Here is a 52,571-nt window from a genome sequence, read left to right as displayed (position 1 = left end):
ATGCCTCCTTCGTATTTTAAAATTTTCTATTGGATTTTCTTATTAAAAACATACAAAAAAGGAAGATAAGGGTAAAGTCAGAAAATTCTACCGCAAACGCTAGCTAAATAAACCTGCCTTACATAAACATTCCCACCCCAAAGGGAAAGAGGTTTTTCCTTGTTCTTCTTTGTATAACCCACATTCCCCAAATCCCTCTAAGGTCTGATCCTGTGCACACATGGGCACAAGAATAACCTCGTCAACATATGGACACTCATTGGATCTTCTTCCCTCTGTGACATGAAGCCGAAGTTAATAGTATTACACTGCTATGAAAGCTGAAGGAAGAGAATGAAGCTGGGTGGGAGGAACTCACTACCTGAATTAAAATTATTTCTAGGGCCGAGCACTGCAACCCCCTGATCGCTCCATGCCGGAGCCTCTCTGGGTCACTGGGAGCTTTGTGTCTGAGTCACCTGAGCAAATCCCACTTCAGGGTCATGCCCAGTGTTGGCTGGGGCAGGCATGTGTGTCAGTGGTGCCAGAGCAGCCCCCTCAGCTTCTCTGGGAAGTCACAAGCCCCCTCGCTGCCTGGCTTGTCCCATCTCATGTCCGTGACCATAGGAAGAAACCCGGCGCGTGTGCCCGCCGGTACACCGGGTGAGCCGCACCTGCACCAAACCCAGCAGCCGCCCGGCCCTCCCCACGCCCTGGGGCTGCCGTGTAGGTGCCGGGGCGGGGGCTGTGTGCCCGGGGCGGCGGGCAGTGCCCCGCTGCAGGGCAGGTGTCATGTGCCGGGCGGGCTGGCAGAGGGTGCTGCAGGGACAGCAGGCACCGGCCGGGCGGGCTGCGCAGGCTGCCCCCGCCCTGCGCACACACACGCCAGCGCACACACCTCCCCGCACACGCACACACACACACCCCCGCACACACACACACACACACACACACACGCACACGCACACGCACACCCGCATCGGCTCCTGGTGGAGAAGCTGCGGCTGGAAAACAACGCCTACTACATCCGAGCGCAACAAGGACCAGCCCAGCCGACGAGGAGGTGCGGAACCGACCCATCCTCCCCCTCCTCCTCCACCCAAAAAAAAAAAAAAAAAAAAAGCACATATAAAGAACAGGAAGAAGATCACATGTTATAATAATCCCCTTTGCAGCCAGACAGGACCAGAGAGGAGAACTGCCCAGTTGGGACTGAGAGATGTGCTAGAGGCTGAAAGGGAGGCAGAGACAAAACTCGGAGATAACTAAGCAGCCCTCGGGAGGGAAAGACCCCCCCAGCCCTAAGCCTTGCTGTAGCAGGAGGGAGGAAGGATCCTCCGGTCCCCCCATCCCTTTTTTAACCTCTCGCCGGGGCGCTGGGCAGTGCACCCCCGCCCCAGGAGAGCAGCCCCTGCCCTCGCCTGCCCTCCTGCCCCTCCCCGGGAACCGCAGCCCCTAAATCGCGGCCAGAAGCCGCGGTCCAGCAGCAGAGACAAGGGATTTCCCCGGCACCGGCACCGGGGAGCTGGCGTTGGGTTTGTTTTTGACTCTTATTCCCCGGCGCTCGCTGTGCGAAGCAAATCCCTTGGAGGGGGAGAAGCGGCTTCCGTGACAGCGGAGGGAGGAGGGAAATAAAATAAAACAAACCAAGCCAGACTAAAAAGAGAGAAGAGCCGAGAAAGCACTTGCTTCTCGTCATCTCTCAGGGAGAAAAGCCAACTCCCTTCTTCTTATGACCCTCTGCTGCAGGGAGCAAAGGGAAAGAAGGTCCTGGAGTAGACCTAACAAAGCCGGGCTCCCGCTGCCCGGACCCCATCGCCACCCCGGCTAGCTGCGGGCTGCGGGAGGTGTGGGGGGCAGGGAAGGTTGGAGGGGGAGCCCAGGCAAAGCCGAAACGAAGCTCCACCAAAAGCAAGGAGCAAAAATGAAAGTTTCGAAATAGCATCCGAGCAACCGCGAAGGACCGGACCGAAGAGAGCTCTCCGCGTCGCACCAGCCCTCGATGGTGCGTTCGAGGGGCTGCATCAGGGATGTGAACGTCCTCGGCCCGCTGCATGGAGAGGGGTAAAGGCACCGAAAACCCTTGTTATTTATTTATTTATCGGAAGCAATGTACGGGTGACACCCAGAAGGCATCTGAGCCCTGAAAAAAAACCCAAACAACAAAACAAACCCACCTCTGGACCTAAACGCGAACAAGAAGAATGAGACAGCAGCCTTGACCCCTACACTGACAGGAGGGTGAGCAGAAAGAAAGAAAGAAAATACAGAAAAGCCATGCAAGCACCAAACCTGTAGATTACTGCAGCTCTTTTTTGCTTCACTGAGGACAGATACTTTACTGACAGCCATGCAGCATAAAGGCATCATGCTGATTGTGTTCTTGGAATATTTTATTTCTGGCCACGGGGAAGAAGGTAAGCAAAATAAATGAATATTGCCATTTGGAAAAAAAAAAAAATCTTAAGTTTAGCAAAGGGAAAGGGAATAGAAATCAGATCTGTTTGTTAAAAAATTTATGCCAACATTTTTATTTTAGATTGGATTTTTACAAGGAATCTGAGTTAGTCAATATATAAAATATATTGTATTGCATATAATAATATGCTTCTTATTCCCTGCAATACACAGCTTTATAGCTCAGTCTCCTCCCAAACACTTATAATAGAGTGTACAGTTTCATACTTCCTTAAAAGAAAGGAGTGTGTTATTTTTTGAATGAAAGAAAGTAAGAGAGAAAGAAAGAGGTAGATGGATTGAGATATGCTGGATATTTGTTTTGAGGATGAAACACTGCCTTTCTAGGCAGGACAAGAGCAAAATGACAACATCCTTGGACAGCATCACTGCAGGAATCTGAATTATTCTCTGTTAACTGCATCAGTAAAAGTCAGAGTCACTGTTTAAGAATTACTATTTATCCAAGACAGTCCATTTATTCAGTGTATTTCCTGACTTAACAGTCACTGGACGAGATTAAATTAGCATTAGAGAAAAAATGGATTAGACAGAAAGAGAAGTTGATTAGTTGTGTGTATATATGTAGGTGTTCAAATAAGCAAATACAGGAATGATACAGCTGTAATAGTATTTAAATAAGGTCCTAAAAATACATGGATTATGATGGAGACAAATTCCTTCAGAGAAAGGAAGCAAAGCGTTAGATTTTTTTTCTTCCTACTGTCGTTCAGTACATCTTTAAGTTTAAAAAGGATGAATTAGAAAGATCAGATCAGAAAAATAAAAATAATTATTGATAAAACAACAACACATCCTTGGTGACTTTTCCTTGGGATCTCTACTTCCGTAGAGGAAAGCATATCAGTGGTTTAAATTTCACCTGTGTGCTCAGAGCATTAGGACAGGAACAACACTCTTCATGCAGTGATTTGAAAGTGATTGAAGTGTTCAGCTACCCTGCAAGCTCCAGAAAAGTCAAAGGCAGATCAGGTGGCTTCAGCTCAGATTATTCCCTAGCTACAAACTTTTTGATAACACAGACATCTGATTTTCATAACTGCAAGAGATATTTTCTTAAAAACTGCAAATGACTCATAAATTTACAATCCTGTCATATTATCCAGTGACTCATTTGAGAAAAAGTCTGTCTATCTACATAACAGGGAATGAGTGGAGGGATGACATGTACCTTAGTCCTCTTAGTGTCTTATCTTGGGCGTTCACTAGTTTCCCAGGCAAGGACACTCCGTATAGGGTACATATGTTGACAGCACAGAAAGGTTAGAGAGACATCTTGTAAAGTTGCTCATACTGATGTGGAAAGCAGCCGGTTATAACCTAGTCTAAATTTGCTCTGCATCCAATCCACAAAGTGAAAATGAATCTTCAAAGAAATGCAGCCCACAGCTGACTGCTTGAAAAGTGAATTTAAGGGGAAGGAGTGTGTTCTGCACGGAGATGAACACACTCAGAATAATGGTGTAGGACATAGTGAATAAGAGCAAAATAATTGGATATTGAAGGTGATGACACTAAGGATTCAATGTCACTTTAAATAAATACACACTGCTCGGTCAAAAGGTTGCACAAACCACCAGCCTGTGAAAGCACAAGGATTATCTGCTCATTTTTAATGCTTTTTTTTTTTTTTTTTTCCCCAAAGCAATATAAAAATCTTGAATTAACATTGAATCTTTACAGGTCCTGTTACAGGCAGGGTCAGTACTGCTTTGACTAAGGTTGGCTGGACAGTGCTTAGCCCATCTGTGTAAAAGGATTTGGAAGTGCCAGACTTTTCCTGAGCAGAGAGGTGTAGGTGTACAGGGAAGTATGTTTTTGACATACTTTATTAGCCTATACAGTAAACTCTCTTTTCAGCCCTATAGTTGATCTGGTCTGAAGTGAAACAAATCAATGGGGCAGTTGTGTGGGGAGTACATGAAGTAGAACATTTGTGGAGAGTACAATATTTGCCTTCTGCCATCTCTTGGCAGAGAAGGCACTCCGGATTGTCAAGATTGGCTCCTTAGATCTTTAAACATAATGCCAAGGGAAAAAAATAACATTAGTGGTTAGGCTGGAGGAGTCATCTGGGTTGTATATTGTGAGACGTGACACTTGGGTGATCCTTCTTCTGGTCTTATGCAGGTGGAGGGCCTTATTCTCCTCAAATAATCTCAGCAGTGGTCTGAAAACTCTTGCAGATTGGCACAGTTAACGGGACTGACAACATCTTGGACTCTTGCTTCAGTCCCGGCCAGCCCAGATCTCCCCCGATGAGCATCGCCCGGGGAGCAGCGCCCAGGCCAGCTCTCCTCCCGGTGGCGGCCCTCCAAAAGGGGGCGTGGTGTGGTCAAAAATGGCCATTTCTAGCACCAAGCTCAACTGCAGGACCTGCTTATCAGCAGGGTTTGGTGTCCTCTGGTCTGGGGTTATTCAGTTCATCTGTAAATGAAGCTGTAGGTGTTGGAGTCCATCATCGCTCCAGAAGGGATGCGAGCAGGCAGGCTGCAACTGGCCACAATGGAAGAGAGCCCAGATCTGGGATCTTACTTTTCTGTCCATGCCTCAGGTCATGGAGGCAGCTTGGTCTCATAGTATATTCAGAACTTTACCTCTGAGTGAAAGCTGTCTCATTAGCTCCAGTTATCAGGGCTATTTAAGTGCAGAAATACAGCAGGATACTCATAAATGAATGAAGACTTCCCAAACTTACTGCATGTTGGCCCCAAACGAACCAAAGGGTTGTGTAGCACTTCTGTTGTAACCAGCATTAAGAGATGAAGTTCTAGGTCTGATTAAGAAAAACTTGAGTATCTTGTGCCCCCAGGGTGGTTAGTTTTAAAAGAACATTTAAAAGTTTTTGGTTATTAAGAAAACACATATACAGGTATAGAACAAGTGAAATCCGGGTTGGACATGCATGATCAAACTGTTCCATCAAAAACATAGCAGAAGATGCCCAAAGGTTTTAGTGTGTATGTGTTGCTCAAAACTGTGAAATTTGCCCTCCTGACTCACTATAGGAGACTTGAACACACAAAATCATAAATTTTCATATGGAAAAGAAATGAAAATTCCAATTCAAATCGTTCAGAAAATATTAGGCATCTTTCCAGTCACATCAGCAGGCTTTGACTGAGTTGCCATATGACCTTTCTTCTGTCAGGTATCCAATGGAGGGTGAAAAAAAATCGAACCTGTTTTAAGTTCATGTCTGCAATGTTCTGTTGCATTACAAGGCTCTGAAGTAAGAGATCTCTGTTTGAAATGATGTCCCAGGAATATCAATAGTATGACCTCCTTTGAACTGTATGATTCTCTAATCATCAGATAACACTATTGTTATAACACGTGCCAGGCATGTGCCATTGACCTACCACTTTGTGGCACAGCTCTGAGGGACCACAAAACAAACAAATAAATTAATCATACTGTTTATGGAGCCCAGTCATCCTCCATGGAGTAAAAGCTAATCAACTTCATAATAACATGCAGTGTCCATGCGCAATCAAACTCTTTAGTTCTTTATGAATTATTCAATGAGTCCTCCTGGCAGTTGGGGTAAGTTGTCTGCCTGGCTGTTGTTTCTCTTCTCCTCTCACTGTCCAGATTCAACATTTCATGTTGTTTCCAGAGAATCAGTGAGTGATGGACAGGCTGCGCTATCCTTGTGGTCAAGCAAAGTTCTGCCAATTGATTTCTTTAAATGAAAAGCTTTTAATCGACTGCAGATTTTGTTTTCCAATCTCTCTCCTTCTCTCAAACTCTCTTCTGCTAATTTGCACTTTGTTCTTCTCCCATTTTCCTAATGACACAGCAGTTCAGACAGGAACTGTTTATTGATGTTGCTGCATTAGCAGGCAGAGCAGATAAACCTTCTTGTGACTGCTGTTCAGGAGAACAACCATGTTTTTCTTCCTTTTCCAGATTCAAATAAAAACAACTGAAAAACTCAATACAAGACTAACAGCCCATTTATGGGAAATACAAAAAGCAGATATTCCCTTTAAAAATGTTTTCTTTTTTACTTTCTCACATTCTTGTCTGCAAAGCTTCCCCTGTGTGACTCCTTAAATTTAGAACTCCAGCATCCCATTTCCTCTCTGAAAGCTTCAGTGGTGTGATCCATCAATAAAGATGGACTTTCTTTTAATTACATGGTATATTTATCCATAATCCAATAGCATTTGTAACATGGATCCATTCTTAATCATAACTAAGTAACCTGACTCTTAGCCGGAGCTACTGCTTGTTCAAAGCCCAGTTGTAAGACCAGTCCCGCTTACATTCTCTGGAGGCAAAGATGACACATTTCTGCAGCACTGAGCAAAATCAGTTAATATCCAATCTAAACAGAAATTGCTGTGCTTTCCTTATTTCCAGTAATTTTTACCAAACAGGATCAGATAATGTGGACATCTAAATGCCACTTGCAAAGACATTCTTGAGGCATGCAGTTGCAGCTCATTATATATTTTGCTGACCTGCAAGGACAGAGTATCTTTATTTCAAGAATTCTGCATGACTCAGTGAAATTCATCCTCCAGAGCAGAAAAAAATTTGGAATTTCAGATGCTCTGAAAAAAGAAGGAAGCTCTAAACAGCTTTTGTGGAAACACGAGCCATTTCTCAGGACAAAAAGACTCAGAGAAATTGCAAGGAACTTCCCAGAGAAAAATCTCTGAAGCTTCTGGTGTTCCCCTGTAACTGTACTAGGCTCAGATGGAATAAGAAGTTCATAATCAGAAAGAAAATACATTGAAATGGTCATCAAGCAGTCAGGATGATGTGAGGGCTTGGTGGAGGATCTCCGGTAGTGCTAAGAATCATGTGCTCAGTTGAGGCTGGGGAGCAAAGAACAGAACCGATAGGGCCAAACATCCTCATCTTCTTTCCTCTCCCGCTGACTTCTGCAACTCCTCCTTTCATGTCTGTGCTGGCACAGGGAGTGGTGGTGGGACTGAAGAGGGGCAGTTTTCATTCATTTGATCCGAGGACTATTAGGTGCACAGGTAATTCAGGCACTACTGCTCTCTAAGCTCTGTCAGTTTCCTAGGACTTCATTGGGATCTGAAAAAAAATCTTAGCCAGCCCATTCCAGCCACAGGTGGAAGATCACCTCCACCAAGAGGAAACCTACTGTGTCTCCAGATGCCCTCCTCTTTCCTTGAGGCTGCAGCTTAAAATGCCTGCAAGGCAAACACACATTAAGTCCAAGTTCCTTTGAAGGTGGCTTCCACCTGTTTCTAACAGTCGTCAAGAGCATTTTTTGGATGATCTGCATCCTTGCTATCTGAAGTTTAAGACTACTTTATGCTGTAAGTAAGCTAAAATGGCACATACCATTGGTCAATGGGACTCAATAGACATACAGGAACTTCTTTTTGTGTCCTAATCTTGGGAAGCAAAATGCAGGAGATGTTTTCCAAGCCAATGTCCATCAGTGACCTTTCTCTGCTGACCTGTGCAGAAACATCACTAAGGAACTAAGGACAGAAGCAACACAGAAGCAGAACTGCATGCTGGACACATTTTTTCACCTTAAACATTCCTTTTGGAAAGAGGGACGTCAGTTTCACTCAACTACATTTATAATTTGAATATTTTTATAAGATGAAATCAGATAAAAATCAAGACTTAACTTGGTTTCAAAACCAATTTTTCCTGAGGAAAGGCTGAGTATAAACCAAGTAGGGATTTTAAAATTTGACCCAGAATGTTGAACTAATAGCTGACCTTTGAACTGCTCCTAGATTACTGAGGGTTTACGGTCATCCTATGTTTCATTGGAAGAGTCATTTCCTGTAGGACTTACATCCAGTCATCTGACTTGTGACCTCTTGGATTAGATTTATGACCTTGCAAGGTCAGTCTTTAACTCCTTCTAGACTGCTAAGTTGCAAAGAGGACATTGAGTGTCATTAGAAAAGCAGTTCTCTCCAGTATGGCAATAAGGTTTTGGGATTAACCTTTAATTTCAGCATCACAAAACATTACTGATTTCCAAACATTATTAAGACTTTGTAGTTATCCTCACCTTTTCCTAATTTAGAAATTAGTAGATATATACATTGAAGACACCAAAACTTTTGCCAATATTTGCAAACTCGGCAAACAGAATACAGTCGCCTACCTCCATGTCAAGGTATTTAAACAAAAGAGAAATTTGATTTTCAGCTCTGCTAAGTATCAACAACTCCAGATGATCTCAATAGGAGCAGTAGAAACTCAGTACCCCTCAAAATTATGCCAGTAACACATAACTGTAGAAATACATGATCTCTATGTGTTTGTATGTGTAATTAGTGTCTGTAATTCTCTGGGCAGGAAATATCTATTTTCTTAATGTATCTACAGCATATAGTACAGTTTGAATTTGCTTTCTGGCAACAATGGAAATAAATGCATTGAATAGAGTCAGCCCTCAGACACAGAGCTTTACTAGAGTGAAAATACGACAACACAGGTTTCGGTGGTTAAACATAAAATTCAATAGACCGATGAAACTGTGTTTTCGACAGAAATCAAAGCTAAGTGCCATAAGCATGAATTTTCTAAAGACCTCAGTTTCTGAATTAGGCACTGAAAATAAGGACTCAGTTTATTGAGAAACTCCCTCTCAACTTTGTGTGAAAAGATGAAGTAGCTCTCCTTAGAAGGAATCCTCTTGGATGTCAATCCCCAGATGAGGACTTCAAACACTTTCACGATCACCTGTGTTACAGCCTGAGAACTATTTGAGAAATTCTACTTGTGTTTCTTTTGTCTGTCTTTCAGATCCCATGAGGCTACGAGCCTTCCGCTGCAATGGCCGTTCTTGCAACCCTCCGGTGGGAAACCTTGCAACAGGGAGGACACCAGTCACTCTCACCACGTGTGGTCAGAACAGCACAGAACTGTACTGCTTCTACCCAGACCAGAATCTCCTCCATCAGGTCTCGCATGGCTGTGGGCAGCCTCGCTGCACCAAATGCAATGCCAACCAGCCTGATAACTCCCATCTCCCTGCTGACATGACAGATGATTTCTTTGCAAACCCCATCTCCTGGTGGCAGTCTGCCCAAGGGGTACACAGGGAAGAAATCAGACTGGACTTTGAAACAGAATTCTACCTAACCCATGTCATTGCTGTGTTCAAGTCACCTCGACCAGCTGCGATGGTGTTGGAAAGATCCCAGGACTATGGGCAGACTTGGAGGCCCTACAAGTATTTCTCTGTCAACTGTACAGCGACTTTCGGGCTCCAGGATGATCTCATTGAGGAAGGCTCCATGTGCACTTCCAGGTACTCAGATGCAGTGCCCTGCACCAGAGGAGAGGTAAGCAATAACTGAGGTTTGGACTAAGTTTAATGTCAAATGGCTGAAGATTGGCTGAAAATCTGAGTATGTGCTCAAAGAGATACTGTGCATAAATTAAGAAAGGCAGCTTATCCCCAAAGGCTTTGTGTTAAGAAAATAAAGGAGAAGAGAAATTAAATATCAATAAAAATGAGTAGAAATGCTTTAACAAATTTCTTTACGAGAGATACACAGGATAGGATTAGCGTTGCCTAATTTTACATTGCAGATGCCAATAACTGAACTAGAATTCCAACAAAATAGACATAGGGAGATACACATTTGTAGAGTCTGATTTATCCGAACTGTTTTCCTACTTTAGGATGACATGAACTGCACAGTTTTTCTTTTTCTTCTCCATATAAAAACTCCTAGATGACTGGATGACTTTTAAATACATCCTTCTCCTAAGGAAGGCCACCAGATTTATCAGGCACCATTTGCCTTTAGTGAAGCCATGCTGGTTGTCACCAATCACTTCCTTATTTTCCATCTGCATTAGCATAGTTTCCAGGAGGATCTGCTTCATGATCTTGCTAAGCACAGAGGTGAGATTGATTGGCCTGTAGTTCCCCGGGTCTTCCTTTTTTCCCTTTTTAGGGGCTATACCTGAGACAGGGAAACAGCATTAAGGAGAGACAGTTCATCTTTGTGCAACAGGCTGGGAAACACCTCTGCATATTAGAAATCTGGAGCAGATCATCTGACTACTATACTGTCTTGTTCCCGCAGTAGTAATTCTGCTGGTCAGTCATGACGATGCATTTAAGAGAAATACATCCAAATGCCTTCTGTAGTGAGATTACAATTTGCCACGTCGATACAGAATCTAGGCAACTAATACAATTTTCCACTCTTGAGTGCCTTCCAATCAAAAATCTGGAAGTACTTTGCAAGATCCATTTAATGATCTTCAGCACACACTTAAGGGTCCTGCTGCCATTTCACCAGTGGGGAAAGAGCAGCACAGAAAGGTGAAGTGCTTTGTGGTAGAACAGGACAATTCTAGTTGAATAAGGAACAGAATACAGGGTCTGAGGCAAAGCCTTGGCCTTAAATGCAAAACAGCTCTTCCTTCTCTAGTACATTATCCCCTGTTGCCCAGCACTATGTTGGCTTTTGTGCTTACTTGACCTCAGAGAATATCATTAAGACCATGTGTTGCTGCTACAACAAATCTGAGAAGTGGATGGCAGAAAATCAAATAATACAACATTCGTCCAACACAAGCCTTTGTGATTAAAAGTGTCAAAATGATTCTGTCAACTCGAGCAGCAACTACACTGAAATGAGTATGTGTACGCTTAATCAATCTACGCTGTGGTAGTAGATGTTAGAAAACAATAGTAATAGTAAGAATGGCTGTATACTTACAGGTCATACCCTTGCAGATCCCAAATACTTTCATGAACCGTTACATGAATTGAATACACACAGAGGTCACTTCCTCCATGGGATGGAGAACTGAAGCTTTAAAGCGGCACACAGGAATCTGCATGGCAACTTAACAGAGAACAAGACAAATACTGTTTCACAGCACATCATTAACCCAAAAGGATTCTGAAGTCCTGGACAGACTTTACAGAGACTTCTTAACCAATTCATGAAATGCCACTATGGCAAGGGTGCAAAAGCATCAGGCTTATCAGGTCAGCAATATGACATAGCACATTCTTTTGTGAATGAAAATAAAGGAAGGCACAGTATAGTTATTTAAAGTGATACCTGATCAGATTTGCCTGAGTGACGCTGCTACTCTTCCTACAAATCTCACAGCTTTGTCCAGGCATCTCAGAACTGCTCTTTTACACCTTATTTTAAAGATGTCACAAATGTCACCAGGGGACCCCGTGTACTGACTCACAACTGACTTGGAAGTAAGCTGATTGAATCCCAGCACTACTTTCTGCAGTGTTCTCTCCTCCTTTTTCACCTCCACTCTGACCTATCCAATTACTGGTTCTGGCTAAGCCTTGGATTGCAGAGGAGCTCACATCACAAGCTGACATTTCGGAAATGATCAAAATCGTTCCAACTTAAACGCTAATTAAGGCTCTGAGATAAATGCCAGTTTTCTCTACTGAGGGGGTTGAAGTCATTTCCGCTGCATGACACTCAGGTTTTTCTTGGGTGTTGTCCTATTCACTCGGAGAAGAGACACAAATTCCTTTTTAAAATAGCACAAAAGACATCAAAAAAAAAGAGATAGCTTACTAAGAACACTTAGGTTTAAAACCCATGTGGGACACATTGTGAAACAAGATTTCAGGTCAACTGGCATCCAGAACTGTGAATGTAGGTGTGAAAGGAGAAGGTGGTAGAGCTGCAGTAATTTACATGCATCTGTAAACTGAGATGCACCTCCCTGAGTCAGCACACTCCAGTGGTCCTCCAAGACCACCGAAAGAGGCTTTTCCTGGGAGCGTGACAGGAAACTTGGCAGAAAAGAAACTTTTTGGAGATTAGAATGGAAACAAAAGACATTTGCGTGAATGATGTGACAATGTCACAACAGAACATAATGTATCACTAAGTTGAGGTGTATCCCTTGTCTCTTGTAGATGATCCCTTATCTTTCACCTCTGACAGGGTCACACATCTCCATTCTAACTCAGGTAAGGTACAACTTACACAGAAGGTGTCATGCACTGGGGAACAAGTCCTGTAGAAATGCAAGGAGATGACTTCCTGATGTCTCTTTTGCAATTTTCTTTTACTCCAGCATTTACTAAATCCTTTACTCCTGTTCAGATCCAGAGTACTGCAGCTAGAATCATTCTGTCTGAGATCCTAGGTTCCCCCAACTTAATTCTTCTAGCAATAAACTTGCTCTAATTATGATTTCTGGTCTAGGAGGCAGAGCAATTTATTCACTGCCAATTGCTCACATCATTTGCTTCATATGAAACATCATAAAATCAACACCTAACTTTCTACATTTATAAACACTTCTCCATGAAAATGCTCTACTAGCACGTCTTAAGTCCTGACTGGCCTCTTAAGTAACCTGTGTTTTGCCTGTTGAAATTATATATTAAATGGGAAACAAGTGCTTCCAGTCTTTATGCTATTCCTAAGGTAGAATATTCTCAACTATTCTTAAGGAAGGATAGTCATTGCTATGCTCATCAGCTTCAGTACACCAACATCCAACACATCATGACCTAAAACCAACTCCACCTTTTTAAGGTTTGTTCATCTACTGTAAGTGCATCTACAAGCAATGCTTGCATGGAGGCTTAGGCATCAACTGAGAGCTTTTTTACCCACTTGTCCATCCATCTGTTTTTCTAATTTAAAAACATTGTACTATCTAGTCATGGAGCCTAAAATGGGCCTTCGGGTTAGCTAACGGAAATCAAAATTCTGGCCAAAAAAAAAAGGAGAAATTACCACAACGTTGCATCAGACATTAGCGTGACTTAGAGTTCAAACATCATATGGGAGAAACAGGGACCAAAATATTCCAACCTGCATCCTGACAGCACGTGCACTCAAGGATCTGAGAGATTAAGTGCACTTTTTTAATAAACTGGCATATCAAGAAATGAAAACAAATGTTCTCCTCCTTCGAAGATGATGTTTGTGTGAAAGGAAGACATTAGTATGCAAAGCAGGGTGGAACACTGACCTGTTTATAACCACCAAACCCAAAAGGAGACCCTTCCCCTATTGGGTCTAGCTGGTGGAACGGAGTTTTGAATCAAAGGCTGGTTCATTTATGTGAGTGTCTGTGTGACAGATGACACCAATGAAGTGTGATATAATAAACCCATTACTGGAATTCACTGGGGGCTGGAAGAATTGTGTATGCCTGAATTAAGTAACTGGTTTCTATGGCAACGTGTTAAGTGTGCCTTGTGCAGAAGACCTGTTCATTCTCCGTTTTGTATCCTGTGGTGACCTCTTTAGGGACAGAAGTCCCCAGCAGTGCCTTTTGTCAAAGATGAGTGGACTTGCTTTGTAGCTAAGAGACTTTTAATCGCTCTTCTAAACACACTCTGTGAATGCCAGATCAAGACATGTTGTGATGGGATGCAGTTCTGTCTGCTTCAAAAGCCACCAGGTTGTTCAGAGAGAAGACATACTCAACCCTATGGAAGGTCTTTTCCTCTGCACTGACGCTGAAGGCCTCTGCTGCCTTTCTCCATCTACAGGGACTCCCTGAGCAACAGTTATGGCAGAGGGTGACCACCTGCACACAGGCACCAAACCAGGCCAGGGACAGGGCTCTGTGTGGAATGTACGTGATTCTGTTCCAAGGACCTACGTTTTTGCTGTCATTTCTCAGGCTTTTGCTATATTCATGCCAAACCTTTTGATAAACAAAGGAGGAGTCCGGTACACACACATAGCTCATTAAGTGGCAACATCAATAATTCAAGAGGTCAGCACTGAGGCTTCAGTGGCTTCTTAAAGGTCTGATCTCATACGGCAGTGGAGTCACTGAAAAGCAACATGCTCAGCACATCACAAGGTTGAATTCCTAGCAGCTAAGATGCAAGGGCAGGGTCTTGCACTGCAGTGAATTGTCCAACAGTCATAGAGACTGGCCTCTCAAAGTTGCATGATGCTCAGGTTATTCCGACTTCCAGCCGGAAAGGATTCCAGGAGGGATTAGTCACTAGTGAAGGTAAATGCCTGAATGTTATGACTAGGGCCGTCTGTTCAGCATTTCGTTTAACTTGAACTGTAGAGGAGACAGAATGCAGAGGCAAGTTGAGAGGAAGCAGTTAACACCAGCAGTGTAAACAAGCAGATAGCACTGCCAGGGCCTGCTTCCCTGGAGGAAGAATTAAGGGGCTCAAGAATTTGTCTCTGACGGCAATTCCAACTGACAGACCAGTCCAGCATTCCTATCTCTGACAAGTGAACTTCGGGAGGGCACCAAGTGTCCTACTCTGATCTGGTTTGTAATGAGCCGTTTGAGAGACATTTGGAACCTTATAGACCAGCCAGAAAGACACAATGTTTTTTTAAAACATTGCTTCTGCATTTCCTGAACATACAAGACAATAGATATAAAATGAATTTTTCTTCTCACCCTGTTTTATAAAACCTTAGTGGAGTTGCAGCCGTGATGTTTTTTTTTTCAAGTTTCAACTGCGAAAAAATTCTTGTCTGAAATACTATGAATCTTAGAGAGTTATTGTTGTAATTTTCAAACTCCAGGCAAAAGAACACTTAACAGTTCTACAGTTGTCCACACATCCCTGTCATGGTGAGACTATACACTTAGCTAAGCCTGTCCATGTGTAAGATTTCAGACAAGACCTAGAGATATAAGTGGCTCCACTTATAAGAAATGGATGCTCTCCCAAGAGAATACAGCTTGGTTGACATTGGTTGACACTGACGTTGATGGGTTGTTTTAACTTCCCCTGACAATTCAGCAGACAGGGTGACATGAGTCTCCTTGTTCTCAATCCAGTTCCCAGTTGGGCTGCCTGCATCACAGAACATCTCGTGCTGCCCTTTGCCATTTCAGAGCAAGTATCATTCCTCATAATGAAAAAGAACACTGCACTTTGTGGGAGCATGGAAATGTTCTCACATCCCCACGTAAAGTGTGCTATGTAGAATGGAAGGAATTTCGTCCAAGCAAGCTGAAGGTTTTTGTGCCAAATAGTTTAGATTTTGTACTCCAACTGCATTACCTGGCTTGATAGAAGATACTGCTTGCCCTGCAAACCTTGCCTTTCTACACAGATGTAGAGATTTACATCTGCAAGTAACCTGAACCTACAGAATACATTTTGTTTGAGGAAGAGAAAAAGTCCACATGGCTCTTCAGATTTGTCTGCCTCTAACTTCAATTGTGCAGTCTTTTCCTATCATCATAGTGGCAGCAATGCCTAAATATTAATATTAATGCACGCTGACTGGATTACCGGAATAACCTCAAAGCAAATGCAAATTGAAGGGACATTGACCCTTTCTGTTTGGAAAACACAGAATGAATTCAAGATGCCACTGTCTTGGTAGCAGCTGAGTTTACATAGATTAGAGAAATGTAAAAAAATCAAATGCACCATTATGTCTTTAACAAACTATCATAGTCTATACCGGCTTCTAAGTTTTATTCTCCAGAAGGACAGAAAAGCAGTGGATCTTGACTAAAAAATACTATTGCATGAATTGTCAGAATGAGCTTTCTAACAGCTAAGAGAATAGCTAGATTTTCTTTGTGCTCCGAACAGTATTTCAAAACAAGAAAAAGACTACTTCTTAGTAAAGACTATCATACTACAAGATGGAAAATTTAATTTTAGTCAACGGGCTCCATCAAATAAATCAGAGGATATTTGCCACTGGGTAGGAAAAAACATGACAACTGCTTACTATTCCTTTAAGAACAAAATCAACTCACACAAAAATCCCTTAATGAAGAGGATTTAGGACTGATGAGAGTTTTTATTGCAGCTTCCTTCTGATGGGCCTAGTATAAGCATACAGACATTTCTGATCTCATTAACCTGATTGTGTGCAACGTGATCAACATAGCTTAAGGATGATTTGTAATATCAAATTCTTGTTCTGCACAAGGATCTTCTTTTGTAGAAGGCCATGCATTGGCACTGCCCTCCATTTATGACTCATATTCCTTGACCGTAGGCTATGAGCTTGCAAGGGGGAACCTTTGCTGCGTCCACATCTTTTCTGACTAATACTGGCTGGAAGATCAGGTTAAGAAAACAGAATTATCTGCATCAAGAATGGAGAAGCAAAATATATGGCAAGAAATCAAAAATCTGAGACACTGTCTCTGGAATGAAGATGATCTCTTGATTGGTGATAAAACATCACCCCATATGTAGCTGTGCCAACTTGTGTGCAGCAAAACCAATCCTCTAACAGCGGCTACCTTTTTTAGCTTTGTGCACTTACAGCATTCTCCAACCTTCCTTGCTCTTCGAAAGGTCAGGAGAGGACAGGGTAGTGACCATCTTTTTGAGGCGCAGCTGATTGACTTTTGAAAATGAGAATGACAAATATGCGCTTGATAGCAGATATGCAGATAAGCATGAATGTCCTACTCAGCATTCGGCTCCAGTGTCAGCTCCTGATTATAAGGGAAACTCAGGATCTAGGATGTGTTTCCACAAAGGGTTGAGACTATAGAGGTGCTGAATACCCTCAACTTCCACCCAATTCAATGGAAGTGGAAAGATTTCTAGACTGTCCCTTAGCAGACTTAATCACCATCAGATTTTCTTCTGCAGCTGTGCGTATGCTACTTTTACGAGAGCTGCACACTGATGTTTAGAGAAATGACTGGGAGATTTCAGAGCAGTCTGTTACAGCAAAAAAAGAATAGAGCTTCCACAGAGCTTCATACCAGGTAGAGATTTAATTAGATGAAAAATAGTTTTACAGTAAACAACATAGGAAGCTCTTTTCAGAGCTTGCATTTACTTACAAGAACACACTTCTTTTTCATTATGATCTCTTCATGTCTTTTACATGAATATAATGGAAAACTGCAAATTTGCACAGTATCACTGAGAAATGAGAAACTAATCATATTTCTGCCTTTTGGTAAAAGGCAGAAGTCAAATGTCTATCTGCATAGGAGGAATCTGCTTCATAGGCTTCAGAAACACAAACCTTGTGAACTAAAGAAAAAGTAACAAATAACACAGTGAAAAGATGGAATGTCTTTTCCCACAGCTGATGACTCTAGGAGTTCACTAATACTTAGATCCATTTCTAGTCTAATCTTTAAAACATTTATGCAGAAATGGTTGAGAGCCAAACTCTTCTCTTTCACTAATACTACCACTACTACTACTACTACTACTACTACTACTACTACTACTACTATAACTACTACTTATTATTATTATTGCATGTATTGAACATCCATCTCTAGGTATTCTCAGAGAATTTTACAGATATAAATTTATTAATCTTCTTCCTGTTCCATGAAGTACTTGAAAATCTGTATCCTATTTTTAAAAAGAGTAAGCAGGACATAAAACAGACTTTTCCTATTCCTACTGAATTCACTGGCAATCCAGAACAGTGTAAGGTTTAGGTTACTTGCAGAATACTATACTGAACAATTGCGCTGGGGCTTTGAACAAATAGTCACATTTCCAACTCTGTATTTTGGTCACAGTGACATCTCTTCCTTTTTTACAGAAATAAAATTCTTCCCTGTACCATATAAAATTATCAACCCATATATACAACCACCACAAATCTGTCTCCTAATTTAGGATTCATTTTTTCTTAGGGAACCATAAACCCAAATAGATTCTTTCAAAATATAATCACATGGGTTTAGTACAGAAAAAAGTTTAGTGGTTTGGTTTTGGGACTTTTTAAGGTAAATTATGCATTTATGGAAAAATAATTCAGGGCATGTAAGGTGAGATATCAGATCTGTTTTAAAAATTCATCCCACTCTACAATTATTTGAATCTATACACATAGTAGACTAATAAGTATAACCTATAGTTTGCAACATATTGCTCTTGACAGTAGGGCAACACATAATGTTAAGGAAGATCTAATGACTGGCACTTTAATGTGAGAAGAAACATCCAATGTAATATTAAAAATGAGCCAAGAGATGGTGATTTTGTTATACTCTTCTTTGTGCTCAAGGGTTTTAACCACCAATATTTCAAGGAGAATGTGTTCTCCAGAAAGGAAGAGAGAGAAAAATTCCATTTTCCAGTCTTATGCATATATGAAATAATGCTGCTAAACTAATAAATATGGAATAAAACTGTATTGCCTCTGTGCAAAATGCAGCTCACCTAAACCTACTTATATTGGCACAATGTATCTGCTTCGACTGCTGATACAAAACGTTGTTTAAGTAAGTCCTCAATATCTTTGATTTTTACAAAGTTAAGGAAGGCTAATTCCTTAGAGGTTGTTGAATTCAAGAATATATAAATGCCACTCTCAAAAGACTTCACTAGTGTTATGTCACCCAAATCAGATCTTTAGCACTTAACAAGTCTTGCCTTGGGAGAGACAAGGACAAACAAATCCAATCTCACCACTGAGCTTATTCCAGACAGAAATGTGTCATGAATTAATCATATAAGCAAACTCATGTACCTCAACTGGAATGGAAAACTGTTTTTTCTTAAAAGGATGCCACAATCCCTATGGGACATCCAAGCTATTAACATCTCTACTCACAAATAATGTTCAGAGTTGTAAGGGGATATGGAAAATGCCAAAGCAAGTCCCCTCAAGAGATGCAAGGCCAGAAATGAAAATATTTGCACAACAATAAACCCACAGGGAACCCAATCTTTTTCCAAGCTGTCAAGCAAAGAAACAAAAAACAATACAGCTTCGTGAAAGCAAATGGCCCTATGCTGAGAGAAGAGCACCCAACAGCTGTTCTTCTGCCTAAAGAACTCAGGGCTATCTGGATGCCAATTAAGACATGGGGAGGATGGATAATTGATTGGAAATCCCAAAACATTAATCCACCTCTTTAAACTTATGATACTGTATACAGAATAGATTTCTAGTAGTACAATACAATACACAAGATTTCCTTCCCAGTTAGCAGAGCACAATGAAAGACTGTTGTCATCAAGCACAAGTATAATGCCAGAGACACAGAGGAAAAAGAAACATTTTGGCCATTACTTAGTCATTTCTTTCAAAGAGGCCCAGTAAAAACTCTTGTTCTTCCTCTCTGTCTCCTGTTAGGAGATCCACAGCGTTCACAACTGAAATCTCTGAGGCACAGACAGAGACATTAAGACACTTGCCCCACCTTGTATAAGGATGTCATTGGCAGGACCAGCACAGATTTTGCGGAAGCTAATGACATATTGATTACCTTCTCTCAGATGTCTTGTCCTGGAGCAAAGTACCTCTAGCATTTATGTTCTCAAGCCAGTGAACCGATAGGTATCATCTGGAGACCTATCCTGAAAGGAGATTTTTGCTAAGTGTACATACACTTTTGCTAAGTGTATGTATTAGAGAAGCCATAGACAAGAAAGTCAAGTGTGAGAATAGAGCTTATAAAAACCAGTAACTGAACAGACTGCTTTACCCTTGGTTCCTCTGTTTTATGTCAATTTAAAACAGTTTCATAAGGACTTTTAACCATTAATATCCCAGTAGTTAGTTTTTAACCATGAGATCTAGTTTTTGAGATCTCTGAGCTTAGCAGGCTCTGCAGAACAATTCCATCCAGTTCACTGCCTTGGTCTTAGATTAAGTGACCATGTGGGAGAAAGATGTGTGTGTCTGTACATGACCAGGTGCTCAGGACTCTGAGAAACCACTCCACCTCTGTGTGTTCCACAGGGCACTGGGAAGAAGGAGAGAGGGTTCACAAAACTGGTTTCCATTAAAATGACCAGACCATCCTGCTTTAGGGGAACTGGACAGAGGAGATTTGGTCTTTGCCCTGTGAATCCATCAGTAAGGGGAATACTGGGCACCTGGACAAAACAGAATGACCCATTTGCTTATGGTTCCATTGACTAGGGGAATGTAGACATTGGGGTGGAAACGCCTGGGCTATTTTGTCATGGATTCATTGCTCAGGGGAATGTAGGCACCTGCATTGCACAGCCTGGGCAATCTGCCCATAGATCTATCAAACAAGGAAATATGGACACCTCTGATCTCACCAAACAGGGCTGTTTGCAGCTTTGGAAATAGCTGACAGTATAAAAGAAGGGAATTAAAAGAAAAATGAGAAATGTACCAGTGTCTTTGCTGTGGTACTGCCAGGTGTAGTTCTGTGCGAAGCCTGGCAGCTGATCCCGTTAGTTTAAGGGGGTTTGTCTCCCCATGTGCCATCAACATGCAGCAGAACTATCTTCCAGACATGTACCACAAGATCTCCTATGGCTTCTGCAAGTATAAAAGAGTAGAAGTATTTTACATGAGGCAAATATTTAAATTGGTCAGTTCACTAGAAAGAAAGAAAAAGTAAAAGAGAGAGAAAGAGGGAATCCCTATCAAAACAAAGTTTTCACTCTGCTAACGGAGTTAGTCAGACAGAGTTGTCACCACTTATAAAGCAGGGCTAAAGAACCTCAAGGGCACGTCCCTCTGCTATGATGGAAAAACTCAACCAGAGGAGAAAACAGCTCTCAAATTGGAGTTAGCATATCCATGGAGGACATCTAAGCCTGGGAACAAACACAATCAGCTCTCTAGTTCACTGGCTCAGACTGTGGTGCAGCCCTCCATTGTCAACCTCTCCCCAAAGGCAACAGAAACAAACACACCCTGAGAGATACAGAAGGGTAGAGCAGTGCATTAGCTAAAATATGACGTCCCTTTAGTCACTGTTAAACACCAAATTAGAACTGTGATACTCAAAATCAAACTGTTACTGCTATGAAGAACTATCAAGCAGCATAAAAGCTGGGATAAAAGGGTGACAAAGTGCCTTTGGTCCTGCGAGCTCACTGGTGTAGCTAACTTCTCTTCGCCTAATGAATAAACCGGCTGGCTTTGTTTGAAGACAGGGTTCTCTCAATGCTGACTCACCCTAAGCCAAGCTGTGTTTTCTAGCACATAGTTCAAATGACCAAGCCAAAAATATGATCACAGTTTCCATTTCTTTCATAGATCCTCTCAGTGCCTTAGTTTACCTGACTCTAGAACTCACGCTAAAGCCATGTTCCTAAAATGCTTTGAGACATTTGGATGGCATTAATACTGCATTTATGCCAATAAACCTTGGATTTCTCTGAGTGACACTTGTCACTTGGCTCAGAAACACAAGGAAGTAACCAGCACTTGACAAATTACCCCATATTGTCTGAACCGCAAGAAGTGACTGGGCTCAGTAACCCCAGGGAGAGATGTCTAAACTAAGGCATTTCCTGTATCTCCTCTGAGATGGGATGAAAGCAGGTACACAGTCACTTGCTGTGGCTTGGCCAGCTGGTGGTAACTCAGCTGCAATGTTCTGGGATCAGTCATGGCCCCACAAATGCTTATGCAGAGTTTTCTATATAGGAACTATTACTTTTTCCTGAACATCCTGAACATTGGGATATTTGCTGTGTATGCAGAGTCCTATATCTATTCTTGGATGTTTATCTTCTGTCTCTCAGGTGATTTACCGTGCCTTAAGTCCGGCTAACAAGATCGAAGACCCCTATAGTCCTGAGGCTCAAGATCTCCTGAAACTCACCAACCTCCGCCTGCTTTTGTTAAAAAGACAGGAATGTCCATGCCATGCTTCGGGATCGGTAGAGAAACCTCAGAGATTTGCCCACTATGCTATTTATGACCTGATCATCCGGGGAAGCTGCTTTTGCAATGGGCATGCAGAGGAATGTGAACTTGCCAACAGAACGGGAGTCATGGAGAACGTGGTGAGTTCTAGGCATTCACTAACTTACTAGACTTGTTACCTGCTTGTGCTTTCTCAGACGAACTGTATATTTTGTGCATGATCCTGTCTAAGCCTCCTTAAGCCTACCTAAAGACAGGCAGCACCGTCAACTCACATTAATGAAACTTAAACCACTCTGGGAAGAGATTTCCTATAACCCTTGCTGCAGTTCCATGTGTATTAATTGCATTGCTAGAGATGGGTCCTTCTAAAAACTCTGTACCTCAAAATACTTACAAATTGTGAAGGGGTTTTCTAAGTGGAACAGAGTTCCAACTCCAAATATAGTGAATGAAATCTCCTACCTATATGCCTACACAGAACTGAACTAATCTCTTTGATGCAAAGACCCCCCTTACAGAATGTCAGCATCAGATCTTGTTCTGAGTTCATTAGCAGTTCTGTCATACGTAGGGTTTCAGCCTTCTGTGGTTTTGCTACTTTCACTACATAGACAGCAGCGTTCAGGATGCAAAAACAATTTCCACTACTCCCCTCTTTTACCCATTCAGCTTAAAATAAGTTAGAATATTTTTTTAAAAAGCCAAATCTTGTAGGAAGATTATTCTATAGTACTATGACTAGTACTATGACTAGCCCCTCCCTGTTCAGTCTTTTATCTGCATTTGACCCTGGATGTGCAGAAGATGTGAATTGTGTTTGTATGCATACTCAGAAGTTGAGATTCAGGCAGAATGGTTGCTGTCTCCTTTTTGATTTAACTGCAAGTATTATATAGAAGAACTGTAATAACAATCACAGGGAAATGATGCTAACCCAATATCCAGGTGCATCTAAACACATCACAGACAGAATTCAAGCCTCTTTTAAACTAGTCAATGGCTCCACTGGTTCCAGAAGGCTGTCTGACTCTGTAATGGGTTTTGAAAACCAAAATAACCCTTAGAACTTTAGTCCCTGGTGCACTCTGACATAATTGACTCAAGAAATACATCCTCATTTAATTTCCATCGCTTTAGATATATGGTACACTTGACATTTTGGTTTATTTTCTTCTGGAACGTGTATTCATTGTCTTCCTTTCAACTTTTCTAGGTTCAAAGGTAGATACTGTAAAACAATTAGGACTGTATGAGTTTCACAATTTTTGCAAAATCATTTCTGAATCAGTTTCATCTATGGTATAAATCTAAGGTTCAGCTACAGTATTCTAGCATTAGGTGATATTATCAGACTCAGTTAACTACAAATATAGACTCGCTTAATACATAACTGAGTGGAGAAAAGCTGTTTAAAGAGTGCATCCTCCCTATTGCAAACTGTTAAATACACACATAGTGAAACCAAAAGATAAATAACATGCTAAATGAATACAGCTGGTAGAAGAATAAACACTGCCCATCAGAAAAGAAAAACACAATATTGTGTATATTACTGGCACAACCATTGTAAACTATGACTGGATATTTTTTTTCCCACTAGTCACAAGGGAATATAATCTTTTTGTGCCATCAATGACTTCATGGGGCAGAAGGTGAAATAGTTTTGATGAAATACACTTCATGAGTGACTCATGTCCCAGGAGACAAGAGGATGGATGCATCCCACCATTTGCACAGGCACAGATATTAGCAAGTCTTTGCCTAAGCAGGGATTCAAATGCAGCAGTGAGAAAAGTGAGAAAAGCCTTCCAGAGCTTTAACTACCTCTGGAATCCTAGATGAGGGTTGGAAAAGACCTTAAGTGAGCTGGCTGGAGTCCTCACATAAAGGTATGATCAAGCATATCTAAGCCATTCACTACTGAATGCTTGTTGAACTAGTTTCTGAAAATCTCTGATGAAGGAGATTCAATAGCAACCCTCAGTACTTGTTTCCATTTTAACTTTTTGAAAGCTTTTCTTTAGTGCCCACCTAAGTAATCTCTTCTGCAAATTAAGGTGATTCCTTCTTGTCCCCACTCCCCCAATGATCATGGAGAGTGGTTGATCCTCATTCTGCAGATATGATTGGAAGGTTCTTGCTGTATCCTTACTTAGTTTTTGTGGTTTTTTTTTTTTCTGACCAGAGAAGTGTGAAACCTTATGTGGTCAAAATTTAAAATTTTACTCTCAAGTCACACAAGTCTGGAGTAAAGATAATGATGTTATTTTGCTCCTCTTTTCTGTGCTTTAGTCTACACCCTAGCTCTTTCTCAAATATGCTGGTTCCTGGATCTTTTTACATCTTATCTAGTACTTATGAATGATGATATTGTAGTGATGAAGGGAGAGTTCACTTATGCACAGATCTCAGGATTTGGTTTACATAGCTAGCATGAAGGAGTTTATATAAGTGTACAATTTTGCATCTTACTGTATGGTAATCTCCTTGCTTACATGCAGAAGGAAAAGGCCTTAATTTTTGAGTGGTGAACACCAATGATACATTTCATATCAGTCAAATTATATTGCAAGAAAAATCTTTGTCATCTTTCAATTTCTTGGTAGAGGCAGGCAAGATGGTCTACTTTCAGTCACATGGTGACTAAAACAGGACAAGGGAAAGAAGTGTTGGAAGCAAACTCTAACAATATCCAGAAATAATCTGATTCATTCCACTGGTTGCATCTAATATTTCATGAACACATAGGCAGAACAAGTCTCAAGACACACAAGTTTTTAATGTGGCCAGTGTGGGTGATATCACAGCATGAAGGCAGAGCACCTTCGTGTTTCCTGGGCTGCTGTCAAGTAATTAAATAAAATGCTGGAAAAATACAGACCTCCACAGAAAGGTTTAAGTAATAGGAGTTTCAGTCTCTAAGAGTTTAGAGTCCTCATACAATGTATTTATTTTCTGTAGCTAACAAAACCAAAAGCGAGTCCCCGTAAAAAATAACTGTAATTGTTTGCCATGGGATAGGCCCAAAACCTGAGATCATTCTACGTTTAGGGGCTTGGAAGAGACATAATTGTGCTAACTCGTAAGTTTGCTCTTCTTAATCTTGAAAGAAATGTGTTCCATTTGTAATACTTCTAATACTGCTAGACTGATACTATAAGGAGGCTAGATAACGGAGAAAATTAAAGCAAATTTGTTGACGCTTTTGAGCCAACACTTTTCAATGCTATTTTGGAGAGACTAGATGATCTATGACTACTAGATGATCTGTCAATGATCAGTTTATCTGTGAATCTGCCAGTTCAGTCATGACAACCCGTTCAGCTTCCAGCTTCTCCGCTGAGGCTGCCAATAAGAAATGCAGCTCTATGAGAAGTAATGTCACAGACGCCACAGTGTCATAGAAATGAATGGATACAAGAAAATTGCAAATTGTAAACCCAGTCTCCAAATGGTACATCATTCCTCAGAGCTTGAAATCCTAGATAGTTTCGTGCATATTCTCTCTGGTCCTAACTAATATGTGAAAATACTGAGTTACAGCGAGGTTCAAAGTAGACTTCCATAGGATCTGATTGAAATCTTTGACTTCTTATTTTGGCAGCAAACCAGTAATAATTACTCATTTAATGTGGCTTTTTTTTGAACAAGCCATGCACCCACCTCAACACAATTTATTTAGACCACACTTCCCTTACTGACTACTAAGAATATCATGTCAGACAGGAGAAAAACTTTGAGAAATGAAGATGTGAGCTATAAACAATAAGCAAGAAACTTCTAGACAAACAAATCTTGAATTTGGGATTTGTTGCTATTGACAGTAATGTTTTCTTGTTTCCTATTTCCTTTCCTCAGACCAAAATAAAAGAGACACGGAGATGTCATACCCAACTTAAATAGCTTCTTACAATAGCTAAGGACAAAATTCTCCTTTCTGAATTTCACGGCCTGTATTATTCAAACTCTTACAAGTAGCTCCTTTGTCAGTGAGGGAAATTATTGAGATTGTATTTTGCTGCAGAAACTACAGAGAAGCATTTTCTTTTAAATGAAGGGCATTAATATGCCATTATAAGGGAAACAACTGCCAGGACCTGGCCACCTGAATACACCTAGTCTTCTTCTACCATTGGATGCAATTGAACAGGTATTGCTGTTACAAGATGTACAAAGTTATATGTTGCTCTGCAGTAAATTATTTCTTTATTAAGCTCCAACAAAGTTAGTAAGAGCTGTCAGGTTTAGGATCTGCTTTGGTGACACATTTTAGCTGAATCCAGGGGTGCTTCCAGAACAAAGTTTACAAAGCAGAAAGTGCAGATGGATAGAACACAGAATCTAGACCAAACTCCCTTCTATTTGCCAAACATTTCACAATTCTCCTTCTAGTTCAGGAAAAGTATGGACAGATGAAAGCCAATGTGGATTAAAATGTTTTTGTACAAAGCATTAGTTTTTTTTTTTACTTGTTAATTACTGGTACCTACACTGCCAGGAAATTCTTACAAGTTGCCTCAGATGTTTCTTTTGCTTCTTTATCCTGTTTACAGAGACAAACTAGACTCCCTGTGGGTCTGATCCTCCACAATGAAGCAAATGGAAAGTTTTCCACTTACTTCAAAGGGAGCAGGATCTGGTCCTAAGTAAGATTCCTTGTTTGGCATAATGGAGGTTACATAAGGTAAAACTTGTTTTTCTACAGCAATTTTCTAGGTGACTTGGCTGTTGTACCCCTTACAAATATTACCTCCTCTTCAAATATCTTATGCAGTTCTACTGATAATCCCCAGCTAAGTTTTCACATTATCTGATCCAAGCTGTGCCAGTCTGTATGATGTCCAGTGCTCAGAGATGCAGGAGGTGCTCTCTGTTGTAGTTGGCAACTCAAAGACTAGGTTTTGTTAAAGAAAAAGTTTCTCTGTGTGTACCAACTATGTGAGTAGAGTTAGAAATGTAAAAAAAAAAAAAAAAAGATTACGAGAGCTTCTAGATCACATCAGAATAAAATCTAGAAACAGATGTCTGTGCTGATTTTTTTCCAAAAATTAAAACTGAATATGGACTTCAAGTTCTGCCCATAATGATCTGAAAACATAGAAGAAGATCATATAAATTATGGAGTAAAAAGTAGTTATGAATTATATGAACTACGTGAAAGAAAGTGGTGCTGCTGACACCTTTGCTATCCACAGTGGACCAAAGCATTTCACAGGAATCCGTGTGGGAACATGCAGGTGGATGATAAAGTTTCAGATACTTGTGTTCAGAGATGACAAAGAAGTCAACAAGGGAGCATCATGGAAAGGTTCTCCTTATGTTTAGGGGATATTTTTAGTGAGTTCCTAGTTTCCTATGGCAAGAAATGCTACAAAACTGTGACTTTAAATGACAGTTAAGTTCTCAAACAGTTACTTGGATAAAAGTTGGAGGATATTCTGACTTGTCTTGTAAGTCACATCCAGAAGATCCTATTTTATCACATTTTCACAAAAGTCACCAGAAACCTTAACTGAAGATTACCTAAATAAATTTTAAAAGAGCTTTCCTACACATCCCATGCTTCTCTTGCCGTTTCAGAGTGACCGTGAGGAAGACTGGCACATTAAAGTAATGCCTCCATTACTGCCAGGAGTTGGTTCTTTGCCAACACAAAAATCAACACCTCTGTCCTTCTAAGTTGTTAAAAATTTGAATCGAAGCAAAAATATGGTACATATTCCCCCTTTATTTTAGATATATTGTATCCTCTAAATTCAAGCATACCTCTGGGTTTGTGTCTGGGGCGTTTCCTTTCAAAAAAAATGTATTCATTCTGCTTAGGTTTCTGGTAGTTTTGACTCAGATGCTGCATCAGGTATCTCTCAGAACTGCACAAAACCTGCAGTAGTAGTCTTGATGAAAAGATCTTAAAGGTTTCAGAGTCCTGTTTGGTACAGGATTAGGCTCTGTAATCTGAGTTCCTCTCCATAGCTTTTGTGAATATTTCTGGTTTTGCTGGCTCTTCAGCGCTAGACTCAAACTTTAACAACATTGTCCTCCCCTCCCCACAGAATCAGCACTACTTTGCTTTACAGCCATTTCAGCTGGAATAGGAGGGACACATGCAAGCAGTAGTTCACTTAGTTCTGAACTGACAGTCAGGTAAAGTTCACTTAATGTTAGGTCTAAAATGGTTCCAGGGACCATTCCTAGGTGGTTTAGAAGAAGGTTCTGCCCACCCTCTGCCTTTCCACTTAGCACTGACCACTGAAGTGAAGGAAAGGGCAGGAGAAGTTCTGTGCTGCTGTGCAGCCTCATCCACCTGCACTGGCCAACACGTTGCCTTTTAGAGGGGACATACTCTGCCTTCCATTGAGCTATGAAATTAAATGAGTCTGTGAGTGCTATTTCATCTTATGAAACATGGCTAATTTGGAGATTTTGGTGTACTCTGACAATATACAATGGCATACTGCATCTTTAATTTGCTTGTTGCACATAGTGTGTGTGGGCTGTGATTCTACCATCTTCTGATTATAATCAGTGTGTTTGACTTGATATCTGTTCAGGTTCTCCATGAGCTCTCCGGAGAACCTGTGGTTTGCAGCCAGAGCATCTGGCATTCATACCATCAACACGATGTTTTGAGTATCTGCGGTTTAGAGAATAGCCACAATTTTGATGGTATGATACATAGAGTGGTTCAGTCAGCAGGAATTCTGCAATTATAAAGTCAACAAGTTTTTCCTGCCTTTTATTATTGTTGTGGAAACGTCTTTTACTACTACTGAAGTACAAATCAGAAAAACATGCCTATTCAGGAATGGTGTTTAAACACATGCCTAAGTGCTCTTCTGAATCAGGGCTCAGTGTAGATCCACCCATGCAGACACTCATCTTAATTGCGGAAAAGCGTCTCTTATTTTGTGGGATGGGGTAGCAAACAATTTCCTATCTGACATTATTAGCCTTTAACCATAGCTTTTTTTAAAAGCAATGGCTATGGGTGAGCTATTTAAATGTATTTTAGTTTTATTGCTTAATTGCTGTCATTAATAACGTGGTTTTTTCTTTTAATCACTGAAGTGATGTTCTCTGCTACTTTCATCTCTGTGAAAGAACCATAATGACCCTTCTAGTAGAAACATTGGATTGGAAACACTTGTAAATATATTTTAGGGCTGGTAAAATATATTTTATAGTTCTTTTAATGATTGCTTTACACATTAAAGCTACGAGAGAGAGAGAGAGAGAGAGAGAGTGTGTGTGTGTGTGTGTGTGTGTGTGTCTAAGAGAGAGAAGTAATTCCGTCATCTCACAGCAATCAGCCACCACTTGCTACCAATACCTCTTTGATGTCCCATAGAGGTTCTTTCATTTAAGCTCCATGCAATATATACTGTTCTGTCTCCCTCACAGCCACCAACACTAGGAATTGTGATGTGACAATCGTAGGAGCTGCTGTGTTTGGCCTCATACCTGCTTATGTTTTTAAGCTCCCTTGGGACGGAATAGACTGCTATGTTGTTACTGTCCTCAGCTCACCTACATATTACTAGAACAAAAGTTTTCAGTCTTTTACCAAGGCTTTTCAAGGCCTTTCAGTCAGTTCACTCATCCCCAATAAATCTCCCAGTAATTTAAGCAAATCTTTCTAGAGCTGTACCTTGTGGCTGCATGGAGTTCACATTTTAATGCTTTGGCAGCAGGTGCACACAAAATATGGAGAAATTTTGCACAGGATTATAGACAAATTCCATATTACTCAGTGCAAAAGTTATAAAATCTTACATACATTTCCTTGCCTTGGTTCACTCACTGTGCTGAAAGGTCCTGGGGCTTAGCTTTGCACTCTTTGGGCATTTAGAATCCATTCCTTGCTGTGTAAAAGTTTTCTGCTAAATCATGGACTTTCTTGCCCTTTTCTCCTTCCCTAGATTCCTTATAAATTTGGCTGATCCTGCACCTTTTTCAGCCCTGCCCCTCCCCCACTGTCCAAGCTGCAGCCATCTGCAGAGAAGTTGCAGAAAACTATTTTTCTCTTGGCTTCATCTACTCCATTACTCAATATAATTTCACTTGAATAGGAGCTATGCATGCTGCCAAGTTCACTCAATACAGAGGTAAAAATTCAGAGAAGAGCTCACAGGCCCACTTTGGGAGTGGATTTTCAATCACGCACCCCTGGAGCCACTGTGGATTAACCAGTAGAAACCCAGCTAAGTTGAGACAGTTTCTGGAGTTAGCCAGACTTATTACGAAGTAACCGACAGAATTATTTTGCCTGTTGAATGAACAGGTCATGTCCAAACTTCTCTGAACAGTATGCTAACCCACTATGACCTACAAATCCACAAATCTAGAGCTTCTCCCATTACCTCCTCCCTGAAAATTAATTCTGGGTCTTTCTAGAGCAAAGGTTAGCAGTCAGGTCAGACGGTTCAGCGGCATCAGGAACGAAGACTTGAACAAGACCACAATCACTTTCAGGAGATTTGAATGGTGGCATTTACTCGTTATGCTGTGATTCAGGCATTCCCCCTTTAAAATACTGAGCCTCACTCCCCTTTCTGGTTCCCCCATTCTTAAAACACCCACCAAGGGCTGGTGACCTGCTGTAACTCAGGGGCTGCATTTCAGCCTGACAGCTGTGAGTTGTATGCAGTTTGTTACAGATTGACAATGGAGCTGTTGGCACTGTAGGTAAAAATAAGAGAACAGCTTAGCCCAAAAATGAATAAAAATTAAGCTGGCATTCAGAAAGAAAACAATAAGAAAGCAGAGTGAAATGTGGGCTAAGGCACGGCCAGGCGTGCCTGTAAAGACTGATGGAAGTGAATTCAGACAGAGGATGGAGTAGTGTCTTGAAACCGCCACAGGCTGAGTTATTTTCCCTCACATAAAGCATGAATTTTGTACCTCTTCCGGTCTATTTATCCTATTCTTTTGTTACTGTTCAAAAAGGTCTTAGTGATGCCAGTCTGAATATCCAACTAAACAGTCACTGGTTTTTCTTCACCATTACCTATTCAGTGAATTTGGAACCAGCAGCAGCTCATTCACTCACTGCTGTGGAGACCAAAACCTGTATGGGCTCAGGTGGCCTTGCCACAAGTGTCCCAGCTCTACTTATCCCTGCCAAGCTCCCTCAGATTTAATTTACCAAAGTGAACAAGCATGAGCCAGAAACTCAGCTCCCTCAGAAAACACCCATACGTGTACTAGTTTTTAAACACATACACTTATTAGACCTTTTTCCAGAAACCAGCAAGTAACATAGGAAAATAATGGCTTTTTTCATTCCTGATTAGAGCAGGAATTTGAACTGTCAATCTACCCATAGCAGGCACAGTAATCTGGGACTTACTCGCAAGGCACTCATTCTTTTAAGCCTTTGCAAATTTGAAAAAGTTGAAGGAGATTTTTAATTTGGCCTCTTAAAAGTCAGATGTGCTCTCCTCAGGACCTGATATTGAAGGATTTATTATAAATCTGCATGGATACATCTCTTCATTTGCGAGACAACAGAGCCCATTTGAACCGTAAGAGAAACAAAGCAGAATGGCAGACGCTGTTTTGTATTTAACCACTCAAAATGACCCAGAAAGAGTCATTTTACTAAAAGCAGGTAAGGGACTAGCCTCTGATGTCATTGCAAACTGCTGTATCCAAAATTTCTCTGGCGACATTACAAAGTGAATACAGAGCCCAAAGACAAACATTTTCTCTGAATCAGCAACAGTTGCACTGTTCTGGAAGGCTTCCAAATTTAACCTTCATTCATTAGGAAAAAAGCCCCAAAATAGACTGAGAATAGCCCAGGAGAAAGAGCAATAACCACAACATTTACTGAAAGGACAAAAGGTAAAAGAAAATAAATGGGCAGAAAGAAAGAAAGAGGCTTCAGGTATTAAACAACACTGAACAGAGTTTAAAAAATCAAAAAACTGCAAGACAAACAGATGGAAAATTTCCACTCGCTTTCTCAGCTGCGAATCAGAATTCAGGTGAAGCAACTTTGTGCAGTCAAAGGTGAATAAGTGTCGTGTAGTTTCTTGGAACTTTTGTATGAAAGCATGATATAGTTCTACACTATTTGCTATAAATCAATCAGAAGTTACTAAACTCCATGGAAGAACCACTGGATGAAATTCATGGTTTGGTGTATCAGGCCAAGCCAAATGATTGGAACTGATCATCCTGGCATTAAAATCCATGAAGCTATAACCTTCTCTATGTCCTGATTCAAAGCTGCTCAGGTGGTAGATGTACAAATCAAAGCCTTTGGCAGCAATACCAGACTTGTAACAGCGCAACTGTACTGTGAGACAGATGAGGGAATTAATACAGATTAAAAATACTAGTGCCAAGGAAAAAAAAAAAGTGGGTTTAACTTTCTTTTTAACATGGTTTAGTTTAACAGCCCAATTTATGCATGACTCGGGGCATGATGCAGAAGGTGATAGCATAGAAAGAAGTAGTAAGGAAAGCAGAAATGTCTCAAATCGAGATTGCCCACAAAGACTTTACATCATGAAACCACAGCCTGAGAACATAGCTGCTATACCAAAACACAAAAGCAGAGCTTGCTTTCAGGTGGCCATTAAAGCCAATATGATGGTGATTGAGAGTATAGCATAACATTTTTGTTTCTTTCCTGGACCAATAATACCCTCTAACTGCAAGTATGTCAGCCTATAAACTACAACCCTTTGCAAAAGCTGATTAGAAAACTGGGAGCTTGAGGCAGCCAGAATATCAGGATTTAAAGCAACAGTTTTCATCTTTCAAAGCTCGTAGCATGTGTTAGCGACATGAGTAACCCTGGCTGAACACACTCGGAAAGCAGGGCTGCAAGAATACAAACTATTACATGTTATGCTCATAGTACTTCAGAATGATTTTATGAAATGGGGAGGTTTATATGATCACACTGTCTGCCTGCCTGCAGTGCATCTATTTCTCGGATCCATTCCCAACAATAACTTTGGAAGGCACGATCCAGTTTCAAAAAAATTTGTCAGAGCAACTGAACTCTCAATACATTGATGCTCCAATTAAAAGGAAAGATCCTTGGTGACAACTAGAGTAATCACAGTAAGAAGCAGAAGCAGATGAAGGGAGGTGTCATAAAATTAAATTCTGTAACATTTCTGAAGTACTAAATTATTGTAGCAATGAGCACTGTGGAAAAGCCCATACAGGCCTAAATACTTTTGTGTCTAAGGATCAGTACATGTCCAGTGATGCAGTGTCATATACTGAACATTGAGGATAAAGTGAAATATGAGAGATGTGAGACAAAAGTCTGAATCTCAGCCTTTTTCCTGCTGTACCAATACATTTATATATATATCCATATAAATCCATGTCATAAAGTAATCAGGCTTTAGCTGAAAACTGGCTAGGTTTCCTAATTGATGGTATGAATCTCATGCAAGCCTCTGTTCCTCACACCTTGCTTTCAAGCTCCCTCCACCTGGATTGCCAGCTCCAAATCTAGAAAGCTAAAGTATTTTTTTCCTCAGATGCTTCCTAGTAGTCAGATACCCTGAAGCTTCCAATGACATTAATCCAGTGGCAATCAAAGTGCTATTACCAGGGTCCTGAAGGCACGAAAAGGACTTTAACAGCCCTGACCAGCCTCACCTGGGACTCCTACCCACACTCTCTGTCCATTGACCTGGGGGCTCTATTTAAGCTCAGCCCTGGGCTGTCAGTCCCTGTTTGAGCTGTGCTGTAGATGTGCCTGTCTGCATTCCTGCCTCCTGGATGGACCTTGGGCCTATGCTGTAGGTAGCTTCCCTCCTGGTGGACCTCCTTGCTTGTGTTGTAGCTTGTCTTCTCATTTGGCCTCCTGGATGGAGTTTGAACCCATGTTGTGAGCTTGTTTCTGGGTCTGTCTGTTGCTGCCCATGGTCCATCCCCTTGCTATGTCTGGGGCTGTCAATGGACTGTGGTACCAGCTCCCTGCTCTGCCCACTGTGCTCAGGATGGTGTTCTCTCAGTAAGGGGCTGTGCTGTGGTAACTCTCAGCTTACAGCTCTTCCATCCTTAAAGAGCAACTGGTCCTTGCTGCTCCCTGAGGACCATCTCCTTACTCATCATTATCTTCTGACAGCTCTGATTCTGCTTTATAAGGCATAGAAAAATATCAGTGTAGTTCTCCCTGAATCTGTACTTTTCTGGCTATTTTCTCTACTTTCGTATGATCATCTTTGTGTTCCAGTGAGATCTAGTGTATCCTGAGGTCTTGCATTTGGTAGAGAGCACAACCTTCTAGTTTTTTGGACCTACTTTTGTGAGAGATGTGAACTTACTTCAGCAGTGAATAACAAGCCAGAGACATACCTGCTCTCTTTGTGTTGGTGTTGAGTGAGACTCTCATAATCTCCCTTTCCTAAGAAGATATCCCATTTCCTATTTTATCTGACAACTTCCTATATTTCATTCTTGTTCCTTCCTGGACTTCAGTCTCTGGCTGCCTCTCCTATCTCTTCCTCTCTAACAGAACAAATCGTCCTGCTATTTGCAGTCACCTCACCTACCCTTATTTCACCTCATGCTTAAGTCTAAGAGGTCTCTTCCACAGCTTAGTTTCTCCCACATTAATCAGTCTTTCTGCAATGGCCACTTACATCCATTAATCACCGTTCTTGTGTATGTGTTCTACTTGAGCTGTTTGTCTCTGCTCTTGTCTATCCAGCTCCTTTCCGTACTTCATTGCCACCTCATATTGCACTCCCCTCCTTAGCTATTTTCACTTATGAATGCTGTCTGAGATTACTCTCCACGGAAAAATAATTCCATAAGATAGCCATCCACAGATAACACATGACAGACTTGCTTTCTCTTCCATTATCCTTTACCTTTGCCCCAATACTCACCAATTCTCTTGCCCTTGTTCTTAAACCTGTACAAAAAAAGGTTAGCCCTCAGACCTAACACTTACTAAAAAACATTCCATGCCAGCTCCACTGTTTACTTCTGGCTGCTCAGTGGCTCTCCTGGCTGCTTGGCTTTCAACCCTTTTGTCTAAGCCAGTCATCCTTCCATGTATATTTGGTAAACTGTTCAATAGCAGGGATCACAGGCAGGAAGCTTCCTTTATGCCTCTTTCCTACTCACAACATACCATTTCTAGATAGCCTCCACAAACTACAGTTTGCAACAAACCTGTGGGAAATGAGCAAACTAACACATCTGCTTACCTCCAAAGAACAACCAGACTCTTCCTTTCTCACTGAATTTTCCTGTTTATTTTCTGAATAATTGTTCATAAGTGTTCACGCCATCTGTGCTGTGCACTGTAAACACAGGGTCCTGTGGAATAATGAATATTTGATCATGTCATTCAAGGCTAAAACAAGATTGCATGGTTTGATTCTGCCATTTCCCAACTGTACAATCTCAGCATTTCTTTCATGTAATTATTTTTGTATATAGTGAATGCACAGGTTTTTATATATATCTCTAAAAAACCCAATTGGCCAACTTACAAATTTTGCATCGAAATACATTAGTGTTTTCCTAAGAAGTGACTGGAGCCAAGGTTTTGGTTCTGGTTCATTTTGGAATGATCTGTAAAGTTCAGATAGTCTGAAGTTCGGGGACATGAAAATCTACACTTCTGCATCAGGCTTATGTTATCTTTCCTCACTCCTGGTCCTTTTCTCTGTTCTGTCTTCTGAAAAGTAAGTTCACAGTGTTCACAGAGGAGAACATGCAGGCCTGAAGAGCCAAATCCAAACAGGGAGAAGCCCGACAGTGTTGCTTATTAGTATTGTTTGTCTCCATAATTTGTTGTCCTATTCAGTGCTTCGAACATGGACAACTTTCTTGTATGAAGGTCTGGAGAGACATCATACAATGTGCTACATGCTGTATCCTCCTGAGGTTTACTGGTGCTGAGCTCTGACAGAAATGCATACCCTGAAGTCTGTGCTCAGTCTTCCGTGAGGAGGCAGCCAAGCGCTCTGTGCAGCAGCAAAGCTGCCAGCTGGCCATGGAGGGGCGATGGCATCAGCTGCAGCCTGGCCCCTTTGCGAGCTGCATGACATATCTGGTCCGGGAGGATTAGAAACCAGGGGAGCGGAGAGCAAATTGCTGCAGGGAGACGGGTTTGGGGGCAGGGGAGCATGTTCACGCAACTGCTCTTTTCAACGTTTCTCTCTTGATCCCAAGCTACCTACTACGTGAGACAGGGGAGGGAGGACTGCAAAGGGAGAGCCTGACTTTCAGGAAAGACTATGGAGAAACACAACTCGCATTAGTGGTGAGATTAAAGGATTAGTTTCAATTCACGCCCCAGTCAAAACGAAATCTCAGCCTCTGTTTTTTGTGGGCCAGAGCTGTGACAGTGATGTTACAGAGCTCAGCATCCTCAACAGTGCAGGGAGGGAGAGGGGTCTAGTCCCCGATTCCTGTGTTTCCTGCTCTAGTACAAGTGTTGTCTTGCATGTGAAATACCATTAATTAGCAGCTTCTCTTTCTATGAGTGTAGAACATGATTTATGGTCCTACTTTTCCCTTTCTCCCACTTCCTATGCTGGATATGTCCTCAAAGAATTTCTCAGGGGCATCCTTTCTCTGAGGCATGGCAAACAGATATTGGAATCCTTAATTAAGAAAACAACAACACCCTCCCCCCACAAAAAAAAAAAAACCCAAAAAAACAACCAAAACAACAACCCAAACACAACAGAAAAGCCTTCCTGTGAAGCATTTCTTGGATGTAGCTTGATTATTACAGAATCCTGTGCACCAAATTACATTCTACAGTGGAACTGGCTATTATATTCCTGGTGTGTGAAGTGTCTTGAGAACAGAAGTAGTTTCAATAAAAACTTTCCATTTGAAGGCTGGACTAGCTCAGTTTCCAAGGTCAGGTTTCTGGTGTGAATACCTGATTCCAAAACTGACATATATTAGCATATTTCCATGATTAAAATTTGCTGTTGAGTTCTAATGAAGGCAGATAAATACAGAGGAAGCAAGTTCTTTTTTTTTCAAGTAATTTTTCAAGCAAACAGTCACAGAGAGAACTCTACTATTCAGCCAGTTTTAGTCAAGGTTTTTTGCACTTTCTTTGTTTTCCCCTCAAATACTTTGAAAACTGTTGTTTCCCAGCTTAGATGGGTTTATATCCTTAGTGCTTATCAATCAGCTCCGTCCTTCAGCCATGCCAGCTTTTACTCATTTTGTTGAACGCCTTCTAATTTCTCATTTGTCTGGCAACAAGATGTTCAAAACTGAATGCAGTATTGCAGGTACAATTTTCTATCCACTTGGAATTACAGTGCTCCTAGGTATGCAGCCCAAAACTTTACTGGGCCTTTTCTGCTAACCTATTCCTTCCATATTAATGTCCTCATGTCTCTTACAGTTGGTAGGTTGGTGCCTACTGTACCTAAGTCTCTTAGAACATCAGTGTTTTTCTCTCACATAATGTGTGGTTTGGATTGTTTTTCTGCGGGTATACTGGTTGATATTTTCAGGTTTCATATTTTTGCTACATTTTTAACTGTGCTAGGAGGTCCAGGATTACTTTCTTATTCTTCTAACAATTTATAATTTAGTAATTTATGGTGACTTCATTGCCCTATATTTACTCTCTTTTATAGACCAGTGCTAATGTCAGATAAGACAGGGCTCAGTGTCCTCTGTTAGGCTGTGCTCTCCTGTGACTCAGCTCTGCTAGCCAAGAGGTATTTGATACTGTCTGGAGGTGATGACCTGCAAGCTCTTGCCCTGAACTTGTAAAGCAAAATAAACTGTGTTAGTTTACCCAATTTAAACAGTCTAGAGGCTGTTTATCAATGTAGTAGTAAATACCCAACTGGAGAGTTAAAAAGAAATTGTTGCCACATGCATTTAAACTGGAAGATAGAGGAAAAATCTACATCATTAGCGAATGTGTGAAGAGATAAGCTACACGTTTAAGCCTCAGGCTCTGCAGGTTTCCTAAGAGAGCCAGGCAGCTGTGTGGGAGTTGTGCAGGAGAAGTCCCACCTCCTTGTGAGGCTGTTGGGCACTCCACCATGTTCTTGCTCATAGCTATTTGAATATATTCTTTCCCCTGACAGGTCCATGGGAAGTGTGTGTGTAGACACAACACAGCAGGGGACCACTGTGAGAGATGTGCACCGCTATACAATGATCAGCCTTGGAAGCCAGGAGATGGAAAAACAGGAGCGCCAAACGAATGCAGAAGTAAGCGGCAGGGAGTTGACTGATGCAGACTTTCATCAGTGCCAGCAGGCAAACTTCCCTCACAAAGACTTCTGTCGATTTACACTAATGGTGCCATTAGCAAAACTGGGGATAAGTTGCTGATCATTGATGGAAAACTCCAGTATGCATGTTGGTTTACTGCAGCTGACCTATTTGCGCTATTGGGAAGTGGAATTTACAAGGCAGAAATCTTCTTCCCCTCACATGTTTAAGTGTTCCAAGGTTTTGTGCAGGGCTTATGATACTATCAAATTATTTTGTCTTACTGTAAGAATATCACACATTCACAACCACTCAAGCTTCTCAGGCCCTGCTGGGACTCTCACTCTGTTGCAATTCCTAGTCTTTATGAAAATCAAGGATTGCAGGCAGATGAAATGTGTTACATTCAGATACTTCCTCCACAATTCACAGTAGGAAAATGATACCATTTGAACAGTATTGCTGTGTCTACTATCTAAGCCTGAAATATATTCTCCTGTTTCCCACCAGAGTGTCGCTGTCACAACCACGCTGATAGCTGCCATTTTGACCTGAGTGTTTGGCTGGCATCGGGAAAGCGCAGTGGTGGAGTCTGCGACAACTGTAAGCACAACACAGAGGGACACCGGTGTCAAAGGTGCAGACCGGGGTATTACCGAGACAGAGGGAAACCCATGTCTTCTACAGAGGTCTGCAAACGTAAGTGCCTACCATTACGTGCAGCAAAGACAAATGAATCATGGAAGAATTGCAAAAAGAATGATTAAAAGAAATCAGTAACTCCTATAGAATCAATAACTCCTATAGAAGTAACTCATGAGAATTACTATCTGTTCTTTGAATTCTGAACCCAAACTACAGTTTTCTGATCAAAGGTCATCTTCCTGATTTTCTGTGTCTATTTCTTCCCCTGGTATCGCAGTTTTTTGGTGATAATTGTTCTCCAAAAGCATTTCATTCTGGGGAGCGGTAAATTCTTGTGCTTGGATTTAAAATAATATGGTTCCTTTTTTCTTGAGGCACATTTTATTTAGCTGTTTTTTTCTACATCTCTCAAGACTATGTGTGCCTACATGTAACCTATTGTTACATTCCATTCGACTGTGCAACATCTGTGCACATAAATGTATATAATAATGGCTGCAGAAGATGTAGGAACCATAAGACTAGGCATACCCACTTGGGATCAAACAGATCAGAGCTCATTCAGATTTATCTCTGGATTCTACAGCTGTATTATGGGATGCTCTGCCTAAATTAATTGCCTCATTAACGCTTCAGCAGACTGTGTTAGGAAGTAACTCAGGCATGGAGGCACTAATGTGGATGTACAACCTCTGGATCAAGGTAGCTTGCATCCAGCCAGTCTGGAACATAGCCCAAATCTCCCTTACTTACTGTAAACATTTCCTGAGTATCCTGCCACGCTTCACACATCTGATCCCATCTGGCATCTATTTGGGAGGTTGCAATTTCCAACAATATACATAATTTCATTTCTCCTTTTGGTCAGTTTTCCTTCCCCATAGCTCAGACATCATTTGCCAGCACAGAGAACTTCATCATCTGTCATCTATGCTCATCTCCATTGGCATCATGTGCTTTTGAAGCTTTCCTGACCCTTTGATGGTCTTCATCAAGATTCCTCTTAAACACCCAGGTTACAAACACTCATCTCCCTAGGACTGTATGGCCTGTGACATTGCTTAAACTTTCTGTGCACAACATATCCTATGTTCCTGCTCTTTTGTACTCTTTCCACTGGATCTTAGTGCCAGTACAGACTGCTTCCACACAACCCGTCTTTTCAATTTCACCATGTTCACCAAAGAGCAAGAGCACTGATCAGCAGACAGGGCTGGAGGTGAGCTTATCTAACTCCCCTGTATTCCATAGTGTTCTGTGGTGGCCTCTTTCTAGTCCTGTTTCTACTCCAAGCAGATTTGTTACAAGGAAATACTGTAATGAGAATAAACTGTTGTGCCAGATTAGTTTTCTATCTCATAGTACCTGAAAGAATCTGTATGAACTCTTGTATTTAACAACAGGGTGATGGTGTAGTAACCAACATCATGTGTAATATTAGATAACCACTAAAGTGAAGGAGCACTGGAGAGCAACAAAGAGGAAAAAACATCGTTTGAAAATATAGTCTATCTGTGTGGAAACCCTAGAACAGTCTGTTTGAATGAAATCAGATCTTGACTCTACCTCTGCCTCTTTTGTCTGGTCTGGTTACAGGCTTCTCAGTACCTCCTGCCAATACTCTGCATAGCAAAAGGAAAACTGTTCTGAATTTTACCTTGTTGAAAGAGCTTTATTCCTACCGTGCCAGTCAAGCACAATAATGTTCTTTTCACCTGGGAACATGCTGCTGCCAGCAGAAGGCCCCCAAATGCAATTGTTTCCACTCTGATTTGCACACTCAGGCCTAGAGAGCTGCCATCCCACTTTAGCACCTGAAAGTTATACGCCTTTTCTAGACTCCCTGTACAGTCAGTGGAGAAACAGTGGGATCTCTAGGGAATGATTTAATGCAGTCTAACATAGATACCTGAGACAGATGAGCAGAATTGCTCTCTAGAGGTTATCTATTTCTCTTCCTTGACTTAAGAGGTATTCTGGATCACTAGCCTACACTAGGGTTTCTGTTGGTTGAGATTAATCCAATGGGTTCCATTCAGCATTACTGCAAATAGGTAAGCATGACCTTATCTGTGCATGGTTCAAATCAATGGGACCTTCCACAGGCATGTAAAGGCATGCATGAGCACGTGCCATATCAACATATAAGGAGAGCCTCAGCTTTCGCAGCAGAATGATGTGTGCGCAATGCTTGTACCTGTATGGAAATAGAAGGGACACTGCAGATATAACTATAAATTTCAGAGAAACCTGGGATGGGGGGTGGTTACCTTAATAGGGTAGTGTTTTGTATGATGAAAGAACTGATGCCCAAACACTTCCCCGTGTGATTTGCAGGCAGTGTGTAAGTGTGCACTTCCTGTTATGCTGTACCTCTCCAGAGAATTTTCAGGGAACGTTTCACTACTTTGATTATGATCAGTGACAGCAAAACCAGGAACATCAGTGCAGACAGGCAGAGTTGTTTTGGTTAGAACAGACTCAATTTGACAGAGGGAGGATTTCACCTCCAGGACCATCATCAGCTTCTTATGCCTAGAATTGCTATTAAACTGAAAGGCCTCATGCAGGATGTAAGATAGAGGCCCTCTCCTCCATCCTTTAGGTTGCAAAACTTGCGTTGCTATTAAATTTAATCTGGTGTAGTCTGAGTAAATCATTCAGTTTTGTGACTCTAAAACCAACTCTGGTTATTCATTAAAAAACAGTTACTGTTTTGAGCATTGCTAATACGTAAGAAATTAGACAATCAGATCACCAGGTGCATTTCTCTCATACCTCAGCCTGCTGATCATAAATTGAAGAGCTGCCACTTCTGGATTAGCATGTTTGTGAGGATCTAAATGCACCAATTCCAAGGCATCATCTCACTTTGAGAAAACCACGCAAACAGTACCAGACTAACAACAATAAATGAAAAACCCACCTACTGGGCAAGTGCTGAAAAGCAGTAATAAACTGCAAACAGCAGACTGAATGGACGATTTTGGTGAGAGCAACCTGGTCCTCGGCTTCCCGTTTTGAACTCAGAGGGGGAAAAAAAAAAACCTCAATGGGAGATCAAAACTTGACTCTTGTGTACAGTAGATACTGAGCTGGGAAAGGAAATCTGATGAAAAAGCTGAATGAAATGCTGTGTTAATCCCTTTGAGAAAGCACGCTTGAAGAGTGCTCTGCCATCCAGAGCAAAGTCTAGGTTCAGCTGTGACATCCCCCTCAGGCTCCCAGAAAGTTAACAGGACACTGCTCAGGCCCAGAAAGAGTCTTTAAGCATTAGTCATGATAATGAACAGCATTCTCTCTTAATCACTGCTAGGGAAAAAAAAAAGTTGTATAACAATTGAATGTCCTGGCACTATCCAAACCACCCTTTGCTGACCCTCCAATGTGAGACTGCAAAGACATTCCCTTGAAAAAAATAAATAAAATCTGTTGAAATTTGACATGTAAGTGGGAATCTGCTATTGCTTTTTGTCTGCAGAGGTAGCCTGCCTCTGATCCCTTCGCTTCTCCAGTTCTAGCAGCTGGGGATTCGAGAGCCAGGTCGTTTTCAGAGCCTTGTTTTGACACTGCTTAGATCTATGTTAAAAAAAAAAAAATAAAAATGAGGCATGAAAAGAGCCTCAGAGCAAGGCACACACCTGCCTGTTATTGGGGGTGACAACACAGGATTAAGTAGTTTGGATATAGACTTGTATGGGAGCTTTGACTTGGAAGCCTAATCGTTTCCTAACCAATGGTTAGAAAAGCTGCTGTATCCTTCGCTCTTTCCTGTGGCTTATTTGGGGGCTTAAAGGATCCTTCTGAAATGGCACCATCTTTTGTACTCAGTCTTTGCTTAGCTTAAAAAATAATGCAGGCACGTAGACCCATTAAAAAAAGGTCTCCAGGAAAACAAGCTTTTTTACTCTAAGCACAAGGTTTGAAAATTAAAATGTGCACAGATGCACATGCACACACACACTCTGAAAAGCTCTGCTTCTCATCCTTTTACTTCCGAGCAGAGGGAGTGAACTTTTAATTGTAATATCACAAAGGCCTGATCACATCTTGGTTCAAAGTCTGTCTTAATCAGCCCTGACCACACACACAGCTGTCTATCTTATTTCCTTCATTTAAGAAACATCATTAGCTGAGTCAATCCCCACATCTGACATGCTTTTAAAATTGCCCTGATTTGGTCATATGCTCCAAAGATGCATATGTATATATTTCAGATTCAAAAGGCTTTGTCTGATTTTTCATTTTGCCTGTTTTTCATCCAATAGCCAGAGCCTGCTCATAGCTATATCTTATGCAGTATTATTAGGCAGAAGTTTAAGGCAAGATACCTCAAGGTCCACTGAATTACTTGGAGCACTTGCTATTTTTCTGTAAGCTGGATCCATATTGTTGCAACCAATATGATATTTTACATCTGTGTCTAATTACATGGGAAAGACAGCTGTGCTGAGGGCAGACAGATTTATTGAGGACTTGAGTAGAGACTGCTGTATGAATTATTCATTTTTTCATTATTCCTTGTCTCTTTTTTACAGTAGTTTCTGATGAAAAAAACTTAGCATAGGAGTGAGGCTAAAAGGCAAGAGGATGCTTTGTGATACTTCGTGACTGATAGCCAGTTCTAAAGTACAATGATGAAATTTTTCATTACACTGCTGTCAAGGGGAGAATTCAAATAAACCAGCCATCTCTGAGCCAGAACTGTCTGCACACCGTCCCTAACATAATTGATGATGCCTTTGACAAACAAGGCCATTGTCACGTCGGCTGGTGTTTTGTTAGACAGGGAGGCGGACGGAGAGAAAACTAGGGTTTGCCAAGAGAAAACAAGCAAAAATCAGCAGGGAAAGATGCTGTGCTGTCAAATATTGGGAAATGTAAAAGGGTGAGGTTTTGGAAACTTGCTTTTATATTTCTTTAATTGTGGTACCATGGTACTATTAAACAGATAAAACCCAGTCATCAACAGCTGCCCCTTCAGCATGTGACATGTGGGCTCTTATTTTGGGAGTTACCTTAGATGCACAACTGGGATTTTGGCCATAATACTCTGGAAGCTAGACAATGTACACACCCAAGCTGAAATGCTAAATAAACACAGACTGAGTAAAGCATTCGCAAGCCACTTGTATAACTCATTTGTAAGTGTTGTACATTTATTGATTCAACTTGCTTTCTGATCCACCAGAAGCTGTCCCAGTTTCTAACTGGGGAATATGCCCCACAATTCATTTGGGAACATTGGTTTTCCTGAACTGTAGCCCCAAAATGAAAAAAAAAAACAAACCACAAAAACCACTTTTCTTTTACCCCCTCATCAGCTTCTGCCAATGCTGTCAGTCACTGTCCTGTAATACTTTCCCTTAGAGATAGGATGGGAGAAGGTCTTATCTTCCTGAATAAGGATCTAGTCTCAGTTGTTGACAGGTAGTCTAATGATGCTAATGATTCACCCATCTGTTATGTCACCCTAATTGAGAAAACCTGAAAACCAAAAATAAGATGGGAATAAAGACAGACTCAGAAGTTGCAGAAATACAGAAATTTAAGGTGAAAACTCCACAGGTAGATCCTACGTACAGAGATATTACAGTAAAACCAGAAACCTGGATTCAAGCCAACCCAGATGTTGGCAACTTCTTACTTCTCATGGCTCAGACCTGTCTACAGTAAAGGAAGTGTGTGTTTCCCCTCCTTATCCCCAAATCTGACATCCATTTTTTACAGTGACGGACAGAACTGTCTCCTCTTTTAGGGTGATGTAGTCAGCCCTGTAAAAATCTCGGCAAAAATAATTCAAGTTGAGCAGCAACAAATCAGAACTTGCCTTTGAAACTGTCAGTGCTAATGAGCACTTCATTGTTACACCTGCTCTCCAGAACTGACAGCAAAATCCCTGGGTTTGCTCCCAAAGTCAAGACTGCTTTGTGGCAAACAGGCAAGCCTGCTGCCATCCGCCAACCAGCTCATTGTGTTGAGTACATTGCCCATGACAGCACGCTTATTTTCTGTCCTTAGGCTATTGTGCTAGTGTCCCTTGAAAACAACGGACTGAGATCTGTCTACAGCAGAGTGTAATAATATTATTAAAAATATTGGCATAAAGAACACAGGGCATGGTGAAAGAAATAACTATGTAGTAAGCAGATCATAAGAGAAATGCCCTTTAAACAAAATTGCTCACCCTTTTTCTTGTACTATTTTCAAAAGATATTTTCTTTTCTTGAGCATCAAATAAGAGGTTGCAGATGTAGCAGGGACAGATTCACTTTCACTTAGCACTCTTTATAGTCACATACTTGCCTCTTCCCCTTGGAAAATGATGTGTGGAATCAGAGTGTTCATTTGGTCTCTTATCTATGAGCTCATGAAGAAAAATAGTTTGATTAGAAGCAATGATGGGCAAACTTCAAAAGCTTTGGAGATCATGTTTGGTTCAGATAAGCATCCGAAAGGCTGGCCTCTGATCCAAGCTATCTAAACACCTTGGGTGTCCAACATTTAACTGAAAATCTCTGTTAGAGCAGGTCTTAGCCACAAGATTTTCATTTCTGCCCGCTTCCAGATGGATGAAGTAGTGATGCATTTCCTTTTCAGCTTCTGCTACAAGCAAAAGCCATGGCACGCTGCTTTGTTAATACAAAAAAGAGCTGAAATATGAAGGATGAAGGCCTAGAGTTCAGTTCAGTTCTCATTTTAATCAAACTTGTTTGAATATCAGAAATGAGTGGGTATGTTTATTGCTTTTATTTTACCTCTGCAGAGCTGTTGGCACAAGGCTTGACCATCTCAGCCTCTGCCCTGATGGAGAGGAGTCAACAGTGTTGGCTTTGCACCACTATTTGTATATTAGTTTCCACCTCGCTTGCTGATGCTGTCACATTGGGAATGTACTGGTGGTGTGGGATTATGACAATTTATTGTCTGCGAAGGCAGAGTTGCCCACAGGAGCTGTAACTATCTGTTTTACTGCCAAGTTGCCTTGAGTTGCGCAGGCTGGTGTCAAACTGGCAACAGCATTAGAAAGATCTGGGTTTTTTCCTCTTACTTGTTCATCTCCAGCTACATGTAAAATACATCTAGAAGGTTTAGAGATCTTCTCTCATTCTATCTGCCTTCCTTATAAGAAATCTGTTCATGTATTTGTACAAAAAAATTCATTAGTTTCCTTATACACATATAGTACTGCACAGTGAGATGTGTGCCTTAGAACTCAAACTGAAGGAAATTTGTGGACTCTTTGGAGGCAGAAATCAAAAAAATGTTTCAGGTCATCTGAGCCACCTGTATAAGCCACATCTAGCCCCAGAGGAAACAGTAGTTTTGTGATTTCTGTGTTCACAGGAAACACAACATAAGCAATAGCTATCGTTTTTTACCTTGTCCATGCTAGTGAAACTTTTTGCAAAACGCTTTTAAAGAGAATCACCTGCAAGCCTCTTCAAAAATGAACACAGTGGAGGCTTCCTGCCATCGCTTCAAAACCCGGCATGTTCTAGATTCGTCTAGTAGGGAAGGATTGACTTTCACACATAAACGGCTCCCAGTGGTATTAATTAATTATTAAGCACAGCAAAACATGCTGTGCTTAATGAGTTAAAAATAAACAAAAAGAATATTGCAAACGTAGGCTGACAATGCAATGTTTACCAGCTCTGACATAAAACTACTGAGCATAAGGAAGAGGGCACGAGTTTATCAGCCTTGCAAAAACGTCACTTAACCAGATGACCCCAGGGCACATAATCTCAGTCACCTCTTACCGTATCTCCATAGCTTGCGCCTGCCAGCCAATGGGTTCAGCCAACGCAACTTTCAGCAGAAGCTGGCGATGCCACCCCAAGACGGGATTCTGCTACTGCAAGCCAGGTGTGGCGGGCCCCAACTGCGATAGATGTCTCATGGGCTACTGGGGCTTCGGAGAAAACGGCTGCCGCCCTTGTGACTGTGCCAGAGACTGCGACCAGCACACTGGAAACTGTTTCAATGGGTAAAGCAGCCCTCCTTTGGGTTCACTTTGAGATGGGATTCTGTGAAATGAAACAAAGATTAACTGAAATACTGCAGCAATGACAGTAATTGGAGGATGCTGGAGGGTGCACCATCATTTGAAAAGGGGGCTGTAAATTATAAAAGGTTTCTTAGATTCCATTTGGTGGCTGGTACACTTTTAAGTCCATTGTATTACTCAAGGCAATCTTGAAATTATAACTTTTTGCATTAATAAGAAGCAACTCCACAACCCCATGGAAATATGTACAGCATCTTTAAATGCACCTGTTTGCCTTGGAAGTACATGGAAGAGTCTGGAGAGCTTGCCTCTCATCTGTGCCCAAGGTAAAAAGAATCCCAAGGTCTCCCTCTTGTTTCCAGAGGGCAGGCATCTGTACCCCAAGCATGCATGAATCAGTACAGAAATCCTACGATGTGCTGAGTGACTGCAGTTGTATGCGTCCTGCAGGTGTTCTCAGTTCCTAGTGACACCAACAAGTGGTCACTAATTTTGAGTCACTTAATTCAGTAAAAACAAACAAACAAAAGCAAAATAGGTCCAACACATAGTTACTTTAAAAAATGCTAAGTCAGCAGTGGTGACGCCTAAATAAAAGCCTAGATCTTGTGATCTCTCTATGTGGCATGAAGTCTTGCTCTTATTTGCACTCCCAACCTGAAGAAAGCAAGCTCATCTGTCCGGACACAGGCACATGCCACAAACACCTGCTTCCCACCTAACTTCTGTCCTAACCAAGTCTTCTGTTTTACGTGTCTCCCCAGCTATGACAATGAGCCATTCTTTAACATCCCCATTGGGGGACGAATCCCTGACCTTGTGCAAACGACGAACAATGAGAGCGAAGAGGAGTGGAAATGGAATGACCACGAGCAGGGATTTTCTGCACTGAGGCACCCAGGTACAGCCCAGAGTCGGGGAACACTTAGTAATTTCACTCAGTGCCAGTTCTTTCTTCTCTCCACCCTGACTTAAATCCTCCCACTCACCTCTAGCTTGTCTGTCCCCCATCTGCTGGCAACATCTGATAATCTCAACTATATAGGTCATCACTACACTTACATTGTTATTTTCCAAACTGTACTATCCAACTTTGGTTTTGGAAATCGGTAAGTCATGAAAAAGATTGTGTGGAAAAAATACCCTCCTTTTGCTGTCATAATTACAGTGACAATATTTATGATTTTACACAGCTCCTCCTCAAGCATTCAGTTGCTGTTCAGAACTTCAAATGTTACTTGTAAAAAGATCATGTCAGCCATCACTGAAATGTACCACCTCTGGGGTGGAATGCAAGTGATTTTAAGAGTAAGACATTCCTCATGGCACCACAGCTCAGGAGAGAAAGTAAAGTATACTGTATCCAGCTAAAGTTGCAAAGTAAGTAGGTTTATAGAATGAGGTGGAGTCTTTAATACTTAAATAGTCCTCAGTTTTGCTTGCCAGGTATGAAGGTCAGCACTTAACCAGCATCAATGGCTTTATAAGACCCAGAGGTAATAGGGCCACCTATTGTGTATCTTGTCTTTTCTGAAAGGGATATTACCTTAATATCAGCATTTCTTAGCTTATGGGATCAAACAAGGGTATTATTACTTACATGATTTACACTTGGATCTGATTCTTATCAGTTTATTAACTGTACAATAGACCCCATAAGGGCTGCATTTTACTGATCAGATTTCTAGAACAATTATTGTATCACCTAACAAAAAAAATTTGCAAATAACTGAGTGCACTCTCAAACTCACTCTTTAAATCCATCCAGATTATGGGAGCTCTATGTATATAACTTTATAACTGAGTATCATTTGCTTTTCTTTTCTCTCTCATGTCCTGGCTCTTCTCCAACCCTTTGTATTCTGTGGTTCCTCTGCTAGAAAAGTGTGTGTGCAAAGAGAAGGTGCTTGGAAGCGTCACTGACTTCTGCCAAATGAAATACGCTTATGGTAAGTGGGTGACATGCCCTCAAGGTACAATAATTTCACAATGTTCTCTCTATGCATATTATTAGCTGATAGCTATGAAAAATGACAGGACTGGCTAAGTCATGAAATAAGAGGTAGGATTTCTTCTGACTTTTTTGTCTAGTGACATGTCCAACTTCTGATCAGAACTGAATAGCATTTTTCGTGCCAGGCTCCACGGTGCCTCCTTTCCACCCAGTTAGCTTCCCTCTTTACAGCAGCAGGAGTGCTTGAATTGTAACTCAGTGAAATGGGTGGCCTCTACATCAAGAATAACTGATAAAACCCTTGCATCTAAGCTGCCATTGTTTTTGCACTCATCATGCAGGTTCAAACGGCCATGCTTGTTTACCAAGAATGTATTTAATGCTGTGGTTTATGAACACCTGGTTCATGCCATCACATGAAGCAAGAAAGGAAAGCTCTGGGATCCAAAGATTTGATGTGCTTGTGTCATGACACAACAAAGCCTGTTTGTGGGGCCGATCTAGATGAGATTACCCTGCCAAAGAGTTATGGGATCCTATTAAATTAAAGGAACAGAAATTTATCATGGCAACGAGATGCTAGGCCACAAACAAAAATGCTTTTTCTGGTTTGTTGTGTGATCATGGACTTTTAGCCATATGACATGCCTGCAGTCTCATGGGAAACTTCCTGACGTCCTTCCTGTAGAGCAGACAATCCCTTCCCACGGGACAGAATTTTTGAGAGGTCAGTGTTAAAGCTCAACAAAAGTTTCCAAACTGCAAAATAGAAAGCTTAGAATCAGCGCACTTAAAATCAGACTGTTAGCTGCTGATCCGATTTTTCCACCCTTCCTACGTATACATACGAGTGCTTTCCTACGATTTCCAAGCATTTGACATCAGCCCATTAAAAAGTACTTGCCAAATAACATGGTGAAAGGATCAGTTAACTACTTCAACAGAAAAATCTAGTTTTAATTCTCCCAATTTATTTAGAAGAATCATGACTGAAGTAGACAAGCACTGGAGTACAGTTTCTGTACAGCTGCAGTGTTTTTCCGTATCTTCTTTCAAGATGTTAAAATTCTACCTTTTAGCAGCATAAACCAAAATGCCTTTGGGAGTTCATTGTTGGTCTCTATCTTGATATGCTTTCTGGCAGTGATAAAAGCAAGAATCCTATCAGCTCATGACAAAGGGACCCATGCAGAAGTCGTTGTGAAAGTGAAGAAGGTCCTGAAATCAGGCAAAGTGAAAATTGCTCGGAGCAACAGAAGCATTTACCCAGAATCATGGACCAATAGGGGATGTACATGTCCCATTCTCAATCCTGGTAAGGACAAAATACCAGCTGTTTTCCTTCCTCTGTAAACAATGGTGACAATTCATTATGAACATCAGCTACGGCTACTCAACACTTCCTATGAGTCTTTCTGGGGCAGAGTCCTTTGATGATAGACAGCTGCAGTAAAAAGCATTTTGTTATCAGAGAACAAAGTTTTACCAAAAAGCCCAGAACCCCCTGGAAATGTTTTAATTCAGTGACTTTATTTCACCTTCCAGAATATTTGTGACTAGAAGAATGTTTGTGAGAGAAAAAAAAAAAATCCCTGCATTTTTATTTCCCAAGAGTTTTCTTCCTCTGTATTCTCACATCATACTTTACTTCTTTTTGAAAAAACTAGAAACTACTATGAAAATTTTGGAAAGTGAAGGTAATCTAACTTCTTCTATGCCTTTGTAATGGCTTCAAGTAATGAAAAGTAAGTCTTCCTTCTTCTGCTGTAAATTCTAGTGCATTCAATGGTTTGTTCCATCAAAGCCTAAAGCTGACAACCTGCAGCATATTGGAAACCAATCATGAGTGGAGAGCATAAACCCAAATGAATTTCATTTCAAACCAAGTGTTTGTTCACTTTTAATTATGGGGATCTCCCTGCAGCAGTAGGGTGGAGAAGTATGGTCGTGGAAAGCAGCAACCTTCTCGCCAGCTCTGCTGCAGGCACAAACATCACACTGCAAAGCCCCATACTAGTGCTGAGTGATGTTGTCAGTGGCTGAGCAGATACATTCCTCGGTTCAACCTTCCCTATTGCTGCCTTCCCTGCAATACAACTTAGTGGACCACAGAGAGAAATATGTTTACTCAAACAATAGCTGAAATCTCTGGGTAAATCTCAGAATCCTAAAAATTTGAGCCTGGACTCTGGTGTGGCTTTTTTTTTTTTTTTTTTTCCTAAAGTATAATCATAGAACCATTTAGGTTGGAAAAGACCTTTAAGATCATTGAGTCCAACCATAAACCTAAAACTGTCAAGTCCACCACTAAACCAGGTCCCTAAGTTCACAGACCTCTTTTTTGAGGCTCTGCTACCTGTATCTTAAGGTTATAATCTAGGAAGTCTGGCTTACTATTTTCATATATAATACCAGCTTTCACACCTGTTCAGATTGAATTCTGCCACTCATCATACCTATACAAGCCAGGAGTAATGCTACTGAAGCTCATGGAATTAAAATGGCTTAAAACAAAGGGCACACAGATCAGACTCAAACCTGGTCATCGGCACACAGAGGTGTTGAATTTGTAAGCTGTAAGGCCACTGGGGCTGAATCAATTTGTAGCTGTAATTCCTGAGCATAATCATAGGACACCATTGAGCCTGTGTGCCCAGGAGTCAGCACTGACAATGTGCACATGGAAAGCGTGTTTACACATAAGATGGCACATGCATAAACTGGATGAAGCTGGTGAAGATGCTACATGCCAGATGCTTCTGAAATAGAGAAATTCTGCATTTAGTTCTGTTTTCTGCTATTTATTGACTTTTTTCTTTTTTTTCTTTTTTCTTTTTTTTTTTTTTCTCAAACTAGGTACTGACTATCTTATAGCGGGCCAGGAGGACTCTAGGACCAGCAAGCTCCTTGTGAACATGAACAGCCTGGTGAAACCCTGGAAAGCATATTTGGGAAAACAAGTATCGGATATTCTTCGAACTGGGTGCAAATAATTTCTGCTTCAGAAGTTACAGTGCTGAACTTTGCCTTTTAGTAACACTGCAGTGAAAGGTGTAGTTAGTTCACGTGTTCACATTCAACATGCTCCTAGCTGGAGTGATGAAGCCAGACTTACCATCCTTTCTCCTTTCACGTGCTTAGACAGGAAACTTGGGACATGACTACTTTTTTCAAAGCCTTATCATACAACATTAACTAGTGCATCATACATAGGTCACAAGTCAGTTCTTAATTTGAGACTGATTCCATGCAGCCAGAGAATCATTTTACAAGGCAAAACTGAAAGTAAGGATTAGTGTCTCCATACTTCAGGTCAGAGCCTGATAGTAATATGTATAAGCTGCTTACATAATGCATTCATTACTTGGGTGTAGTTTTCTTTATAAGTGACCACTAACAGGCAGCAATTTCTTTCAGCTTTACAGGTGACATAATACTAAACAAGCATGTCAAATAATACTCATTTAAAAGAGCTCAGACTGATTTAACATCAAACTGCAATTATGCCAATATAGTGAGTTGCTTTCTAGATGGCAATATTATCCCATTGCTGAATGGAAACAAACTAACATGGGATTTATCTTGGGACAAGATCCTCTATAGACGTACATTGCTATTGTCAGTGCTTAGTGCTGAGGTCTGCTGCAGAACGCACCTTGGCTCAGACTTGATTCCAAATCCAGACCTTGCTCTCTGAGATCGTTTTGTCCTTTGCTGTAGGACTTTAGTCTGTAACATTACAAAGGTTTCACAGCAATTACCACTAAAAAGCGTTACATTAGGA

The 52,571-nt window shown here is 41.2% G+C and overlaps 1 protein-coding gene across 1 annotated transcript; it reads left to right on the top strand.

The window, feature by feature from the left end:
* Positions 1-2,329: 2,329 nt before the first annotated feature.
* On the top strand, positions 2,330-51,780 carry LOC104377320 (netrin-4). The gene is made up of 10 exons (XM_009984097.2): positions 2,330-2,396; positions 9,220-9,761; positions 21,851-22,114; positions 38,045-38,171; positions 38,685-38,873; positions 46,599-46,812; positions 47,598-47,734; positions 48,714-48,782; positions 49,932-50,102; positions 51,644-51,780. The coding sequence occupies exons 1-10, from the start codon at positions 2,330-2,332 to the stop codon at positions 51,778-51,780; spliced, it is 1,917 nt and encodes a 638-aa protein (XP_009982399.2).
* The last annotated feature ends 791 nt before the right edge of the window (positions 51,781-52,571 follow it).

This window comes from Tauraco erythrolophus, chromosome 12, assembly GCF_009769465.1.
Source record: "Tauraco erythrolophus isolate bTauEry1 chromosome 12, bTauEry1.pri, whole genome shotgun sequence".
NCBI classification, from domain to species: domain Eukaryota; kingdom Metazoa; phylum Chordata; class Aves; order Musophagiformes; family Musophagidae; genus Tauraco; species Tauraco erythrolophus.
Note: the sequence above shows the minus strand (reverse complement) of the source record. Positions and strands in the feature narration are given on the sequence as shown.

What these genes read in the sequence shown, in the direction of transcription:
- LOC104377320 (XM_009984097.2), top strand. Translation starts at nt 2,330, where the DNA reads ATGCAGCATAAAGGCATCATGCTGATTGTGTTCTTGGAATATTTTATT. An exon ending in CGGGAGTCATGGAGAACGTG is followed by an intron (nt 22,115 to 38,044) that starts GTGAGTTCTAGG and finishes TTCCCCTGACAG; the next exon opens with GTCCATGGGAAGTGTGTGTG. An exon ending in ACTGGAAACTGTTTCAATGG is followed by an intron (nt 46,813 to 47,597) that starts GTAAAGCAGCCC and finishes GTGTCTCCCCAG; the next exon opens with CTATGACAATGAGCCATTCT.